A 72,089-nucleotide genomic window follows, 5' to 3' on the forward strand; every position below is an offset into this window, starting at 1 on the left:
AGCGGAATTGTAAAACATTAATTAATGAGTCATGTAGTATTTAGAAATTATATTTGTCAAGTATTTAGGCTGCCTTGTGTTGCTGAAAATCTTTTAAACTAGCTAATTTTTTGTGAGAGAAATGATGGAATGATCAACATTTATCCGCTAAATCTTACGTTGGCTATTATGTATTTTTGTAAGTATTCACCAAAGTGGGTGATTCATAAGTGTATTTTTGTAAGTATTCACCGAAGTGTGTGATTTGTAAATGAATTTTGTATGAATTGATGTTATGTTCATAGACGTCAACATTCAATACTCTTTCTAAGAGAGTAATATTGTTCATTTTTTTGATTGAAGGGCCAACCCGTCCCAACCCGTGGCCCACTTAGAGCTGGATTGGACTGCTATTTTATTGGCCCTTTAATTTAAAGGGTCAGCCCGTCCCAACCCATTTAACTCTCTAGCCCGTTAGGGTTGGATTGGGTTAGATTAGGCCAGCCCATTTTGACACCTCTATCTATTATTCATGTTTTATTGTGCATATATGTTCGAAACAATTACCTCAAAACAAAATATTAGGACAAATAAATATAAAATTTGTTTATCGTTACACAATATTATATGTGTTCCAAACAGTTACCTCAAAACAAAATTTTAGGACAAATAAGATAAAATTTATTTATCTTTACACAATATTATTGTGTTCCAACAGTTACGTCTAACACAATTCATGTTTATTTTTTCATTATTGAGAAAAAAATGCAATATCATCCCTCCTTTTTTTTAAAAAAAAATGATTTCTGTCAATTTAATAGTTCAAAAAATGTTAAATAGAAACGATTTGGAATTGAAAAAATAGAAGTTTGGACTTCATATGAAATTTTACAAAGTGAACCATTATTTACTTAAATTCAGCGTTAGCTTTCACCAATTAAGTTTGACAATATTTTTAAGAGATTTAACAATCTAGAAAGAGGGCCTTATGTATATGTAATGTAACTATATTATATAAATAGTGTATATAGTGTATATATGATATATAATTATGTATCAAAGATGTATATTCATATATGTTGCATGCTAGTTTTGTTTTTTCAATTTCCATCTACTCAAGTTTCTTCTAAATAGTCTCAAATTTTAGACATAGCTCCTATTGGCGTTTTGAGTCTTTTGATATATCATTCACTCGAAATAATTCATTTTAGCGACATATTGAATTGTAAAATCGAGCTTTTGAAGAAGCTTTAATGGCTAGGGGAGTCTTTCAATCCCGACCAACTCAAAATTATTTCTAAACAATTTTAAATTTTAGTTATAAGCTTCTCTCGATGTTTCGAGCTTTTGATATATTATTATTATTAAGTGTGAAATTAGGTCTTAGGCATAACTCACACCCCAAAAGCTAGCTCAAAGGGAGGAGGATTGCCGATGTGGGACTTTTGTCATTCTTTAACACCTCACCTCACGCATGGGCAAGGGTGAGACAGTCCCTGCTCTGATACCATGTGAAATTAGGTCTTAGGCATAACTCACACCCCAAAAAGCTACCTCAAAGGGAGGAGGATTGTCCAAGCCTTATAAAGAGTCCACCCATCTCATTAATCACCGATGTGGGACTTTTGTCATTCTTTAACATTAAGTCAAAACATTTTAGTTTGCGACATGTCAAATTTTAAAATCGAACTTTGAAGAAACTTAAATGACTAAACATGAAGTCGTTCAATCTTTGATCAACCAAAATCTTCTCTAAACAGTCTAAAATTTTAGAAACGAGCTCCTCTCCATATTTCGAGTCTTTAATATATTTGTTCATCATGAGCGACAAATTTATACTTCCATTGCTAATCGATCATTATATCAGATATTAATTATATTTTATTTTGGTGACAAAATTATAATTAATTAGCAACGGAAAATCATTTATAGCTAAATTAATTGTTAAACCTCATTTTTTGTAGTGGCAAAACAATATGTTTATAATAGATCGAAATTTAAATTTGAGCTTTGAAGATATTTTGATGGATGATTATGTGATTAATTATTGACAAAGATATTCCTAATTATCAATTTTAACTCCATAAATCGTTCTTAAGATTTTTTATTGTTAAAAATTTGAACTTCATGAATAGTTTGAAAGAAATTAACTAAACGAAATGTATGGAGATCTTAGAGTTTAGCCCATCCTTTATATTACTAACTATATTTTTTTAGATCATGCACAAGTATTTCCTAGACTATAATCGAAATTCTAGAAACACACATTAACTAAACTAAAATCATATTCAAATGTTATATTCATTAAAACAATATAATACAATATAAAAAATGTAATACATTATGAAATAATACGTAACAACCATCTAAACAGAGTGTTAGTGCCGATGGTAATAAAAAATGTGTAGCACATTTAATCTTTTAAAATGTATTGAATCAACTAGTATATAGTATATTATATCTTTTATAAGGTGAATGTGTAGGTAGAAATTATAGGCAGCCAAACTATCCACAAGAAATTAGGCATGCAGCTGCCCCTATAGTCCTCTACTTCACTAATTGAGACTTAAAACTTTTTTTCATCATGTCATATTATATAAAGCCAACATAAGAGCTTGTTTGAAGACCTCTCTCTTTCACTTCCAAACCCAAAAAAAAAAACAAAAAACAAATATGTTTGTTTCTTTCATCAAAAATAGCTTCAAATTAGCCCATAAATATCCTATTTCATGTCATCAACTTCAACATTCCAAAATGATGTATTCACAAATTAGTAAGACAAGTAGAGAGAAAATGTCAAAGTGTAGGCATTTCTCATCATCTGTTGGAGCTTCTTGTGGCAACAAAGTTGGATTCATTGGCTGGTATTTACAAATGCTCGACTCTCGTCCCATCCTCACCAAGACAATCACTTGTACTCTTATTGTCACTGCTGCTGATCTGACAGCACAGGTACATTGTGAATGCTGATCAAGTTAGAATGTCACAAATTAAATATAATCCACAAACATGGATGGATATTAATACGCAAACATAAAAGGGAAACTTTCACATATAATTACTTAAAAATAGCCTAATTACTCTCCAGCTACAGTCATATTATATGGAGGAGAGAGGCGAGCAAGAGAGGGCAGAAAGTGGGAGAGAGATAAATTGTATATGTATATAGGTTAACTAATTATATATTATACAATAGATATTTGTATATCTTGGCGAACTTTACGTAAATAAACGTGACTAATTATTCAAACTTGAAGTCAGCCCACGTAATTAATGTATTATGTTAGTCGCAAATGGTAATTATATCAAACTGTAGCTATGATGAGTAATTAAATAGTATAAGTTTGCTTAGCCGCGTAGTTTTCCCAAAATATAAAATAAATCATTCTTTTGCCCCAAAACATTCTTCTCAACTCTATCAATATTATCTTATACTATACGTTTGTTTGTTTTTTTCACACTCCACAGACAATTGTAGCTGGTTCATTTTCAGGGCAATATGATCTAATACGAACAATGAGAGTAGCTGGTTTTGCAATGGTAATTTTAGGGCCTTCACTTCATGTCTGGTACAACTCACTCTCACTATTCCTTCCAGAGCGCGACGTTGTTTCAACGTTGAAAAAGATAGCATTAGGCCAGATACTATATGGACCTACCATGAATGCTATCTTCTTTTCCATCAACGCCGCAGCACAAGGTATAGTGCGTATTACACTACACCAAAAATTGATACGTAATAATTGATTAAAGACAATAGCTTAATTGCAGTTTAATGATTTTGGTACATGATTTACTATAGGTGAAAGTAGTTCAGAAATTGTGGCAAGATTGAAACGTGATTTGGTTCCTACTGCTGTTAATGGTCTAATGTACTGGCCTATATGTGATTTTATCACATTCAAATTTGTACCTGTTCATTTACAGGTTCGTGCGCGTATGTATATAATTTAAACTCTATATGACTTTCTGAGAATATAACTATATATCGTTCTTGTTGTTGTTTTGACAGCCACTTGTGGTCAACACATTTTCTTATGTGTGGAATATCTACCTGACGTACATTGCAAGTCAACAAAAAGTAGCAGCTTCAGCATAATTTTAATTTGCATTAGCTTTTTTCGGAATAAATATATCCTAAACTATCGTAAATACACGCAGATATTCTCCGTCATATTCTTGGGACATTGGTGCTCCGCGTTTATAAAGTAGAGCATATATACTCTCTATATTAACGGTGTTACAAATGTCATAATCTTAGTCATCGATCTGACATCAGATTGATGGATAAGATTGTGTCACCTGTCCCTATATAGTCTTCTGTTAGAGTGAAGGGCATATATGCTTTAGTTTTTGGACGGCAAAGGCATCAACGTCCAAAAAGTATGACGGAGAGTATATATCTACATACTATTTACGATAGTTCGAGGGTATATTTATCCTTTTTCTCTTTTTTTTTTTAATTTCCTAATAATAATAATTTTGCATTACATGTGGTAGGTTCTTAATTTCTTGTAAACCAGTGCGTTGTTATTATATCAATTACAAATTCTATAGTCAGTTTGTATCGAAAATGCACATGCAAGTATAAGCGGTCATACAAGTTATATAGGATGTAAATGCAGATATTATACCCACAAAGACTTGTGAGATTGATAGTTTAATTTGAATTATTTTGGGAATTATGTCTAACTACACTGAGTTTAAACTAAGAATAACAAGTGTAGCAAGACGAAGGCTCGTTTTTATTATTATGTAATATAATTCAAATTGAGGCAATCATTAAACCTTGTCTATTGGAAGAAATAAGCATTAAAGGAAGCCATAAGATGACTTGTGGCATTTTAATGACAAGATACGACAGTTATCGGATGGTTTGGTAGAGTGTATTAATATAACTGTTGAGTTAAAGTGTATAGATTAAAAGTTGGTTACTAGTTAGTTAAAAATCAGTTACAAAAGTTTGTTATGATTAATTGTAGTTAGGTATCTTAACTAGTCTAGTTAGTTAGTTGATTAACATCTATATATAGTGATGTATAGGTATCAATGTAAATACACAACATTCATAAAATTCAAAGAGAAGTTTCTTCTTCTTCTTCTTCTTGGCCTGCTGTTCTATCAGCTTATGCACCATTAGTGGTGCTTTCATGGTATCAGAGCTTAGGTGTTGCTCATGCGATTGTTTAGCTTTCAGTGCAGTAGAAGAATTGAAATACTGTATCGTCCTAGAAGCTATTGAAGATCGCAATTACAACAACAATTGATCATGCCGACTGAATCTTCAACCAGTGGTGCAGTTCAAGGAGGAACTACAATGGTGGATTCTCATCATCCACTTTTCTTACAGTCACGTGATACTCCAGGTAGTTCTCTAGTTTCTATTCAACTTACTGGATCAGAAAACTACTCATTATGGAGTAGATCTATGAAAATAGGTCTTCTAGGTAAAGGGAAAATAGGATTTATTGATGGAAAATGCAGTAAGGATAAATTCAATTCTTCTCTACATGATCTATGGGAAAAATGCAATGCTATAGTGCTATCATGGATAATGATCTCTGTAAGTAGGGAATTACTGAGTGGAATAGTCTATGCAAGTAGTGCTCAACAAGTGTGGACTGATCTAAGAGAGAGATTTGACAAAGTGGATGGATCTAGAATTTTTTATCTGCATAAGGAGATTGCTACACTACAACAGGGGCTTGTGTCTGTTTCTAGCTATTTTTCTAGGCTTAAGGAATTGTGGATGGAGTATGATTCATTGATGCCTTGTCCTGGCTGTGCCTGTGAGAGTTCTAAGGCCTATGTAGAGCATTTTGAGTATCAACGACAGATGCAATTTCTCTTAGGACTAAATGAATCTTATAATCAATCTAAAAGTCAGATTATGATGCTTGATCCAGCACCAGGTGTAAACAAAGCTTATTCTCTTATAATGGCTGAAGAAAGTCAGAGAATCCTTGGTAAATCGAGCACAACAGGGAGTGATAACTCTGTTTCAGCTAATGTTGGTGGAATAAATGAGACTATGACATTTTTTAGCAATGGTAAAGGACACATGCTAAGATCAGGATCTACTTCACAGTCAGTGTCTAATCCTCCTATGGGAGCTAGTTTTAGATCTAATCAGAAACAATTTAACGGTAATAACTCTCTTTACTGTGATTATTGTAACTGGAAGGGTCATGTGCGAGCTAATTGTTACAAATTACATGGATATCCTGCTGATTGGAAGGGTAAAAGGAGAAACAATACTGCTTTTGTTTCAGCTAATCATGTAGGATTCGACAATACTCCTGGTTTGCCTATGCATAATCAAAATACAACTAATGAGCCTTGTTCCTCTAAGGTTCAACCTACTGTATCTTCTGGTGTTTTATCCCAACAACAGTAATTTCATCCTCATTTCTCTCCACACCAGTATATGCAGCTTTTGAAACAGATTAAGCCAGAGAATGTCAAGAATAATTGTGATAATGCTACTGCACATGCTTCAGGTATAGGCACTTCTCCTATTCCTGATGCTGACAAATGGATCATTGATACAGGTGCATCCAAACATATGGTACACAATTTAAATATGTTAACACAGTGCAGTTTTGTAGATAAGAATGTGTGTAACAAGGTACATCTACCTACTGGTCGTCTTGCACATGTTAGTCACATAGGGTCTTCTCAAGTGTTAGGAGGAGCTAAGATCTCAAATGTGCTACATATTCCTGAATTTCACTATAATCTTTTGTCTGTATCCATGCTTACAAGGGAATTGAATTGCTGTGCTATGTTTTATCCTGATCATTGTGTTTTCCAGGACCTCTCAAATGGGAATGTGAGGGGAACTGGCACACTGGAGAATGATCTATATGTGATTCATGTTGATACTCAGTTGAAGACTCAGGGAACTCAAATAAAGTCTCAACAAACTCAAGCTACAACTGCTAATGTGGTTTCTTCTCACAAACCTTCAAATTTGACTCTGTGGCATCAAAGATTGGGTCACTTACCTGTTAGTGTACTAAGAACACTTAGTTGTTGCAAGCATATGTCTTCTTCCTGTATTGATTTATGCACTGTTTGTCCTCTTGCTAAGCAAGTCAGATTACCTTTTCCTTTAAGTACCACTACTACACCAGCTTGTTTTCATACATTACATGTTGATGTATGGGGTCCCTATCGAGTTCCTACTCATGACAATAAGAGATATTTCTTACTTTGGTAGATGATTACTCTAGATATACTTGGGTGTTTCTGTTGAACTCTAAGTCAGAGGTTATTGTAGCCTTACATAACTTCTTTCAAATGCTTGGCAATGTTTTTTCTAGCACTATCAAAGTGTTGAGATCTGATAATGGTTGTGAGTTTTTCAATTCTCAAGTTTCTGCTTTACTTACAACTTTGGGTATATTGCATCAGAGTTCTTGTACTTATACTCCACAGCAAAATGGGATTGTAGAGAGAAAACATAGACATATTCTTGAGATGGCCAGGTCTTTGAGATTTCAATCTTATCTTCCTCTCAAATTTTGGGGAGAGTGTGTTCTTACAAGTGTGTACCTAATCAATAGGATACCCTCTAAAATTCTTAAGGGTAAAACTCTTCATGAATTGCTGTATAACACTCTTCCTTCTCTTGATCATATCAGAGTATTTGGCTGTCTTGCATTTGCTTCTGAGGTAAAAAAGTTAGACAAATTTGCTTCTAGAGCTGTTCCAGCTATATTTCTTGGTTATTCTAGTCTTCAAAAGGGCTACAAACTTTATGGTTTATATACAAAAACTTTCTTTGTTAGTAGAGATGTTGTGTTTCAAGAATACATTTTTCCTTTTCAACATATGAATTCTTCTAGTTCTTCACTTTTTCCTGTGTTCCAATTCACAGATGATACTTGTACTTCTACACATCTGCCTTGTGATCAGTCTCTCACTATGCCTGTTGATTCCTCTATAGATCCTAACTCTAGTTCATCTGAATCAATATCTTCACTCCCCATTCCTCCACCAGAATCTGTTAGTCTCAGAAAATCTTCTAGACTAACTAAACCTCCTATATGGATGACTGATTTTATTACTCCTATGTCTGAGACTGCTTGCTTATATCCTGTCTCCAATCATGTGTCATATAATCTTCTTTCTACTTCCTATGATGCTGCACTTAGTGCTTATTCTTCTTTCTCTGAGCCTAAATCATTTACTGAGGCTTCTTCTAATCCTCAATGGGTTGATGCCATGAAGGCTGAAATCAGTGCTTTGGAGGCTAATCACACATGGAGCATTGTTGATCTTCCTCCTGGCAAGCATCCTATTGGTTGTAAATGGGTGTTTAAAGTAAAATGTTTGGCCTCAGGAGCTGTTGAGAGGTACAAGGCTTGACTAGTTGCCAAGGGGTTTAGTCAGAAGGAGGGTGTTGATTATACTGAAACTTTTTCTCCTGTTGCAAAGATGGTTACAGTTCGATCAGTTTTGGCTGTTGCTGCTGCTAAAAATTGGCCTATATTTCAGATGGATGTTCATAATGCTTTCTTACAGGGTGATCTTCTTGAGGATGTATACATGGTGATTCCTCCTAGTTTTAGTAAGTCTGAGACAACTACTAAAGTGTGTAAGCTTCACAAATCACTGTATGGCCTCAAGCAGGCTCCTAGACAATGGAATCTGAAGTTAACTAAGGCATTACTTCAACTTGGTTTTGTTCAGAGTCACTATGACTACTCTATGTTTACTAAGCAGACTGGTTCTTCTTTGATTATAGTACTTGTGTATGTGGATGATCTTCTTGTTACTGGGAGTTGTGAGTCTTTGATTGTACAAACAAGGAATGACCTTCAGCTCAAGTTCAATATGAAGGATCTGGGAGAGTTAACTTTCTTTCTTGGCATTGAATTTGCTAGGTCCAAGGAGGGGTATGTTATGAACCAACGCAAATATGCTTTGGAACTTATTTCAGAGATGGGATTAAGTGGTGCAAAACCAGTCTATACTCCAATAGATCCTAATGTAAGGTTGACTTCTATTGAATATGATTTACATGTACAAGGTGATTCAGGAGTTATACAAGAAGATAAACCTTTGAAGGATATTGGAAGATATCAAAGGCTGGTAGGTAGATTACTATATCTCACCATGACCAGAATAGACATACCATTTGTTGTCCAAGTTCTGAGTCAGTATATGCATGCTCCAAAAGAATCTCACATGGAAGCAGCTCTCCGGGTAGTCAGATATATTAAAACAGATCCAAGATTAGGTTTGTTTATGCCTTCACAAAGCTCAGAATTACTTACAACCTACTGTGACTCAGATTGGGGTACTTTTATGCAAACAAGGAAATCTGTCACAGGTTATCTTGTAAAATTTGGTGATGCTGTCATTTCTTGGAAGTCGAAGAAACAAGAAACTGTTGGTAGAAGTTCTGCAGAAGCTGAGTTTAGGCATATGGCATCAGCAGTGGCTGAAATTACATGGCTTATTGGATTATACAAGGAGTTAGGAGTCAATATTAAACAACCAGTCAATCTATTTTGTGATAGCAAAGCAACAATTCAAATTGCATCTAATCCTATCTTTCATGAACGAACTAAGCATTTTGATATAAATTGCTATTTTATTAGAGAAAAGATATTACAGCATATCATCAAGACACAACATGTATCAACAAAAGATCAACTAGCAGATTTGCTTACTAAAGGACTTTGGAAAGCTTCACATCTACATTTAATGGCCAAGCTGGGAGTGAAAGATATCTTTCAGCCATCATCTTGAGGAGGGGTGTTGAGTCAAAGTGTATAGATTAAAAGTTGGTTACTAGTTAGTTAAAAATCAGTTACAAAAGTTTGTTATGATTAATTGTAGTTAGGTATCTTAACTAGTCTAGTTAGTTAGTTGATTAACATCTATATATAGTGATGTATAGGTATCAATGTAAATACACATCATTCATAAAATTCAAAGAGAAGTTTCTTCTTCTTCTTCTTCTTGGCCTGCTGTTCTATCAGCTTATGCACCATTAGTGGTGCTTTCAATAACGTAAAATTGTGCTTGCATTAGCAATGTATATCTTAATTATAGATAGATTATTTTTATGCATTGTTTGATTTGATGCATTAAAAATAGAATGTATTACATTAACAAAAAATATTTACAAAGATGTCCTTCACTATTATGGCGAAAAAGATATAAAAAAGGTATTGAGGGTCAATTGGGTCTTTAATTGAGTTAACACATGTATTAACAATATAATTATGTTAGTTTGTTAGTTATGTTAGTTAGATGTCACATCAAGTTAGTTAGAGTTTGAAAGTTAGTTAGTCACACATTTTACATTTTACATCTTTGTATTTGTTAAACACAAAACTCCAATTCTCTTGTATATATATTGAGGGAATCAATACAGAAAAGGAAGCTTTTCCATTTTCTCCAAATCAGTATTTCTAATGTCTTCTTCTTCTTCTTAATCAACTGCCATGGCTTCATCTTGTTTTGGTGTAGATCACCATTGTTGAGCAACTTAACATGGTATCAGAGCAAGGCTATTCTTGATGTTTCTGATCTGAATCTTTTGTTGATTCTTCTTTGTTTAGCTGATTTTCTTGTGTCCAGCCGATTCTTCATCATGACAGGTTTTGAAAGTGTTCCTTCAACACAAGGAACTTCTGTTAATAGTGATGCACACAACACTCTCTACATACATCCTTCGGATAGCCCTGGTATAGTATTGGGTCTAGTTCAATTTGATGGAACAGGATTTAGATCATGGAGAAGGGGAGTTATGCGAGCTTTATCAGTGAAGAACAAGCTTGGATTCATTGATGGTAGCTGTGTTAAACCAGTTGCAAGTTCAAACCAGTTGCATCAATGGCAGAGATGTGATGATATGGTAACTTCCTGGATCCTAAACTCTCTCACTAAGGAAATTGCAGATAGTGTAGAGTATTTTAGTGATTCAGTGGAACTTTGGAAGGAACTTGAAGATAGATATGATCAAACGAATGGAGCAAAGTTATATCAAATTCAAAAGGAGATTAATGATCTCACACAGGGAAGTTTGGACACCACAGTCTATTACACTAGAATGAAAAAGCTTTGGGAAGAATTGAGTACTTTAAATGTAAAGAATCAGTGTTCTTGTGCTTGTAATTGTGGAGCCAAGGATGGATTGTACAAAGCAGAACAAGATAGACGTTTGATACAATTCTTAATGGGAATGAATGAAGTGTATACTGTGATAAGAGGTAACATTCTTATGATGAATCCTCTTCCAACAATGGCACAGGCTTTCTCCTTGTTGATTCAAGAGGAGAAGCAAAGAGAGTTCAAACCTGCTAATCAAATTCCTATGGAATCAATTTCCTTGAATGTGAACTCATCTAATAATAATGGAAATGGATCAACAGGAAGGAACTACAAAGCATCATTCTCTAATGATATCTACTCTGGAAATACTTCAGGTAACAACAATTATGGAGGGTCCAACTATTTTCCAGCTAACAATAGCAATAGAAGTGCTATGGTTTGTAGTTACTGCAAAAAGACAGGACATATCAAGGAGAAATGTTATAAGTTGATTGGATATCCTAATCAGACTAACAGGAACAATGGATCTCATGCAAGGCAGAACAATAATCATGAATATAGAGGAAGGAGAGTTGTAGCTAATGTTCATGGACCTTCTGATGATATGATATCTGCACAAGGAGAAGATTGTATGCAGGGTAATCAGAATCAAAAGGTCACAGTTACTAAAGATCAATATGATAACATGATGAAACTTTTGCAGAATTTTCGAGTTGAAGGAGCTGATTTAAACAATTCAAACATGGAAGCTGGTTCTGTGAATTTTGCAGGTACTATAGTATGTTCTTCATCTATTGATTTTGGCAATCTTCATGTGAATATTTCAAATCAAGTGCTAACTTATGGATCATTGATTCGGGAGCATCAAACCATATAACCTTTAACAAATCCTCACTAACCAATATTCAAACCATGTCTTATCCTATGCTTGTTTCTTTACCCAATGGATACAAAGTTAAGGTGATAGAATTTGGAAATGTAGTGATCACATCTGAAAGTGTTCTACACAATGTGCTATATGTACCTTCTTTTAAATACAATCTAGTGTCAGTTCACTCATTAACTCTTTCAATGAGAAGTGTAGTTCTATTCACTAGTGTTTCTTGTTTACTGCAGGCCCCTTCAGTGAAGAGGCCTCAGGTGCTTGGTAGTAGCAGAGAAGGACTTTATTTTATTTGTTCAAGATGTCTGAAGAATCCTGCTAAGTTCACCACATGCTGCTGCATATCTCAAAACAATCATAACTATTCTTTGTCTAGTAATAGTAGTCAGGTTACAAATAAAACCTTACATGATAATAACAAATGTACTGATCATACTGTTTGTTCTTCTACTTCTGATGCTATATCTACTGAACATGGTGTAGACCTATTGTGGCATAATAGACTTGGCCATGTGACTTTTGTGAAAATGAGGAAAATACCTACCATTCCAGCCAGTTTCTCAAACAAACAACCTTTTATGTGTATAATCTGTTCTATGTCAAGACAAGAAAGATTGCCTTTTAGTCAAAATGTCACACACTCTAATTCCATTTTTGAACTTCTTCATGTTGATATATGGGGTCCTTATCATACACCTACCCATGACAATTACAAATATTTCATCACTATAGTAGATGATTTTAGTAGATCAACTTGGACTCATTTGTTGAGTACAAAGAGTAATGCCTTACAAGTTCTCAAAAACTTTGTGAATATGACAGAAAACCAATTTCAAACCACAATCAAAATTGTTAGATCAGATAATGGACTAGAGTTTAATAACAATGAAACCAAGTTCTTCTTTCAATCCAAAGGTATAATCCATCAAAAGAGTTGTCCATATACACCCCAACAAAACAGCATAGTGGAAAGAAAGCATAAGTACTTGTTAAAGACAGCAAGAGCTCTTCTATTCCAATCAAAGCTTCCCATAAAATACTGGGGGGAATGTATATTTACAGCAACACACCTTATAAACAGACTTCCTTCGGTCTACCTGAAGAATAAATGTCCTTATGAAGTTTTATATAAGAGAAAACCAAATTATAGTCAACTTAGATCTTTTGGTTGCTTTTGCTATCCAACATTACCCAAAGTTCAGAGGGATAAACTACAACCTAGAACCACTCCTCATGTGTTTGTAGGTTACCCTTTTGGAACAAAAGGATACAAAGTGATGAGTCTTGCCACAAAAAAGATACATGTGTCTAGGGATGTAGTATTTCATGAAAATCTGTTTCCTTTCACATTAACTTCAGACAAATATGTTTTTCCTTCTATTCCTGGTACAGTTTCTCTAAATGACAAAACTGTTTCTTCAAATGATTTTAATTGATTGTATTGATTTAATATTTGATAGCACTTTGGTAAATCAAAATACAGATTGCATCCTACTTCTTCAACTTTATCACCTAATCTTCCATCTCATAATATACATCACTCACATAATACTTCATCACCTTCTCCTCCTACAATACTGCACAGAAGATCACAAAGGGAAAACAAGATCCCTTCACATTTGAAAGATTACATTTGTTCAATCCCTATCCTAAAAACTCCTATTCCTACCACACAGTCTATTCCCATTCACAAAAATTTCTATTTGAATGCCATGTTCACCAAACATCATCACATTACTCCCAATGACATTGCATCTATTAGTCAAGCAATGGTTGAAAACATTTGCCATGATAGTGAGCCTTTATCTTATGAGGAGGCAGTCTTAAGTCCTGCATGGCAAAATGCCATGATCCAAGAGTTTGATGCACTTTATGCAAATAATACTTGGGATCTTGTGAGATTACCTGCAGGAAAACAAGCAATTGGATGTAAATGGGTGTATAAAGTGAAGCATAAATCTGATGGTAGCATTGAAAGGTTTAAAGCCAGACTAGTAGTTAAAGGCTACACTCAACAAGCTGGTGTAGATTATACAAAGACCTATTCTCCAGTGGTGTAAATGACCACTGTGAGGACCTTGATTGCATGTGCTGTTAAAAAGGGTTGGGAGATGTTTCAGCTTGATGTGAACAATGCCTTTCTTCATGGTGATCTTCATGAGGAAGTATACATGAAACTACCACAAGGGCTTGCTGTGGATGATTTAAGCTTAGTGTGAAGTCTCTTTATGGTCTAAAACAGGCTAGTCGACAATGGTATGCCAAGTTGACTGAAGCTTTATCACTCAGAGGATATGTACATTTACATCACGATTACTCACTTTTCTACAGAAAGGTTGGTGCCTTAGTTGTTTTTGTTACAGTCTATGTTGATGATGTTATTCTCACAGGTACAGACACTACTGAGATTACACAATTAAAGGCTTACTTGGATGGTACTTTTAAGATTAAGGATCTTGGTCGATTGCATTATTTCTGGGATTAGAGATACTTGACATACCAGGAGGGGTACTTGTCTCCTAGAGGAAGTTTGTATTAGATTTGCTAAAAGAATATGACTGTTATAGTCATAGTTCACTTACATCTCCTCTTGATCCAAATATCAAACTAAGAGCCAAAGAAGGAACTCCACTACCTGATCCCACATACTACAGAAAATTAGTGGGAAAATTGAATTTTCTTACCAACACTAGACTGGACATAGCATTCAGTGTTCAACATTTGAGTCAATTCATGCAAGATCCCAGAACTCCACATCTGCAGGCAGCATTTCATCTTCTTAGGTACTTGAAACAAGATCCAACTCTGGGCCTTCATTTATCCAAAGATCCTGATTGCTCAATCAAAGCATATTGTGATTCAGACTAGGCATCTTGTCCAGACTCAAGAAGATCAGTCAGTGGTTATTTGGTTTTACTTGGAAACAGTCCAATCAGTTGGAAATCAAAGAAGCAGGAAACCATCTCACTATCTTCTGTAGAAGCAGAATATAGATCCATCAGGAAGGTTGTAGGTGAATTGGTTTGGCTTCACAGGTTGACAAATGAGCTAACTATATCTGATTCTTCACCAATCCCTGTCTTTTGGGATAGTCAGTCTGCTATACACATAGCTCACAATCCTGTTTTCCACGAGAGAACCAAATATTTTGAAGTCGATTGTCACTTTGTACGCAATAAACTTCAGGAGGGGCTCATTTCATTACATCATATTTCCACTACTGAACAGCTAGCAGACATACTCACAAAGGCCCTTACTGGAGTTAAACATTCAGCATTACTCAACAAGTTGGCTGTAAGATCATCACTGCCAACTTGAGGAGGGATATTAACAATATAATTATGTTAGTTTGTTAGTTATGTTAGTTAGAATGTTAGTTAGATGTCACATCAAGTTAGTTAGAGTTTGAAAGTTAGTTAGTCACACATTTTACATTTTACATCTTTGTATTTGTTAAACACAAAACTCCAATTCTCTTGTATATATATTGAGGGAATCAATACAGAAAAGGAAGCTTTTCCATTTTCTCCAAATCAGTATTTCTAATGTCTTCTTCTTCTTCCTAATCAACTGCCATGGCTTCATCTTGTTTTGGTGTTGATCACCATTGTTGAGCAACTTAACAACATGCATTGAAAACATTGCATTGCTAACACCTAGAAATCTATGGTATTTAGCAATATACATCTTAATGCACAATAGAGTATTATACATAGGTTGAAAAACAGTACCAAACAAGGTATCAGTAATACACAAGGCTAATGTATGCATTATTTTTTTTAAATACACTCTACCAAATGACTCCTTAATGCATTAACAATGCATCGCAATCATCGCAATATTAGGTAAAGAGAAAAGTGTGATGACCTGACATATCATCGTGCCACTTAGGCACCAGGTGACACATATAAAGTTGTCGATCTATGTGAAAGACTTGCATTAAAAGGATATTATGAAGATATATGAAAAATTCCTTGAATGACTTTAAAATTCTATGAATTTACATGAAAGTTATTTGGAATACGTTCTAGTTATATAGAGAATTCTAGAAAATGACTTATTTATAAGTATGTCGAAAACTTATTGTGTAACAATTATTATTTACATATTAACCCTTAAGTAAATATTATAAATAAAAGACATTCATTTGTAAAATCATCGAGCAAATATTCCAAGTATTAAGGAATATAAAACTTTCTTAAGCAATTCTCTTTCTTTAAATTCGGTATTCTCTTATCGCAAAATCGCGAAAGAATCGTGAGCAACAGTATTAGCAAAGGCGCGTGAGCAACTTTCCCGTCCATGTAACCTTCTGTGTCGTAAAAGATGCATTCCTATTGGACAATAGTTGAAGAAATTGCGTGGCGCCAATCTAGTCTCTCACTCCCACGCGCTTTATTCACACTCGCCATTATTCAAGCAGTGCGTGCTATGCACGTTCATTCAACGAATAGAATCTGAAAAACTACCCCCAAAACTCACATTAACATTTCAAAAAGTCTTCTCTTCTCCTCTGAAACTTCAAATCTGAAGTCTCAACTCCGATTCCGTCAGTAGAATCAAAGTATGGAGCTCTGTAAACTTGTGCTGCTTTTGTTGACGGTGATAACGGTGGCGGAAGCGATATGGATGGAGTTACCGACTTCGGGAACCAAGTGTTTGTCGGAGGATATCCACTCGAACGTCGTCGTTTTGGCTGATTACAGTGTAATCGGTGATGAAGAACACGCTCAAGCTAATGTTGTCCCCACCATCTCTGTCAAGGTAAGGCACCGCCATAGCCTATATTATCTGTGCTCTAATTTTAGCTAACAAAAAAATTGATATTGCGAGATGTATAGTAGCTGAAGGATGCATAGATCCAATTGATCAATTTTGTGTACGCTTTGACTCTGCGATTGCATTTAAAATTGTCTTAATTTTAAGTTCCTGCAATAATTGATGCTTATTTATTGCAAAACACTAAGCACATTATGAATATCTTGATTGTTAAATCTTCCTAGTTTTGATCCTCGAAGTCAATTCAATACAGTTAATTTCGAGACAATAGAAAAAAAATAAAAGGCTATTAAATTGTACACTGGGAGCAATTTCTGTGTTAAATGTATAGAATCGATGAGGTTTTCATTTATAAAATAATCTCTATTATACATCTTATTGGACTCAGTTTGTTCGATTGCTTTCCTTTTTTCAGGTGAATTATTTTCAAATTTTGAATTGAATTGTTTCAAGCCAGAGAATGTAACTTGACTTATTGAAACAAATGTTATGAATTACTCCCTGCATCCCTTTCTATAAATACTTGTCATTTTATAAATTTTTTGCATAAATGACCATATTTTGCCTATTATACCATCGATAGAATAGTTAATTAATCTTGAAAATGTATTCATCATTTATTATAAAGTTGACTTAAGAAAACATTAAATAAGGGTAGAAGAGTAAAGTTATATCATTTCTTAATGCAAGTGCAAAGTAAAAAGGTGACATATAAAATGGGACGGAGGGAGTGTCTAAGAGAATAATTATTTTTTCAAAATTTATGTTACTACGTGATACATATGAGATTTCTTTCTCAAGATTACGAGTTTGATTGCAAAATAGTTTGTGTCACGTAAATAGAGATAGACGAATAGACATTAATTCATATTAACAAAGTAACAAGATTAGATAGGTCTCAACTACAGAGATAGGCACTGACATAGTAAGTATATTCTTCAACGCTCTAATACTTATTCTTACTCTTTGTCATGTCAAGAGTGTGTTGCATTGTTAAACTATAGTGTCGTTTGTTGTCGCTTTAGTCAAATAAGATTTTCTTATGGTGGAAGGCACTTGGTTCTCTCATGGATGCGGTGAAATCAAAAACATAGCTGACCTATTTCTTTAACTAGGTACTATAGTAAAGATGGTATCAGCTTCGTTAAAAAAAATTATCTGTTTTTTGCACTTACTCCAATTTGCTTGTAAAGACAAGGTTCCTAGTTGTTTTTTTTGAGGAAGATCATGCTTGTATATGTTGAAATTGTGAAAAAATTATGCTACCTTGCGTTCTAAGTCAACTCATTATAGCTCTAGTTTTAGCAGCCTCACCTTTCCAACTCCTTAAATCACTTTGTCCTGTGTACCTGGTGTCTCTTTGAACCATAGATGCCTCTCGTCATTCTGAAATCGAATTCTTCGAGACATTTCATGGATTCAACTATAGAGATAAAGAAAGACACACCTTGAAAAAAAAAGATGTTAAGAAGCTGAGATACTAGTCAGAAAGAGTGGATAGATTGCCTTGTGATTAACGCTAGAGATCTATTATGAAATGACAAATCACAGATTTTGTTTCTTGGAGAGCTACCTATAAGTTTGGAATAAAAATACAGAATAAATATGTAAAGTGCTTCAGTGCCGTAATTGGTATGCTTTTGGTGAACTTCATGGGGTCAGATTCTCAGTTAATGATGTACTGGTCAATACTGTGACAACACACATTCATATGGTGATGGGCAACAACCCATGGTGAAAGATGGTAAGATGCATTTAGTAGTGTTGAATGATGTTTGTATAATTACCTTATAAAAAAGGAAATGATGCCTGTATAATTTATATTCTTGTATCATAAAATGATCATGCATTGAAATTGTCTTTTATTTATCTTTTTCTCATCCTTCCCAATTTACGAATAATGTTGGCCTGAGATGAATTTAAGTGGAGAAACATGCACTGTGAGGATTCATATAGCCCCGACTTGTTTGAGAGTGAGACGTAGTTATTTTGTTAGGGTCTTAGATGAATTTTAGGTGTTAATTGTTATAACACTTGAGTGTGTTTTCCTGTAAAAGTGCTCTATATTGCTTGAATTATCATCTCGGGTCAGATAAGCACAGTAGCATAACTTCTTCAAATGGTTAATTAACCTTTGAGAAAAGTAATTTACTTTTGCACTTTTTTCCACTAAATGGTTCAGTTTTAATGAGCTAGGTCATTGCAACATACTTTTTAGGTCACATCACCTTTTGGAAACAATCTTCACCATAAAGAGAATGTAACACATGGTCAATTTGCTTTCACAACCACTGAGGCTGGTAACTACTTGGCATGCTTTTGGATGGACAACCATGCACCTGGGGCTAAAGCTGTTACTATCGGCATTGACTGGAAGACTGGAATCAGTGCAAAGGATTGGGAATCAGTTGCAAGGAAGGAAAAGATAGAAGTAAGTTCACAAGTATATATTTTCCATCTGCCCCATTTCCTCCGAGGCCAGATTAGCTGGGGATTAGTTATAGTGTATGCTCCTCTTTTTTAATTCCGCATGTTGTATTCTTTCATCATATATGTATCCTTGTAGGGTGTCGAACTTGAGTTGGTGAAACTTGAAGGGATAGTGCAAGCCATTCATGAGAATTTAGAGTACCTGAAGGATAGGTAAGTACATGCTAACCTTTTCAAATGTGCTCCACATCCCGGATAATATGTGCTTGCTGTTTGTTTTCATTTCTATTACAAATACTTTGACTGTTTGGTATTATTATACATTTCCCTCTTGTTTTATGGTGTCTTCTTTCATTTTTACAAATTTTTGAGTAATATTTCCCTCTTGGAGTCTGCGTCTTCATATTTATAGTGATAAGACGTAGATTTTTTCATGCATACAACAGAGGAAACTTATCGTGGAGAAAGGAATGTAGAATAGTGGATAAGTCAAATTTGTAATTCTCTGATACTGTCCTTAAGTAGAAAGAGCTGCAAATAGTTTTAAAAATGTGAAGGGTAATAAACATTGGTTTATGTAGTGAACCTAGTTTCACGAGTATTGCACTGTAAATAACCAGTTTCACGAAGAAATTATGAAAACGTTCTTACAGAACCTTGGTGTAACCGATGCTTTTATCCTTCTTTTGTCTCCTACCTCACAATTAACATGTTATATATTCTTGTATCTTGTTTGCAGGGAAGCAGTAATGAGGGAAGAAAACGAGAAAACCAATGCTAGAGTGGCATGGTTAAGTATAATGTCTCTTGGTATATGCATAGCAGCTGCAGTTCTTCAAGTATTCTATCTGAAGAACTTCTTTCGCAAGAAAAAACTCATTTAGATTTGACAGATTTTGCGCGTTCTTGAATCACACATTCTACAGTAGCTTACAGAACAGATCAATTTACAACATTTTGTTTTCCACTTGTATTCATATTTTTGTTTCTGCAATTCACTGTTGTGATCTACAGGGAACGAAAAGTCCAGATACCATATCTTCTGTAATAGAGAAACTAGTAGTTCCTTATGTTCAGGGGACAAGTGCAATCCAAATGTAACATCGTTCTTCTACTTTTGGTTGAGAAGATCTATGTCTAATCTCATTACAGTTTTATAACTTGTCTTTGCGATTCACAGTTTGAATTGAACTGCGAATCGAAAAATCGCAATACAAGCTTCGATAGGCAATTGACTCGAGAAAAAAAACTTTATACAATCAGATACACATTTCATACTAATTTTATACAGTTTTCATACACGAAAATTGTGAGTGAAATTCTAAGCTTTGTGAGAGAGATCTACATATTCCATACAAATTTTATACAATTTTTTCATATACGTTATGAGTAGAGCTGTCATATGGGTTAGGCCTGTTGGGCTGACCTGATCTAACTCGAGATTTAATAGGGTTGGGCTACGATTTTTGGAGTCCATTTGAGAAAATGACTTTTTAGCCCGGCCTGAATAAACCTGCTGATTTGTAGGGCTTGAGAAATATTGGTAGGGCCGGCTTGTGGGTCAATAAAAATTAATTAAAAATGCAAGGAAAATTTTTCAAAATGTCAATGTTTTAACATTTAAGAGGGATCATTAGCAACATTTTCAATATTTAGTTAAAATGTCAAAATTTTAGTTTGTTATGTATCTTATTTATGTTTTTATTATTTATTTTTATTTAAAGAATACAATCATTTAATAACAGAAGGGAGAAAATCAATGGAAAGAATATTTCAAAAAAAAGGTAAGGATCACTTAATTTTCATTTACATTCAAAGAGAACTTAAACTTTGTTCTTTTTTTTGTGTACTTTATTTATATACATTATAGTTTTATGTTGTATTTGTATAATGAAACATGCAATTTTTTTATTAGTTTGTATTCATTTCAATAGGTATGCCAAATGAATCTATAGTTATTTAAGAAACATATTTGTATTCATATATTTTTTCCTTGTCTATTTATTTTTTTTTCTTCAAAAATTTTGTATTTCATATTCATTTCAATATGTATTTTATTTGTATTTCTATTTGTTCTAGTTTTTATTTAGAATTTTATATAGGAATATATAAAATACAAAAAAAATAGTATCATGAAAAAGTGAGAATGAAATATAGAATTGAAAAGGAATAAATGAATATTAGTTGTAATCGTTCTTAAATAAAATATATAACTAGTTGACATACCTTTAAAATGAATACAATTTTTGGAACAAATACCAAATTTATAAACTACGCAACATGATTTTTGAATGAATACAAATATTAATTGTGTATATACGATTTTAAATATAAATTGAGAAAGGATACAAAATTCTGAAATATTTTTTATAAAAAAAAAAAAAGAAACTAATAGGAAATTGTTTTTCATATAAATAAAATACATATGTAATTTGTATACATTTGGGATAGATTCAATAATGAACAAATACAAGATTCATAAACTACACGACATGAGATTTTAAATAAATACAAATATTAATAGCATACATAGTAATTTGAATATTAGTTGAGAAACGATACAAAATTCTAAGAAAAATTTATAAATGCAAAACAAACTAATACGAAATTGTTCTTAGTCTTCAATATACGAAATTGTTCTTGGTCTTCAACAAGTTTTTTGAAATCTTCGGGCACCCAAAAAAATTTCTTTATATTTCATTGATAGTGTCTTTACATAATAGAGAGAAATCTCAAAAGGTACAATATATGTACCTTTATCATTGGGTGAACAATATTTTTAAAGAATTGAGAGGTTTCTTGAATATATTGAAAGAAAATAAAACAACTGATTTTCACAACGAAAGAAGAGAACAATGGTGAAAAACTCAAGAGAGAGAAGGGAGAAATTGAGAGTTAGTTACTAGAAAGAGGGGAAAGTGAGTAATGAGAGATAAAAGTGGAATGTGGGACCTGATTTGAGAAATAAAAGGAAAGGAAATTAATTATATTAGATACATTTTATTTGGTAAAATATTGACATATTGATAATTTCACTAATTATTTTAAAGTATAGATATTTTTAATAATTATGTTAGGGAGTTTGACTAATTTGCTATTTTTTTCTAAAATATATTATAATATTAAAATTTAAAATTAAAAAGAGTCCAAACTCAAAACAATTAGTTTATATTTCTATTTAAATATTTATACTTTTGTTTGAAAAAAAAACTTAATAAATATTGTAAAGACAATTTTATTTGTGGATTTGATTAAAAAATAGTAACATTAACATCATATAATATTATTTTGTCGATATTTATGATAATATTTTTAAATTGTAATTTATAATTTAATCTAATAATTCTAAAAATAATATAATTTTTTGAAAAATAGGTTGGTCCGGCAAAACCTATAGCCCACGTACTTATGGGTTGGGCCGGTTGTTTTCTAGCCCACACTAAAAATGGACTAGCCTGGCCTGACCCGTAAAATGATAAAGCCTATATTGATTAGCACGGATGGAGATGGACTAGACCATATTGACAGCTCTAGTTATTATGAGCAAAATTCTAAGCCCCGAGTGAAATATACCTATAGAATATACAGATTTTATAGAGCTTTGGAGTACAATTGGGCCTGTTCGTCAGAATTGAGAATTGGGCCTGAAGTTCAGCTGCGAAGGAACCCAAGTTCAAGGCAGACTAGTCGTTTGGTTTATTTTGTGGAGAAAAATTCGTAAATAACACTATTTGTGTTCAATTTCAAAAAAAATAAAATAAAAAATTGTGAGATTTTGCTAGTTACAAAATTTACCATCATTTTCATTTCGTATTCATGCACATAATATTAGTGTAATATACCGTATTAGCATGCATAAGAAATTGTAGTGGAATATATCTTGTATTTGCATCTATAATAATAGTGAAATACATATAACTACATAAGTATATTTGTGCATAATGCATATACAATCTCTCTACATACAATATACGCTATCGTCTCACATCATTTTAAAATTTTTATTAGTGAGTTTAGAAACAAATATTTATAATTTATTTTAGATAGTAAAATTTCAAATATCTTTAATTCATTTAAAACTTCTTAGTAAGTCAAACACTTTCATATCAATTAACCGAGTTAGTAATTATGAATCAAATATACAGATTGTAATCAAATATCTTACCTTATTTAGTCCATTTTTTCATAATTAAAAATAGAAAAAACTTTTGAAATAGCAAACTTAATAGGCATAAGGCTTGATAGTTACAAGCGAATATCAAGAATTGGGGAAACTGTAGCCGTAAAATATATATTTTTTAAATTATAGATATAATACCTAATATATGCTAAATATTCGTTATTTTGCATAATTCTCTTTAAAATATGTTGAGGAAAAATGATTATTTTTCAATTTGTGACTGATTTTTTTAAAAAATATTTTGAAGCTTAAAAACTGATTGAAAGTGATATTCATGTTTTTCGTCAAAGATGTATGTATACATTATTGGGTGGATTAATGTAAAAAATAACAACTTCATTCTTGGAGTTTCTATAAAAGCTTGAAAACTCGCAAATAGATTTTGTGATTTGTTTAAATTTTCCACAAATTGGTGATTGAGATTAATTTGTGTTAAATTTTAAAGTTATTCTATGAAGATTTGAGCTATTTGGTAATATTTTTTTTCAGGGAAAATTGTGCATTATAGCAAATTATTAATTCAAAATAAATAAAATAGATACTGCTTCATTTAATTTAAATTCGCAATAAACTTCATGTCAATCGCTTCTCACTGGAATCTCGCTCGCCACTCGGCTCTTTTTGTCATCTCTTCTTTGTCTTTCTTAATTTATACAAACAGAAATGTATAATTTGTGTTCTGTTTGTATAAAGCGAGGGAGACTATATACAAATACAAAATACATATCTCTCTATCATATACATTGACAATTATACAAATACAATTTTTTTATCTGTCTATTTCTCTTTTGCTTTTCTCTCTCTCGCTTTATACAAACAGAAATTATGCAAACTACAATGCGTAGCTTGTATTTGTATAAAGCAAGAAAGAAATATGACATACAAATACAAATGTTGTAACTCGATTCAATTGTATACGAATTCAAAGTTTAAGTAGATATACAAAAACTGTCATTGCTACATATACGTAATAGTTATATATATGCAATTATCTAACCGATGTACATATAAAATTTATTTCTCTCCACACTCCGCCCTCTCTTACTTGCCTCTCTCCTCTCTCTTCCCGTCTCGCTCCCGCTCTAGCTTAATACAAAGAACATATACAAATCTCACGTTTTTACAATCAAATGCTCCATAACAAACATAATTTGTCTAAATAGTGCACATAGCCAAATTATAGCTATGGAGCGCTTATTTGATTTTTTATCTTTGTTATTCCTAAAATTTACTCTTTTATTTATCCATTTGAGATGGAAGTTTCGCAGAAGAGTGTATATAAATACCTCTTATACACTACTATACGCTTATATGTCACGCATTGTTTATAGTTCATGTATAATATTATTGTATAACATGGTATACCAAGATCAGAAACACTGTTTGCATTTTATTTTTTTTTGGATATGTGCGTGAAAAATAAAAATATGACTTTAAATAATTGCAATGAGTTATTTTGGAAAAAAATGTTTTAAAAAAAAGAAGAAAAATTACATAAGCATACAATTTAAGATATCATAATCTCTAAAATTTTCTGCCATTTAAAAGATTATAAAATTTTTCTTTCGGATACATCCCTCTCACGTCTCAGATACAACCGTCTCGTTTAGTAATGTATCATTTGCAGTATATCGAACAATCAAGAAATGTATCCGAGAGCAATAAAAAATTTGAATTTTATAATTGGGGAAACTTTATGGATATGATTTAATTAGTCCCCAAATATATGGGATACACAACTTAAAGATATCATTATCGGTAAATTTCCTACAATTTAAAAAATTACAAAATTCCTCTTTCGGATACATCTCTTATTTGTCGAATACATTTCTATCCCCTCTCAAATACATCCATATCTCTTCTCGGCTACATTCCTATCTCCTTCCGATACATTCCTATCCCTTCTCACGTACATCCTATCCCCTTTAGATACATCCATCTCATTAAGTAATGTATCATTTGCAATGTATTGGATAACCAAAAAATGTATCCGAACAATAAAAAATATGAGATTTTTGTAATTAGGAAAACTTTCAGGCTAGGATGTAATTAGCCTAGGATTTCTAATCCTTCATTAACTAAAGTGAAAACTTTTAGTAATACATTTATATGTGTAACACAGTCATGAAATAAAGATAGAACTATGATTAATAATTTGAAGCTTTTAAGGAATTTGGGACACTTTAAACGAGTTCGGAGCCTAAAGGGTACAAAATATTAACAAAAATTTCAAAATGGTATATAAAATTTTATACAAACCAAAACGGTAAAATCGCTGCACCAACAGCGACTTACCCCACCTAAAAATGCAAAATCGCTGCCTCTGCAACGATTTTGCAAAATCTTAGGCAGCGATTTCATAAAAAAGTTTTTTATCTAAAAAAAATTAAGGAAATCGCTGTCCCTGCAGCGATTTCTTTCTTTATTTTTTTTAAAAAAATCGCTGCCCCAGCAGCAATTTAATATTTTTTTAATTTTTTTTTGGGAAATCGCTGCCCTTAATTTTTTTTTAAAAAAACATTTTTTTTATGAAATCGCTGCTCCCAGTAGCGATTTCTTTATTTCTTTTCTATAAATCGCTGCTTAGGCAGCGATTCATTTTTTTAAAAAAAAAAATCAGATTTTGCAAATTTTTCCGGTGGGGTAAGTCGCTGTTGATGCAGCGATTTTACCGTTTTGATTAATATAAAATTTTATATACTGTTTTAAAATTTTTGTTAATTTTTTGTACCCTTTAAACTCCGTACTCCACTTTAAACCTTTGATAAATTTTAACAATGATTATTTTCCATTTTGAAACCCTAGATATGAATAGTGAGGTTATTAGTTCCACATTTCAAAGATAAAGGGGGTGTAATTAATATTCAAACTCAAAAAGTTAATTTAGAGGATTAAGTAGAATTTAATCAATTTATATTTTATTTGATACACATAGCCATCATTGTGGACAGTACAAGAAGAGTCATCGATACATACAAAGTTACAAATCGCACTCACGGAAATCTCAAAGTGTATCATTTTTATTTTTACTTTTTATATTTGTAAGTAATCAAACAAAAAATATTATTTCAAACACATTTTAAAGAATCGAGATAAACACTATAGATATATCCTATAGGGATAAAGGATGAGAGCTATCGAGGTGGGACTAGAGGTGAGGTGAGTCAGAGGGCGAGAAAAAAACAATTAATATGGAATTTCACTATTATAATTTTTTTTTTTACGTTTCGTTATGAAAGTCATTTTCCTTTATTATTTAATAAATTTATACTGATTGAAAAATGTTTTCTCTCCCTTGTGGCAAGTTTTCATTTATCAATCTTTAGTTCATGTAAAAGCTTCAAATTGTATAAACAATATAATTAAAGACCTTTGGACTTTTTTTTGGGTCATTTTAAAATGACAAGACAAATTAGATATATCTTTTATATACCAAAGTTAATTAAAGAAACAGGCACATTGATATGCTTGTCTTAAATCATTTTCAATTTAGGAACGACTTTGGGTTTAGTATGTTTTATTTTTATGATGAAGTAGGTACAAGGTTGTCTCTCGTATGGACCATTACGTTTGACAATCAGTAATCAAAACCAATTAAGGTCAAATTGGGTTATTCACTTGTAGGTACTATCGGAGGCGGAGTCAAGATTAAGAGTTTGAGGTTCAAAATCAATTTGTCTGGAGGTTCACAAGTTAATATAAAAATTTTAATTTTTTAATATAAATATAGAGTCTACGAAAAAACTAGTGAGTTCGTCTGAACCCATGAACCCCTATTTAGCTCCGTCTCTGTGTACCACATTAAAAGAGTTTGGTACGTACAAGTGAATGTCGCAATGAAATATTCAAACGTTTCAAACTACTCCCAATTCAATGATGATGTATGTCTCTTTCTGTTATAAAAATAATATTTTTCAAAAAATTGTTTTTGAAAAAATAAATAAATTTATGTTTGACTAATTCATTTGAAAGTATTTTTATGTTCTGCAGAATTAAATTTTGAAAAGGGGCAAGTATCAATTACTTTTAATATTAAGATTGTTTTATATAGAGAAAAATCATTTAGATATCTAATACAGAAATTTAAATTTAAAATTTTATTTTAATTAAATTAACATGTACATATTAAAAATTATAATCAATATTGTACCTAAATAAACAAATAAAATAGTAATATGATGATTTAAATATAATTAAAATATCAAGAAAAATTAATTTAAAAATCATTCTGCAAATTAAAATAAATTACTTTTTCGCTTTATCTTGTTCTTGCTTTATAGTACTCCGCATTTCATTTATTTTTCGTTGGGGTGAGGTCAGCTTGTCTTGGTGGGAATAGACAAGTGTCATCACGTCCATTTTTTGGTCATGACACTTTTAGCTTCTTCCCAACAATAGAAAGTTTGTTTTCGTTTCCATTTTAAAAATAGTTTTAAGGATTTGTCAAACACTTGATTTTTCAAAAAAAAAAACAATTTTTGCCTTCTAACAATAGTGTCGAACAAGCTTTAAGGATATTTTGATACAATATACATATCTTTAAACAAGCTCTAAGGATATTTTAATACAATATATATATCTTTAATTTAATACCATAGAATCAAAAGTATTTCTAAGTATCTTAAATTTTGAATCAAATGTTGTTCAAACAAATAAATTGCAACGGATGAAATAGTATTACTCCATCTGTCCAATAATAGTTGTCCACTTTTGACTTGACATACACCTTAAGAAACAATCAATAATAGTAGTGTTATTATATTACCCTTTGAATATATTAAATTTAATGTTTTGAAAAATGTATCAGATACCCCATATGTTCCTTTTTATATATCACGTTTTTATATTGTACTTGCATTAAAAAATTAAGTAATTTTATCCTTCTACCATTATTTAATGTTTTCTTAAGTCAAACTTTTCTATAAATGATAAATATGCTAGATTTGAAAAACTAAAATGCATTTGGATGACTTATTTAAATTTTTGAGTGTATTTTCAAAATCAAATTTTATAGAATAGTGAATGGAGATAGTCATTACTCAATATATGAAGTGCTCCAATGAATATTAATTTCTTATACTTTTCCTAGGTTGGTCAAATTATATATTTTTCAAAACTAATTAAATACTCTATTAAGGGTATAGTTGAAAGAATATGGTAATTTATGCATTGGTTTTATGAAATGACAAGTATTATAGTTCAACTATTTATTGAAAGGGATGACATACAAAAATGAAGGGATGAAGTATTGAATAGTATTTTAATAGCAAAAGTAAAATAGAAATAAAAAGTAAATTATTTCTTGAGTTTTCAAATTTGACAAGTATTATTGGACAATTACTGTTAGTATTGTAGACAAGTAAAAAAGAACGGCGGGTGTACTCCCTCTCCTTACTAAGAATACATGTTCTTCATAATCGTTGTGTTTCTATTTATATGTCATTCTCATGAATACATGTTCTGAAATAGTATATGTCATTTCACAAAATTAATATATAAATAATATTATTGTTTATGTTTACTTTTGAGCATTATTAACCTTGAAAATATGAATTTGATCAACATAGAAAAGTTAAATGATTAATTCATGTTCGTTAGTCAATTTACTTATTCAAAATAAATTATTTATGCGTATTTATTAAAAATTTGACTTCAAGATAATACTAAATAAGCGTATGATAAAAAATTTACCTAATTTCTTCAAGGATCGTAAAGTATAAAATCTAAAATCGTTTTGGCCAGAAAATTTGACCAGAATATTATTTTATGTTTTTGAATATTTTTGCCCTTTTAACTTTAATATCTTTAATTAAAAAAATAAAAAGAAAGTCAATTTATTTTAAAATAATTAAATATATATTTTTTAAATTTCTAATTAAATTTTATAATCATCTAGCATTACTCTAAAATAAAAAATGAGAGAGTATTAGATAAAACAATTTACTAGTTCAAATGAAATAGGATAAACCCCGCTCTTAGGCTTTGAATTTTACATTTAAATGTATCGCAACTTTTTAGGCAGATGTTTTCGATGTCACTCTTTTACCCCTTTTAGTGTTTGATTCTACTTTTATTTATCTTCATCAATTTTACCTGTATTAATTATTTTCGATTAATATAGATATCGAGTAGTTTTATTATTTGATACTAATATTTTGTGTCTAAAATTTTGTAATCATGTTTTAATTTAGATATATATTTTAATTATTATATTGAAATCATGACAAGCTTAAAACATATTTAAATTAACTTAAAAGTTGATCACACTTTTTAACTTCTTAAAGCGTTTAATAAAGTTAAAAACAACTCAAAAAATAAATTCATTTTTAGTTTAGAAAAATGTTAAGCCGCTGATATATTCATTTTTAGTTTAGTCAACTGGCAGGTGAAAGGTAGGTAGCATCCAATTTACAAAATATAATAAGATTCATCGTTTTGAATCATTTGATTTATTTTAATTTGATATAGAGTTTAAGTAATATTAAATTATAGATATTTTAGATGTATTAAATTTATTTATAATTTTATTATTATAGATATATGTGTCACATGAAAAATTAGAATTTAAAAATTACTAAAAAGGAAGAGATATATTTTTTTGAAACAGATTATTCTTTCATTTCTTTTTAATTGTGACAGTTTTCTCTTTGAGAGTTAAAATGATTTGAACTTTGACTATTTATTAGTATTTTTTCTTTGTATATAATATTTTTTGTATAGTTATTGAATATCTTAATATCATTTAATTTAAATTTAAAAATTAATTAAATTAAAATTTTCTCTCGAAACGAGTAATATGACAACTAAAAGAAAACGAAAAAACCAAAAGAATAAGTATGGAATAAATAAATAAAAGAAAAGGAGAAATTATCTTTATCAAGTCCAGAGGAAAAAATGTAAAACATATGATGAATTATTCAAAATAAGTATTAAAATTACTTAAATAGATAAAATAATATTCTTCTTTTTGGTGATTGTTTCAAAATAAGGAAAATAGAACAATTTGAAATGATTTGTTTTTTTTTTTTTAGATATTATTAGTTGAAGAAGTCATTTTAATATTTTTGAAAATTAGAAAAGAATGGTACAAAATTGGAGACCATATCAAACATATCCCACTATGATTCTATCGAATTAATTATGGTTCGTTATCCAATATTTTGTGATCACAATCAAATAAAAAAATATGGTACAATTTTTCAACTCAGATTCTTGAACATGAGAGATTTTATTTATAAAAAACAGTTTATAAATTATTATTCTTTTTCGGAAGAAATAAAAGTAAAATAACGACAAGATAAATAAAAGGGAAACTTATAAATATACTAAAATAAAAAAAATATTTCTCATTTATAGCAATAATATATTTTTTTCACTTGATTACTTTTAATTCATTTACAATACAAGTTTAATACATATTGCAAAAAATAATTTATTATAAGTTTTAATGATAAATAATACATTTATCACACATTTTAATATACTTATAATATAATGTGTCAAATTTTTATCAAACAAACATAATATATTTTCAAAAAACAATTATAATTCATATATATTGCATACATTATTCACTTTTAATTCATATTGCAGATTTAATATAGTATTTTCATAAATGGTAATAAATAAAATATATTGCTAAAATCAGTAATTATTTATTAAAATGTACTAATTTATGTAATTTTTCCTAGTATTGATTCATTTTTTTTATCATGCATTTTCTTTAGTATATTGTCAAGTTGTTTCTTCACTTTTAATTTTTTTCTTCGATTTGCTTTGATTTATTTTTTCTTGATTTAAGGGTCTATTAAAAATAACTTTTCTATTTCAGAAAATTAGGATAACATCGTTGTACACTTTATTCTTTTCAAACTCCTCTTATAAAATTACACTAAACATGTTATTGTAATTAATATAATACATGACAAGTGTTGAAAGAACTCAGAATATATGTCTATTGTTTCATTCAAATTCCATTTTAAAATCATCTATATACACGCTTATACATAATTATATATGTCTATTGTTTCATTCAAATTATAACTAAAGGTAGCAGAAAGGAAAATAAAAGAGGAGATTATAAAATGAGAAAATCCTCGCTAATATCCCCTCAAATATCAATATATTCATACTTGCACTAGTAAATTCACATTTATCAAATACAAAATTCTTCAAATGTCAAGAAAAAAAAATCGAAATGAGTTAATTTACATTGACCGTTGAAAAGAAAATGTTAACTTGTATAAAAATAATACCATAAAAATGTCACGATCCAAATCGAGCCGCGACTGGCACACACACTTACCCTCCTATGTGAGCGAACCAACCAATCTAAACCTTAACGTTTCAATATAATATCAACAGAAAGTAATGCGGAAGACTTAAACTCATTAATAAAAACCAATTCAATAACTTTTAAAAACTCAACAACTATTATTATCCCCAAAATCTGGAAGTCATCATCACAAGAACATCTACTTCAAATTACTAAATCTAAGAGTATCTAAGAAGCTAAAATACATAAACAGCTAGTCCATGCCGGAACTTCAAGGCATCAAGACATGAAGAGGAAGATCCAGTCCAAGCTAGAAGCATTAGCTCACCCTGAAATCCGGAGTAATGAAGACTGGCTAGAGTTGCGGTTGAGTTGAAGATGACGGTACGTTTGCTGCACTCCACAATGAACAGAAGAAAACATATACAAGTAGGGGTCAGTACAAACACAAGTACTGAGTAGGTATCATCGGCCAACTCAAAATAGAAAACAGTATATATCAAATAACATCATAAAATCAACTAATATTCTTAGCATGCAGCATTTACAATTATCATAACCCTTGGTTACAACACCAAGCACATCAATGAGGACTCACGCCTCCTCATCATACTCATTTGGGAATTAGGTTCATTAGATTGAATATATTAACATCTTTCAAGATTCATTATCTTTATTCCTCTCGTGTCGGTACGTGACACTCCGCTCCTCATGTACTATCCTGGTGTCGGAACGTGATACTCCGATCCTCATTCTATCCTGGTACCGGAACGTGGTTACCGATCCATATACTATCCTGGTGTCGGAACGTGACACTCCGATCCTCATATACTATCCTGGTACCGGAACGTGGCACCCGATCCATATACTATCCTGGTGTCGGAACGTGATACTCCGATCCTCATATACTATCCTGGTACCGAAACGTGGCACCCGATCCATATACTATCCTGGTGTCGGAACGTGACACTCCGATCCTCATATACTATCCTGGTACCGGAACGTGGCACCCGATCCCCTAATCTCACTACTTTCGTTCATCAAGCCTTCTTTTATACCAAGGCATCATCATTAACAAAGTAGATTAGGGTTTCTTTTTCAAGATTCAGGATTCAATAGCTTCATCATGCTTATTTTATCACAATTATATAATCACATTCATGCAAGCATACAATTAAGCATATAGAAGGGTTTACAACACTACCCAATACATATCATTCGCTATTAAGAGTTTACTACGAGTAGCATAAAAACCATAACCTACCTCCTCCGAAGATTAGTGATCAAGCAAGCAAATTTCCCAAAGCTTTGTGTTTTCCTCTTCTCGTTCGATCCCCTCTCTCTCTTTGTTCTTTCTATTTTCTTTATTCAAATCCTCTTTCTTTTACCCTAATTAGCATATAATTAAAAATAAAAGATGGCAATAATAACCCACTAATTTACTCAAGGTTACCTCTTTTAATCCCCAAGTAATTAGACTTATTAACATTAACCCACTAACTTTATAATTAAAGCAGGAATAGTAAAAAATGTCCCTTAAAACATTTAAAGAAATCCGACCCCGCCTGGGATTACGCAGCCTGTGACGGGCCGTCGTGCCTGCGACGGTCCATCCTGCCATTCCGTTACGAAGTTCAGAGAGTCGATTTCAGTACCCATTTTTTAGAAATTCTAAGTGTTTTGAAATGAGACACCCTCGACGGTCCGTCGTGCCCATGACGGTCCGTCGTGGGTTCCGTCGTCCCAGCCAGTTTTTCCAGAAATAAAATCTGCTGCTCAAAACGACTAACAGGTCGTTACAAAAAAATCATATTATACATCATTTTTATATTAACCTGACATAATAGGTTAGTATAATTCCATTAAACTAACAATAATATAATTATACTTCAGGATATCTGATAATATAAAAACTAATCCATATTAGTATTAGGGAGCAAAATGTCAAACTCTAATAGAAAACAAAAAGAAGGGAAAAGGTAAATATACCACCATTACGGGTTCATTCAAATTCTTTTGATGAAAAATTATATTTTTATCTGATTAAAATAATTTTTTAGATATAAATAGTAAATATCAAACTCTCTTCCTTTACCTCGTGTGTCTATTTCTTTAAATTTTAAATTTTCTTATTAAAAATTTTGACTTCGTCATTACCACCTAGTAAAAGAAAATGACATAGGGTTGCTTGTCTTAATTAGTCTGAATTTATAGAAATTTTGGTCAAAATTATGCAATCAGTATTGGCCATTTGGACTAGTGTGACAATCACATAAAGCAAAGGTCAAAATGTACAACGCCATTAAATTGAGTGGTTTTGGTTTATTTCGTATGTGGTGATGCATGCAAAAGCAATTGAACAATCAAACTTATGCAATAAATAAAGTTGAAAATTAATTATTGAGAGTCAAACAATATAATTAATATGGGTGGCAAAGGGAGTCAGTAGGAGCTAGAGACGTTGTCAAGCCCCTTTGGCTTAGAGTACTAATAAATTAAGCAAGTGACACAACAAATTAAAATTTATATTTATCCAAAATACTGGTGTTTTTTTTTTTAAAAAAAAAAACTATATAATATAATGATAATATGAGGTTTTATAGTTGATATATACATAAATACACTCCGTGCGATATTGTTAGATAGAGATATTTGTGTATATATGGATACATTCAGTGGCGGAGCCATCATATCTTTAAGGGATTCATTCGAATCTCTTTCAGTGAAAAATTATATTATTTTTATGTGGTTAGAATATTTTTTTAGATATTTATAGTAGATGTAGAACTTTCTTCGGAAATTTCGTTTGTCTATTTCTTTGGATTTTGAACACTCTTATCGAAAATTTTAACTCTTGTCATACACTTATTATGTCTGTGAATACAAATGTATTTTAACTATTGTTATACATGCAAATAAAATGTATTTCTCTATAGAGATATTGTATAAATACAAATGTATATATTTACCATGCATGTTGATACAACGTGTTTCACTATTATTATGCACCCAAATACAGTATATTTCGCTATATTTTGAGATAAAATAATGTTTTTACATTTTGCAATTAGCAAAAGTTTGCAATTCTTTATATAACTGAACACAATTTATGATTACGAAATTTTTCAAAAATCAATATTACTGGTCTCTATAAAGTAGAGTAAATCTAAGATTTGAAGATAAGGGGCGCCAAGAGTAAGACTAATAAAGTCATTTATTTATGTTCATTTTATTTTTAAGTGTAATTTATTTTAGTTTTTGATATACATCAACAATTTTAAGAAGTTTCAATTTGAAAAAGTACATATATTAAATAGGAGATCTCAACATCATCTCGCTTAACATTGTTAAATTTCTTCGAGAGACGAAAGAGAAATCATGGATGGATAGAGTATTTTTTTCTACTTAATCAATTCAAGTGGAAAAATGTTATAAAAATTTAAACTAACATTGTTCGTAATAAAGTGATACTACTTTTCATGAAGAAAAGGTGATATTTAAATTTTGAAATAGTAAAAATTCATGAAATGAGAAAAAATTCATCATGAAAAATGTAATATTTGCATTTTTGAGAAATGCTAAAAAGATAGAAGGATTGCAAATGTGTGTGTATGTATGTATATATTTGCATAATGTGTGTGTATGCATATATAAATTTGCATATATATAAAGAGAGAAATCAATCACATGTTATTATTTGTATATGATTTGATTATTGGCTTTAATATGAGTGTTATAAAAGAAAATATAAAAAACATATTGAATACTCATTTTGTTATGAAATATTTGGGTGAGATAAATTTCATTTCTGCAATGGAAAATATTATATAAAACGTATATTGAAAAAATATGAAATATAATTGTGTTGATTGTATGAGCCTTGCGATTCCTTTTTCAATTTTGTAAACATGGTGTGACAAATACAAATACAAATAAAAATTGTTCCTAATTAAAAAATAAGAGGTATGTAACTAACTGCAATTGACTGAATATTGCATTTATTTTTTATAATAGAAATACTTAGTAGATACAAGCAAATCAAATATATTTACCAAATGACAAAGGATGACTTTGTTTTATAATACCGATAAGGGTTTGAAAAATATCTCATGATAAAATTTATTGTTATGAAACTAAATTTTTACGAGGACACCTATTACCTTCATAGACTATTTAATATCGTATTTTAAACATATATATTTGCTCACGTGGACATAAAAAATAATGCATAATTATAAATAGTAATATGTTCACGTGGACACGTATATACCTTTAAAATACACTATTAAATAGTTCAGGAATAAAAAATACACTATCAAATAGTTCAGGAGGGTAATAGGTTCTCATGAAAGTATAGTATCGCAACAAATTCGATCAAAGTTGAGATATTTTTCAAATCATTATCCCTTTATAAAACAAAATCTGATATATTTAGATATTTTATTGATGTAGGAGAAAATTTAAAGTGGCTTATTGTGAAATGCATTATTAATTATTTATTCTTTTTCCATGATTTGAATATATTTATTCGATAATAATTTGTGAAGATTGAGTATTTGATTCTTAATAAAAATTTGTATTTTATATGAGCGAAGTTTAAACTATATGTGTACACTTAACAAAATTTGTCAATGTAAATGTAAAAGTAACTAATTTTCTATGAGAATGAGATTATTTTAAAGAAATACTCATGAAAATCGAAATTGTACAAGATCATAATGTGTTTACTAAAAATGCTTATACTAAAAACTTAATTAACAGTCTCATATAACTTACAATATAATATGTTAAAACAAAATGTCATATAATATAATTAATAATAAAATAATAATTATAAAAAAGAAATCGAGATAAAGATAATGAATAATAGGGGTGGTAGAAAAAAACAAATATCTTGAAGTTGTTCATTTCTAGTTTTCTACTTTCAGATATAGCAAATAGAGATAAATATATGCGGATTTAAAAAAAAAGGGAAATTAAATAAATATATTATAATAAAAAAATGTTTATCATTTATAGTAATAATATTTTTTTTATTATCTGATCATTTTTAATTCATTTATAAAACAAGTTTAATTCATATTATAAAGAATTTTTTTTATTCACATATAATATAAATTTTAATTATAAATAATTTATTTATCACACATTTTAATACACGTAGACTTATACACGAAATTCAAAGCCTGAACTTAAATTAATTATATTATTACAATTTAATTTAATTATGTTTCATAGCCAAACATGTTTTCAGTCGCCTCTCTCTATTAAACTCTTGCTCGCGTCACTCTCCCTCTCTCGTTCGCCACTCTCCTCCTCACATCTCTCGCTTTGTACAAACAAAAATGTATAAATTGCGTTTTGTATAAAGCGAGAGAAAAATCGTATATGCACATGCAAATAAAAATATATTCGTCCTATACACTTATAATTATACGATACAAAATATTTCTGCCCCAATTTTCTTTTGCCTTTCTTTCTCGCTTTATACAAACACAAATTATACAAAATACAATGTATAATTTATGTTTGTATAAAGTGAGAGAGAGAACAATATTTGATATACAAACGTTTTATTTCGATTCAGCTGTATACAAATTCAAATTCTATACAGATATACAAACACATAAAATTGAATTGAGAAGATGCCAATGATCTATACAAACGAGAGGCAAGTAACAATTTATAAAAATGGTCTGCCAGTGAAATTATGCAAATCTGAAGAGAAACCAACAAATTTTACAATTATTTTTTATATATATATGTATAACGAAATAATCACTGCCTTTTACATATACATCAAAATAGCATTGTAAAATTTGTTATAGAGTACAAATATGTAAAATTATAACTATAGCATAAAAATTTAATTTTTATATTTGTTATATGACCAAAATAATATATAGTAATTAACTATTTTCTTGAATCTGTCCTCATTGAAGACCAATCTTCGAACCCAAGACTCTTGTCCAAATTTTGGTTTTAAAACAAACAAAAAAAAATAACAGAAAAAAGTAGACATGACCAATTAATAAGTTTATACAATAAAGTTGTCTTAGCGTTACACAGATCAGAATGATACTGACAATTAAAAAAAAAATTAAGTACTCGATAAAATTATTAAATTATTATATTTATTTTAAATTTTAAATTAATCGAATCAATAATTTAAATTCAAAAATTGTACAGTGGGGCACGTGCCGAGGCTGCAACAGTGAATAAAGCGAAAAAAGAGTGGAATCTAGATCCCACGACCAAACCTTCCCCGTCGAAACCGGGTGCTTAATCTAACGGCTAATAATACTCATGTAAATCTAACCGTTGATTATTGAAATCAACGGTTCATATTAAATCTAAGTGCCTCCATAATCTCAAATAAAACCCGGTCCTTTCTATATCTTTTTTCTGTTCATCTCTCTCACACGATTCCCAAGAAAAAACCTGGTTTAACCTGCGCACTGGTTCTACTTCTTATCCTACGCCACTCCGGTCGTCGCCTGAGAAATGAAGCCGGCGTTGGAGTTGAAGATATCTAGGTATCGAAAATTAGAGTGAAGTTTGAGTAAAAAAAAAATTTAAAGATTTTAGGTGAGTTGAAAAATGGACGGTCAGAAAAGCCAGGCGAAGTTAACGAGGACACAGTCTTCACTTCTCCGGTCTTCTCCAACTATCCGGTCGTCAATTCATAGCTTTTCGTCGATTAACGAATTTGGTATTGACCATGAACCGGATATTGAAGAGCAAAAGCCGCATAAACCCGGTTCGACTCCGGTTCGTCGTGGTTCGTTTTTCTCGCCGTTCCGATCTGGTCCGGCGAGGTTTGTTCCGGTTCTGGTAGTTTCTGTTGTTTTAATGTACACCCTTTTCGTTTTCTTTAGCAGGGATAATATACCCATGTCAGAGAGTGTTCTGTTAGCTCTAATTTTCGTAGCGGTTTTGTTGTTCTTCGTTGGGAAGAACAGGGAGTTCATTCACCAAAGGTATACTGTGTTTAGGAACTTGTTTGATGAGTATGGGAAACGGTTTGGGTTTCAGAGAACCCATTCAAAGCCTGTTCAATGGTTCATTGGGGAAACAAAATTGGGGGATAAAGAGGGAAAATGTGAAAATGAGAAGCAGGTTGTGAGGGAAGGAGTTGAGTTTTACAGTAATGGTGATATGTATGAAGGTGAGTATCATAAAGGGAGGTGTAATGGTAGTGGAGTTTACAACTATTTTGTTAAAGGAAGATATGAAGGTGATTGGGTTGATGGTAAGTATGATGGCTATGGGATAGAGAATTGGGCTAGAGGTAGCAAATATAGAGGACAATATAGGCAAGGACTGAGACATGGCTATGGTGTTTACAAGTTCTATACAGGAGATACTTATGCTGGTCAATGGTGTAATGGACAAAGCCATGGTGTTGGATCACAATCTTGCTCTGATGGTAGCTGTTACATTGGTGAATTCAAATGCGCAGTCAAACATGGCCTCGGATGTTACCATTTCAGGTATAAAACGAAAGACTCGTGATCGATATAGCTGGTGCTAGCTGTAATTCTTGGATTCTATTATTATTTTGTTCTTTTTTGGACTGTTAAACTGTTGTTTGTTAGTGGATAGATCAAGAACATAATTTTGTTTGTTAGCTACGGATCAGATCATGCTTTCCTAAAATGCAATGATGATTTTTGTCTCGTTTGATGAAAGGTTATGTAAACGGAGATCGTTGAATGTATGTTATGTTATGCAGAAACGGGGATCGTTATGCAGGTGAATATTTCGGAGACAAGATTCATGGTTTTGGTGTGTATCATTTCGCAAACGGGCATTGCTATGAAGGGTCATGGCATGAAGGTCGAAAGCAAGGTTTCGGAATGTATACATTTAGAAATGGTGATACTAGATGTGGGGAATGGGACTCTGGCAATTTGAAAACTCCATCTCCCCCACTGACTGATGCTGTCCTTCGAGCTGTTCAGGTAATTTTCGCTGACATTTAAAACACTCAGTGTTGATGCATACGCGCATACTGATCCGTCGATGTTTGATATGTACAGGCTGCTAGGAAAGCAGCAGAAAACGCAATTAAACTACGGAGAGTAGATGAACAAGTGAAAAATGCAGTCACCGCTGCGAACAGAGCTGCCACTGCTGCTAGAGTTGCTGCTATCAAAGCAGTACAAAACCAAATGAATGAAAATTTTTGTGACACTACTAGCTAACAATTCAAATCCCATTTTAAAATTCTATAGTTTGGTAAATGTAAATTTACTATGGTTTTAGGCCACCCCGGTAAGCAAAATGTAGCCGGTGGTTGAGTGTAATTTTGCTTTCAAAGTGTTTTTTTTTACTTAAAACCACAATTGTAACTTGTATATAATCAATGTCCTTCACCATATGTATATCATTAATATGAGAATGAAAACCTTTTTCATATATACTTCTTATCGTTATACGTATAATTCAGGTATAAGAAAAATATGCAATATGACTATATTATAGGTGTTCTTTAGTGGGTGCAAGTAAAAGCATTATTGTGCTTGGACTAAAGTGTAGTCTTACTTCTTACGACATCATCATTCATATATATCACTCACTAGTTCAATAGTGGGTCAAAGCTAAACTAAATTTTTGATTTTTCGATCTATGTTTGATATCTACATTGAAATTTGATTAGTTTAAATTCATATTTAGAAGTCCACATCGGGTTTTCGATCCCATGTTGGGGGTACAATAAAAAGTTCACCTAGTTAAAGATGAAAGAGTACTTACTACTCTACCACATTCAGGGGCGAAGTTTCGACGAAAAATTATATTATTAATACGTAATTACTATAATTTTACATGTATATCGAACTCTCTTCGACTACTTCTTGTGTTTATTTATTGGTAAACTAAACCTAAATTAATAAATGGGATTTAGAAAATAAGTGCAAGTCATAATTTTAACCCCTTTTCTTAATACGGACACAAAGCTAAACTGAGAAATTTAATTTGAAAATGGAGTAACTTTTTTTTTTTTTAGATCAGATCTAATTATTGTTCATGTGAAAGCAGCTAAAAGATGGAATAACCTTTTGACAAATATATTATTATTATTATAAATGGTATAATTCAGTAATTACTTTGATATATAAATGCATTATGTGTAGGGAAAAAAAAAAATTCAATTTAACTCATGGTTTTGGTGGAAAACTAAAAATGTAAAGTGAATATTTAATGAGGACCACAATATCCTTTTGCTAGAAGTAGACATCATTTTGTTGGAATAACTATTAACCATTCAGCTGGCAGGTAACGTGTTCAACTTATAAATTGCAACGATTATTTAGTAGTATAGTAAGAGTGTGTTTGGCATATATAATGTGCTATCTACGTGATATTTAATAACTTTTGTTAATATGAAGCGTAATTTTGATCAAATTATTTGACGGGAAGAGTAGTTTTGAGTCGAAATATAGTTCACTACAACAAAAACAAACTTTTAATGGCAATAAATATACACATTAATAAAGAGTGATAAAGTGTTTATCGGTATTAGGTAACTGTCATTAGATTCGAGTCGCTAAAGTCTATAGTGACACATACAAAGAGTGCTAATTGCCGCTAAAAATACATATTTAGCGGCAATTTGCTAATTATTTGTCGATAAAGCTCATTTTTGACGTAGTGTCTAAGGGTAAACGTGAGCTATTTCGAATAGTTTAAAGGTATTTTTGACAATTTCCGTTTAGTATATGTGCTAGTGAAACCTTATTGACGTGCAATGTGACATCATTTTGACATTTAAAAAACTTTCGTTAACAAGGACACTTTTGACCTAATAATTTAATGAAAAAAAGATTTTGAGCCGAAATATTATTTAAGAATAAATATAATCTATTTTAAATTATTTAATAATATTTTTGACCTTTTTTCAATTATTTAACACTCCCCTCGATACCAAAAACACCACAAAATTATAATAGAGACAAACACTATGGGGTTTTGGTGGTAGTAGAGTGAAAATTCTTGTCCAAAAAACTCCACATTAGGCTGATGTGTGAAGTACATGTACTTAGAAATTTTAAGATATCTATTTCAATATATTTATTAATTATACACCAAGACACAATAATAAGAGACACACATTCAACATATATAATAAGATAAGATATATATCTTCAATAATATTTTATTTTTTCTATATAAATAAATTATGTGCTCTGACCGTTAGTAGATCAAAGGGTTTATTGGTGATCAAATCCCCATGACCATGTCACACATATGTTGAACATAGCAACGTGACAAGACATGAAGTATCTTTACACCATGAAATTTTGCTTGCTTCTTTATACAAAAACATTTCACATTTTTCAAAAAAAGAAGATTCCAATGTGTATTAAACTCAACACTTATCGTTCGTTGGCAATTATGATTTTTAATTTTAAGTGTGTATAAGTAGACATTTAAACTTAAATAAAATTGAATAAATAAACACATTCATCCTACATGACACCCTACAGGGTAACTTTGTGTCCTAAGTGGCGTCCTACGTGTATTATGTCATGTAAGATACGTGTTTCTACTTGTTTAAATTTATATAAATTTAAGTGTTTATTTGTGCAAACTCAAAGTTAAAAGAAACAGTTATTCGTTAAAACTAAATTAAGTGTCATATTTATGTGTTATGCCTTTTCTTTTGCCTATCTACCTTTGTTCATTTAATTTGAGTATTTTTCACAATAAGATGAAGGGGGCATAATGTTTGTTTTGTCAAAGATATTACAACACACATATTTGTTTAGGCAATTTTTTTTTTCTTTTGGTAAACTTGATTAGCCAAAAATTTGCTTATTAGGTCAACCAATTAAATTAGTTTGAATTATGTTACAAAGTAGCGTATATTATTCAAATATGTTAAATTTTTAATGATGTGAATAAAATGAGAGTAAAATTAAAAAATAAGTAGGTGTTTGAAGAAGTGTAACCAATTTGAATCAAAGTAAATTTTATTTGGTTTGATTATCTTTTTTTGATTTATTTTTTTATATTCGATTATTCTGCTATGTCAATAATCAGAAATATAATTAAATTTGTATTTGCAATTTTAATATAAATACATATGCATATTTATTTTAGTTTTTCTAAATTTCAATGCAACAAAAATTCAAACAAAGTAAATTACTAATTCAAAACCTAATTAAAAAAAATCAATCCAAATTAGAATTCTGTTTGATTTGGTTTGATTTAATCCAATTTGTGCACACATCAAATTTAGACATATAATTTCATCTCGTACATTAAAATCATGACATAAAATTTCAAATACTCCAAAAAGCTTAATTATAAAATTTTATATCATGTACACAATCAAATCAGTCTATAGGTGAAGTTTTTTTTCTTTAATTCGACCAGATCATATTTTTTTTCTTGTTTGATCTAGTTGTAATTGAATAAATTAAAGAGCTACATTTAGGAGTAATAAAATCAATCTAGCCCGTCCAACCGCCTAATCAATTTAAGTAAGAGTGGCTTATTAATACACTCATTTATTAGCTTAATTCAATTTATTTTAACCCATTAAAAATTAAATTGATGTGCAATTCAAATTGGAGTCCGGAGCCTAAAGGTATAAAATATTAACAAAAATTTTAAAATGGTATATAAAATTTTATATTAACAAAAACGGTAAAATCGCTGGAACAACAGCGATTTCCTCAACTGGAAAAAGCAAAATCACTGCAGTAGCAGCGATTTTGCAAAATGTGATTTTCTTTTAAATCGCTACCTAAGCAGCGATTTTCAATTTTTTTTTAAAAAAAACTTTTTTCTTTAGAAAACCGCTGCCTAGGCAGCGATTTTCATTTTTTAAAATTTTTTTTTATACCCTTTAGACTCCGGACTCATCCAAATTGGCTCATGAAAAATCTTTTCAAAGTATTTTATTTTATTTTCACTTTGATATGTTATATAGTCATGATACAAAATTTTATTTATTAGATAGTAAAATATTTTAAAAGACCAAGTAAAACAATTAATCTCAGTAAAAATGAAGTTGATCTTGACCTGCTATATGATCCATTACCTAATCCATTTTAAACCAAACAAATTTGAATTGAATTGATCTAGACTTAATTGTTATCTTAACCCATTATGCTCCGCTCAAATTTAATCTAATCCAATTGTCACTAGCTGCATTCTAGAAGACATAGTACAACATATATTGTTGACAATACCATTTTCTTCATATGTGAAAAATGTTATAAAAATAGGGAAAAGAACACTTCCTCAATCTACCTTCTAAAAAGAATTCCAATGATGGATAATGTTAACAATTTTAGAGCAGCACAATGAAATTCGAAATTCAAACAACCACTCCAATAGTTATAATACCATATATCAAGTGGACGATTTAAATCCTTCACCTCATTCCTATTACTCCAACATGCACAAGGATTAGGAATCTATTTGCCTTAAATCAATCAACAATCACTTCAATAGTTGAGTCTTCTTCTTTCAAATCACTTTTGAAGACACACAATCTATAAATAAACAGGTATTTAAAATTACTTTTCGGAAACAACAACACCCACAACATTTCCCTTGAATGATGGATCAATCTAACACAAAAAAACTCAGTTCTAAAATTACAATTTGAATCCGGAAAAACAATACTTGAAAATATTATTCAAGGCTCTAGGAATTCATTAGGAAAAAATCATTTCGAAAATAGATTTGAAAATCAGTTCATAACTCATTTTTACTTTAAAACTCAAGTTCAAACCCAAAATCTCGTTTTAAACTCATAAATTCAATAATAATATTGGGTATTCGAAGATTTAGAATTATGAAATGTTACCCGATCATTTTATCTTGAAAAGCCTGACTGAAATCGCCTCTACCGAATTCTCGAAGATCCAAAAATAAAAATGAAGAAACCCTCAAATTTGGGTTTAACACTGCAAGGGTTACTTCGCGAACGCGGAGATCAAACACCTTGACCTCCTTCGAACGTGAGGAGACTCCACAAATGCGGGATTCTCACCACTTACCCTCCGCGAACACGCAGAATTGCACCAGAACGCAGAAAAATAAGCTAACTCAAAATCACATATGAAAATTGATTATACTCGACATTCAAGAATTAATGGAACTGTCAAAACATGAATCTGAGGCTTCCTTGACCGGATATATGTGAAAATCACAAGAAATCAACTCAGTTCTAAAAAGGCTAAAATAAACTCGAAAACTCTCAAAAATCAATCAAGATCTCACCTAGGCCTAAAATTATCCTCCGAATCCAACTAAACTCTTGGAATCCCCATCCGAGCATCCGAACTTTACATTCCTCAATTTAACAACTTAGGACCTCAAATCCTCAAAAAATCTCAAAAACGGAACCGACAACTCTCACAAATTAGATTTCATATTTTGGGGCTGATGAAATCGACAGATTCCAATTTCGACACTCGAAACTCCAAAAGATACCATAAACCACTTTCTTAACAACTTAGCCTTTCAAACTCAAAACTTATCAAAAGTTTAAACTTTCAATTCAAAGGTAAAAACCAACTTTTCAAATAAAGATTTGGTTTGCTTTTAATTGGCGATAAAAAAAAATTGTTTGTTGATAATAGAATTTTTTGTCAATTTGCATGAATTTTGCTTTACACCTTTGTTCCTCAAAATTAGTGTACGTCTTTTATTTGGTTAAAAAAAAAAATCTCGAGTAAATATTATTAAGTTTGTTTTATTAGGGTAAATGAGAGAATATTTTACTCTATGACAAGACATCATTTGGTAAAGAAAATATATAACGAGTAAATATCCTTCATTTGATTTGAGGTTTATATCTAAAAGTAATTGGTTCATTGTTCAAGATTTGAAATAGTTTACTAATAATTTATAAATTAAGAATAAAATTTGAAAACTTTATGGATTAAATTAGAAAAGAAATTGAATTATTAAAGATTCCATAGTACTTCTTCTGTATATATTAATTTCAAAACCATGATATTTCCTTTTTTTTTCATTTTCCACAATTTAGTAAAGGGAAATTATGCTAATACCAATTGCTGTTTCACGTCTTACTCACTTCTAGAATTTTTATTCTATTTTAATATTGGAATAACCATTAATTATTACAATAAGATCATTAGTTCTTGTGATTTTTGTCAATTGACATAATTAATTGATTTTTAAGACATGTGCAACACCTTAAAATTACTTATTTTGAATCACAGAGAGTATTAAATTGAGATTAAAATAATTAAGCTTAATATGATAAAATTACCTTTTTAGTTAAATATATTTTTTTTAAAAACCTTTTTTTATGACCATTTTATCCAGATTAACTTTTTACATTTTAATTAATTTTACGAAATATCATTCACCTTCCACCAGCAATTGATAGTATGTAACTTTAAAAAGTCAATGAAAGAGCAATATAACAGATATATAGATTAAATAGAGTAGATGTTATTTATTGAACTAAAAATGGAAAAAATTTACTCGCAACGGGTGTTTACACTAAGTCAATGTAATCTCCATGATTATGTGATTTAATGAAATAAAATGAACAACAAATTTAAACACATAGCATGTATATATTGACTTAAACAATAAATTTAAACACACAACATACGTATATTGATTTGACATAAATGCTCATACCCGTAAATTTTACCTATTAAAATAGATAGATCAAAATGAGTTAGATGTTATCTATTGAAATAAAGAAGTAGAGATATAGCAAACACAAACACCTATGAAAAGATATTTTCATTAAAATAGATGTTATTATCTATTTTAAATTAGAAAAGTAGCTAGAGATATGGTATCTAGAATTCTAGTGAAACAAAAAAGTGTATATGTGGGGTTTTAATTATTTTCATGCATGCAAGCACATGCTAAGGTAATGGAAGGTGGGTTTCTTTAATGAAACTACCATATAATAAAATATATATTTGTTACATCTATTGTCCTAATATTATAAAAACAAAAAGGATGAACTTTATTTTCATGTCTTACTCCATTAAGGGTAGATTCTTTTTCTTTTTTTCAAATTTCACAAATAACCAAATTTTCTTCCCTCATCTTTTCTAGATTTAACACTTTTACCCCACATGCATCTCATCAACACAACTTTTACAAATTTTGGGAACTTGTCAACTTTTATGAGTTGGCAAGATATGTTGCAAAAATAACCATTGACACAAAAGATTTGGTAAATTTGTTTATTATTTTATTTGTCTCAATTTATAGTATTTGATTCGATATAAGAAAAAAAAACTTTTAAAATTTGTAATTTTAAGTAGGTTATGAGATTCTTGTTGTTATAAAAGCATGTTATTAAAACTAAATTAATATATTCAAATATAAATTTACTTTACTTTTTTTTTTAAGGAATTAATAAGGAAACATTACTGCATAGAGTGATGCAAACTTTATCCAGACTTTATGGAGGTAGGTTATTTTTTGAAGGATATTATTCGGTTTAATGGCAATAAATTGAAGTAATTATGCGAAGGAAAAATAATAGTGAAAAAATATAGAATTAATAAGAAAAGTAGTGTAGTACATTTAGAAAAGGAACAACAGCGAATAAGTGAGCTAATCAAAACACAATAAAAAAAAAGATATATATGATACAAAGATCGTGGTCTTATTTATTTCCATTAAAATTAAGACATATAAATTTAAATACACATATAAATATTAATACATGCAAAAAAATCTAGATATGTAAATCTAAATAAATATTTGAATATTAAAACATTGTTCTGAATCTGAACATTGAATTATTGAGACTTTGTTTTCAATATCTGAATGCACATATGAAATCTAACGCTATATCAATAAAATATTATAAAAACCTCATTTTAGTAAAATATTTTTTTATAGAAAATAATATTTTAAATATTCTTTCATAACAAGATAATATAATTTATCTATTAAAAATTTAATATTAAGTTACATAATTAATATGACTATTCTTTGTACTCAAAAACTTTGAGAATCTAATATAATGCAATGTAAAATAGTTTATATAGAGTAGTAATATAATTTATGAAAATATTTTATTTTATAATGGACATTTGTTATTGTTATCGATGAAATTATAATACTTTCTTATTTTCTGGAACCATACTAAATATTTTATCATGAAGTGTTTATCAATTCCAATATACTGGTTAATTTATGAAAGTAAAAGATTTATATTCCGTAAGAATATAAGAAATTACAACGGTAAGCATGTAATTAACATTAATTAAATAAGAAAAACCTTTCATGAGTTGTTGTGATGTAGTTGAATTAAGATTAAGAGTCTTATTTTTGAGTCTGAATGGTGTTAAGAGTGTGTTACAAATCTGATTCATTCACATGTAGTCAGACCCATTAAGAAGCTTATAAGAAAATAAAACAAACAAAACTAAATAATTAAGATTTAGTCATAAAAAATAAACATGCTAAATGAGGCGAATCTAATTGATTAAGATTCAGACCCTCATAAGTGCAAATAAATGATGCCTAAGTTTAATACTACAACAAATACTACCAAACCTAAATCTCCAGAAAAGCAAGACGACGCTTCACTATCTACTAACATTCTCCTAATACGCGACAACCACATTCTCTTATTTAAGATCATATTTTCGATAAACTGCTATTATGTCATGTCTTATGTAATTATGTCCACGTATTCAACAAATATATTATGAAGATGATGATATGATCATGCATTTACTCTCACTTCCTGTCCGATCCAATCTCATACCAGTTACATTGCACAAATAGAATAACAATTTTCATGATACATCATCATAATCTGACTCTAAATCCATTAAAAAGAGTAAAAATGTCAGTCATCAATAAGCTTTGTATTCAATATATACATTTGTAATAATATCAACAGTTCAAAATCATAAATAACAACGAATAGATTTGTGCTTTTATTCAAAAGCCACTAAGTTATCCTCATTTAGAAACTTGTTAATTTCTTTATACAATTAAAATTTTATTATGTCAGTAGAATTTTGGAAAAATTAGATCTACAATCAATAATGTTACTTCAAAATTTACTTGTGTGTTTCCTCCAAAACTTTGATATTACCACGATAATTATCATTTACTGAAAATTTAAACAAATTTACACATAGGAATCACAGCAAAATCAAAACAGAAGTCTTCATTGTAGCAGCAAAATTTCTAATCATCAATAAACTCATTTTCTTGAGCTAACACAAGATAGAAAAGGACCCGTTTTGCTATGGTTGTAAATGTTATTTCGTTTAGTCGATAAAATTAAAATATACAAGATTGACATAAGTGTTAATTCCATGGGACATCTAACCTCATGAAATATTACTTCTTGCAAAAAGTAAATAAAACAGGGAATAACATAATAACTTTAATTTCATTAATGAGATAGATAAAGGAGCAAACGTAAGATAGATTAGGATTAAACCATAAGATAGAGAAAAAGGATCAAAACATAAACGAAGGAACTTAATTAAAAATGTGCTCGTTGCTCTTTTGATTCACTAATGTGTCCTTTGATGCAGAGGCAACAGCTTCAATATCACTACTTAAAACAACAATAGAATTTCCCCTTTCGTTTGTTTCAGACGCGGCACTGACCAACTCCTCAAGAATGTCAAAGAGAGCCGCCAACGGATAAAGTATCCATTAACATTTGTTTCACACGACGACTCCTATCTACTTTATCATACTCATCATTAGCAACTCGACCTTCGATGGGAGATCCTTAAGCTTATTACGAGATTCTTTGTATAAAATATTATGATTGACCGGAGACCCATGTCACGGCTCACAAGTAATTGTTTTTGAAGGGATTCAGCATCCCACCTCAAGCAGCTCAAGCAAAAGTGAAAGAAAAACATGGATAGAACCCCTTTAAAAAAGATTACTAGTGAGTCGTTACATGAGTCTCCGATCAATCATAATATTTTGTACAAGAGAACTTGTAATAAGCTTAAGGATCTGAAATCGGAGGTCGAGTTGCTAATGTTGAGTATGATTAAGCAAATAGAAATCGATTGAGTGAAGCGAATGTTAATGGATACTAATCCGCTGACAACTCTTTACGACATTCTTGAGGAGTTGGTCAGTGTCGTGTCGTGTCTGAAACAAATGAAAAATGAAATTATGTTATTGATTTAAGCAGTGATACTGAGGCTGCTGCCTCTGCATCAAGGGATCCATCAGTGAATCAAAAGAACATTAGCACCTTTTTAATTAAGTTTGTCGTTTATGTTTTGGTCATTTTTCCATCTTATAATTGGGTCCTAGTCTATCTCATCCACTGTCATGATTCATGTTGTACCGCGTTTGGAGGCTTGGAAATTCAGAAGATCAAGCTAGTTATAGGAACACAAATGGATATACATACTCGTGACACTATGTAAGGTGTTGGAGAGCAAATGGAGCGGGAAAGGGCTGAAGGAGGACAAAAAGAGGCTAAGGCACTTTCTAGGGAGACCAAAATTGGTTAGCAGTACTATACCCTGAGAACAACTGCTACTACAATTTTTGGCCTAAAATTTAAAAAAGTTTTAGTGCCTTTTTACACATACATAGCTTTCCCAAGAAAATGGTGCTTTGGAGCTGAAGGACTTGCATATGGCTCACCCTCATTAAAGGAAGAAACATTGCCGTAATATTTGGCAATTGTGTTCGGATATGAGGAAAAAGAAGATAAGGAAGGCCTTATACAATTTCAACTGGAATATCTAATAAACATACCAAGTCAAATAAGGTTTGGAATATGGATCAATTCTATCCACAATCAAATTCTCCATCATCCTGAAGAACTAATTCCATGTGAAGGAGATGGGGGTTTAAGACAAGGAGATTACCTCCCCTTCTAGTTATAGAAGGTCTTGGTATGATACTTAAAGCTGCATTCAGAAGGAATGGACTCGGTGGTTCTATGTGGGTGGGTGGATGGGAAGGGGATGGTTTTTGCATATAAAAATAAATTAATAGCCAATGTATATATCAATGAAGGTTCTATTTACAGTACGTCAAAAAACCAATGACCAGCACTTCATGCATGCCTTTTTAACTACTGTAGTTCTTCACAAGATCAGAAGAAGCTTTACATACTGATAGGGAAAAGCAAGCAAAGCCTTCTACCTTTACACAAGGAAATCCATCTTTTTTGAGAAATGGTTAGTGTATTATTAATGTAGCGCCAAGAAGGTGCTGTTAAAAATACTTAAAAAGTGCCAGAAGAATATCCTTTCTATCATAACGGGATTCTATGAGATCTATCACTGCTTCAGCATAAGACAAACCTACACTACACATAGTCAGAACAAGGATTACAGAAGTACCAAGGCGTACATAGTGAAATGACTTCATAAGTAACAAAATAAAATGTAAGCTTTGGCAAGGGACGAATGGGAAGCAGGTGCAGCAAATGCAGCTTAAGTATTGCCAGTACCAATATCTTTAATTCATGCATATTTACAGCAAGAACAGGCTAAAAATGTCCTTGTAAAAGCTAGAAGTGATAAGTCCAGTGCAAAGCAAGACTGCTGACCTTCAACTTGGTAATTGATCAGACATCCTCACTAACTGCTCTCAGGTTGTTTTGGAGAGCCTTCAAAGGCTTTTGCCGCTTCAATAGTTGCGTCTCTTCTATTAATGACTTCCCAAAGCTCCTCAACCTTATCTTTCAACATGCCAACATTAGAATTGGTCGAGTGAACCAACTTGTTTGCAGTCTCCAGTGCAGTGCATAGCTAGAATGCAATAAAAAACAAGAACGTATTAAGTGAAAACATACACAGACACACTGCATATGGTGAAATGTATGAAAGAGAGAAATAGCAGAAGCTTTGTGGATAGGTCTATTCTATTCATAAAGTTAAATGGAATTGTATAGTATCTTTTTATTATTGATGTAAAAAGATAGAAATAGATAAATTAGTAGATTTGTTAGGATCCTGTAAGTAACTTCTGCCTATTCTCTTTTGCTTCTTTTGAAGGTCTCCAGTATATCCATATCCTTAATGCTGAGGAATACAGTGTTATCAACTTTTTTTTAAAAAAAACATTCTGAGTTATAGGTTTAGAGTCCCTCTCTCTCTTAATTGTTTTTAAATTTTTGGATAAGAACAGATTTAGTCTTTTTTGTTTTGTTTTTCATTAAGTAAAACAGATTTAGTGTCTTTTTAGAGGTATTTTAAAATGGGGCTGATCCAATGTGTCAGATATAAAAAGGGAATTGTGTGACCAACAACTCCATCTGCTCGCCACCCATTTACCTATTTTGGCAATTACAGATGCATAGAGTATAAACAATACAATCATTACTCCATGTCAAGGATGTGAATGCTGCAAATCACAATGCCACTGGATTCAATTTGGTACATATAACTACCAGCGCTAGATAAGGTTGAATAGAAATATTTAAGATCCCAAAGACCAAGATGAAAAATTCATTCTGTCTCATGCCCTATTGAGGTATCCCGTACCCTCTATAACTTCTCATATGAAATCAACTTCTATTACGGGTATTACCTCCAGTGTGAGATGCGTCCATGAATGATCTGTGCCAGCAAGTGCCTTGTTCAGCTGCTCATACTTTTCCTAAGCAATAAGCAAAATATTAACTTGCTACGTGACTTAACATCCAAAGGAAGAATATTACCAGTGCATTCAGAAAGAAAAATGAACGCCCAAACATTACACAATAGCCGACTTGTGCTACTAACAGAGGTCATTTAAAAGCAGACAGTTCCGTTCCAAAAGAATAAAATGTCAAGGTGTATGGTGGATGAATTAAACTTCCCCAATTAAGGAGCAAACTATCCTAAGCCTGGCTGATGTAGGGAAAAAAACGTGAATAAAACATACTTCACTGTTTCACCATATTCTATTAAGACTTCACAATTGCTAACAATACTCAGACTGTAGGTTTAGGCGAGCTACTACGGGAGTTTTGATGTGTCAAAAAACTCCCCTTGCAGTAATTTTATGTTTATCCTCCTGTCATAGCCTAATTTTCATCATCAAGAACCAAATGCTTGTAGGACAAATCGTAGCCCTTACTCACCATAGGAAAACAAAATTGCCAAAACCTAGTTGCAGCAGAATGAAAGCAAATGATTTTGAACACATAAGTTTCACATACATCAGAATTTGAACCCTGAATAGAGTGGAAAATGCAAACACACAAACTGTAATTTCATATGATCTATGAAGTTTTTTCCGAGAATGTGTTATGGTGCATGAAGTTAACTACCTCTTTATATCACCCAAAGTATAGTATCGCGGTTTTTGTCATAGCAATTCATATTAGCTACTGCAAACTTTAGACTAACTTCATAACAGTTCCAAAGCATTAGTGTCTCCAAAATTTATGGCAGTACCAACAAATTTGACTAAAATTTCTGCTCACACATTCTGAACACGAATTGACTTCTCATCACTATAGGAGGCACAAGTAAAACCTTACTTTATTATATCTCCAACATTCACAAGAGCGCACTATATCTCTAACATCACTCAGAATAAATGCAAAAATAACTATGAATAAAACAAAATAGAGAAGACAATCAATATATGCAATACCAACAAGACGATAATTGGTTTGAGATCTGAATCTAAATCATTTCATCATAAAAGATAGCAAAAATTTAGTATAGTGATAAAAAGAATGAATAAAGATAGAGAGTGTGCGTTGTGTGGAAGAGAACCTGAAAGAGCTTGTTTAGATCGGAGGGTTGGAGGCTGGAGTTGAAATCCGGTGGAGGTGTATTGATTGGGTGCGACGGAAGTTGATCACCGCCGGCATCGCTTTCTCCAACGTCACTCAGCAGATCGCCGATGCATAACAACGGCCCTCCCACTCCTCTCATCTCTCTCGTTGGTTAAGCGTTGTACAAAATCAACTCGAAAATTGGACTAAACCATAAATTGAGTTAAATTGGAAAAATATTATTGACTGATGATTTAGTTCGATTAAATTTGATATTAGAAAAAATCTGATTATATGTTAGTTGGTTTGATTTTACTTTTAAAAAAAATTAAATCAGTCCAAAGATTTTAATTTCAATTTTATATTTGGCATATTTAAAGCCATAAGATGGACAATTTTGTATTCTATTAATTTAGCATCACAAAATTCAAAAAAAAAAAAATCATACTTTTAAACGCTGTACAGAGTATATAATTTTTAAAATTTTATTTTATATTTACTTTTACATAATTTCAACATCTTTACAAGTGGAAGGAGAGCTAAACAACATTGGTTGAAGGACGGTGTTGAAAATTTCATAATATTTAGAAGGCGAACGAACACGTTTTCATTTCAAAGTATTTGGCAGATGATGCATATATGTGTATGTATATATATTCATAGTTATAGGTTAATATTATTAATAATGTTTACTGCTCTATAAAGATGCATCTAGACAAGTTAATTTTCATAAATCTGAAATATATTTCATTAGATATATACCACAGAAGAAATGAAGGATGTTGTTGCATCCATTCTACACATAAAATACACTAATGATATACCCAACATACTAGTACTATGAAATCCTTAACAAGAGTAGAAATATGCACATCAAGTCACATGACATATTCAGAGTCGAAGGAAAGTATGCAAACACATAAACATCAATATATCCCAAGTCAAATAATATTGCAATCGAAGAATGAAAAATCAAAAACAATACATGTAATAAAGTAGCAATGCTGCCTCTAGCGGTCTAGCATACCCGAAAACCATAACACTAGGCACGATCGCCCTTAGACTATGAACCTTCACAACTTCCACCTCGTCAGGAATAGAAACCACTTCTAAGGGTCAGTATTCGTGTGGCCTTAGAACCAAAGCCTGAGAACCGTGATGCAAACCACCCCACCTGAGCTTGAATTTTTGTCACAATGTCTTGTGTCACCACACTCAAAACAATCCCTTCTGGGCATTGACACGAGCAACTTGAATGACCGAAAATATTGACATATTACCTACGCAGGAATCTTTCAAGATATATAAGAAGAGAAAGTATAGTATAATTGTGTAGCCACGAATTACAGCCCAAAATATGACCAGACAAAAAAGTATAACTGTCAAGGACTCCCAATTTCAAAAACCATGGGTCCTAGTCCAGCAGAAACTTAGGAGAAAAACATTAAACCGAAATTCGTCTCGGAAATTGGGCATCAGAGCATTAGAATGTCAATGCAACAGAGTCGCCTTAACTTATATAGGAAGGAGACGGCCAACAAAAATAAGGACCATATCCTAAAGGTAGCTTTGGTAAAAACAGCCACTATATAGAAGACCCCATTTATCTACGCATCCTATTAGATGTCAGTCCAGCATTGAGCCCTTGCTATATACGCATCGGGCAATCTAATCTGAAGATCTGAATTCTACTTAACCTATAAACTACCTTGGTATCTACACACCAGAGTTGCACTTACTTCCAAGATATCACACTTCCAACTTCAATTTAACCAGATTAATACACACAAAGGCTCGTTTATTTGAAATATGAACTAATAAACAGCCTTGCCCCAATATCAAGGGGTCCATACCCTCCTCCAATAGCGTGAAGAGCAACAGTGATTGTTGAAAGAAGTCGCAGAGTCACAGGGAAAACAGCAGGTTCAATCTTTGGTATACCAGGAAGACAAGATTTTGAAGCATTTCCGATTTGTAACACACCGCTCCCTTCCTGATCATTTGGTCCACACAAATCCAGTTCTTGGTTCAGTTCACATGGGCTAAGAATGAGTGCTACTTCTTCAAGAGATCTGCACTTCCCTGGACTACCCCTCCTGTTAAAGCGCTTATTTGTAGACGGACTAAGTACCAATGTTGAAGTAGCCTCAAGCCACTCCACAGTCAGTCCCTCAACTTCATCATAATATATTCGCTGTTCAGTCTGAAAGTGTACAAAACCATATAAACAAGACATTCAGAGAATAACGCATGATATACATACCAAGTATAAACAAGACAGAGACGGAAGGAATGAACAACTTGCTGGGATCCAACAGAGAAAACTGGTCCTCAAGGGAACTTCTGGATTGTAAATAATAAATGGATCAATCAATCAGGGTAACAAACTTACAGCAAGCTTGTGGATGTATATTGACATGAATCGTGGTCCCAAACCCATAACTCTTGCTTCTGAGAACAGTATCTGCATGGAGGATAACACACTAATTCAAAGGACTATTATTGTCCTTGAAAAAATCAAAGGACCATTCGTGTCCTTGAAAAATTGATAATGTACAAGGATGAAGTCAAGATAAGTGGTCAAAGTTGAAAGGACTATGCATTTTGAAAATTCCAATAAAGAGCACGGGAAAAAGTTATATAAATAATCAGGTTCTGTAATCCTCTCATCTTTCCTATGTGGAGTTATTGCGCCTTTTTATAGATACCTTGCAACTTCTGTTGATTAGGTCCTTCGAAATCCATGCCACACCCAACATAGCTTGCAGCACGACTAACAGTACAAAACCTTTTTCCTTTTTTTTTGTTAGAGAGTACAAATGCTGTTATTATCCTGTCATTCTCATTTTTGAAACTTGATTGACATAAGTTATCAGAGGACTACTTTTGATCCTAAAAAAATTTACACAGTACAAGCAAGATCCCCACATCTTTCCCATGTAAAGCTATTGGAACTTTCAAGACAAAAAGACTAGCAGCACAGAATGAAGTACAAGGATCTCCAAAAAGACTAGCAGCACAGAATGAAGTACAAGGATCTCCAACAGTACCTTCCTCTTTGGGCTGTAAATTCAACCCCCAAACTGTCTTTCTTACAACCTACTACGCTGAACTTCTAGATTTCTTCATGTTCTCCACTCAAAGTATAAGTAGCCAAATATCATTAGTTGTTTAATTAGTCAGTTAGAGCTAACTTCGCTTGTAACTGTTCAATTCTCCAGCTATCTTGATGCTGGCTTCATATATAAAACCACCTTACTTATCAAAAGATATGACAAGCCTTGTGTGTTTGCTAAATTCTCAAAATACTACCAAGTTTAAGTCATTTTTCAATGGCTGAAATCAGCTTCAAGATCAGAGATGTTACAGTCAAACAACATGCTAATGAATTTAGTAGCTTCAATGACATGACAAATTTTTAAGTTCCTATAGAGTTCTGTTGCTTTCAGGATGTAAATTCAGCCCCCTAAACTGTCTTTCTTTTTCTTTTTTCTTTTTTTTTTGATAAAGTTGAAGCCCCCCTAGACTGTCTTTCTTACACACTAGTTGCTGTCATTCCAAAGAATTTCATGTTCTTCACTCAAAAAAATAACAAGCCTTATGTGTTTGCTAGATTAAAAAAAATAAAAAATTACCAAGTTCACGCCATTACCCACTCTTTTGCCAATGGCTGAAGCTCAGCTTCAAGATCTTTGACTTACAAACATTCAGCTAAGCCCTGATAGTATTTCAGGTATCAAATAAAGCAATTTGGGTGAAAAAACTCAGGTTCACTGATAGCTTATTATCATCAAGAAACGCAGATGGTCAAGCATGAAACACAAGGCAGAAGCTCTTAACTTTTTTTCACCCCACCCACCCACCCCAAAAGAAAGAAGCTCAAAAGATTTGATATTAGTGCAAGATATCCATTTATCTTGTCAAGACTAAACCAGCATTTATCTTTAACAGGCACACTAATTAGAGGTCATCCCACAACACCAATTGCCACCTCCAACCCTCATTTATTGTAGAAGAGTAGAATGTTTTAGACATACTTAACGTACCTCCTTTCTTTTTAGAAGTACCCACATGTAGAGTTTCTCCATAGCATCTTTCACGTGCCTGCAAGCCAACTTTCTTTCATTGCAATGGGAAGCAATATAAGCAAGAGTTTCTGCAGAGGGAGCCTTATGTTTTGATGCTGCTGCAGATAATGCTTCTTGAGCTTCAGGTGATTCAATTGCATCTTTATTGAAGTATACATCGGTCAAACATCTTTGGCGTCTCATTTCTCCACGATCTGGATTTTGCAACAACTTGAGCTTCAGATACACCTCTTCAGCTTCTACAGCTGCAGCAAGCATCCGATGCACCAGAATATCCGGATAGCGCCGGAGCGGAGAAGTAAAGTGTGTGTATAAAGGAACAGCAAGGGCATAATGACCCCTATCATTTTCATCTTCTACATCGCCACTGCAGAAGTAAGTTGCCAATTGCATGGGTCTTGCAGCGTAACACATAAGAATATCTGTTAACACAGAATCATCTGCAAGCTCTCGTCTAATGCACTCCAACGAATTATGAATCTGGCCAGACGAAGTGGTATCCAATCTCAGACCATGTTTAGAGCAGAATGACTCAAACTCTCTGAGCTTACGCGGGTTGGGTTCAGGATGCCTTCGCAATAGTGCACTGGAAGGATAAGCTCTAGTTATAACTTCAGCAGCTGTCCTGTTGGCCAAAAGCATAAACTCCTCAACAAGCATGTTTGACTCCTTCCTTCCACTGAGCACACTATCATAAGGTATCCCATCTTCATCAAATAAGAAAACAATTTTGGGACTTTCGAGTGACAGAGCCCCATCTTCAAACCTCTTTTTCTTCAAGATTATAGAGATTTCATAAAGGTTCTTGACAGATGTAACAATATCAGACCATTTAAAAAGGCCGTGTAACACTGGCCAAGAATGTTCTCCTTTATAAGAACTTGGATCATCAAGCAACCCATCAATAATATCCTGAGCATGATCATACGAGAGCTTGCAACAAGATTGAATTACAGTGCGGCCAATCCAGCGCTGAATAAATTCCCCAGACTGATTGATGTCCCAAAAAATAGAAAAAGCAAGTCTGTCCACACCAGGATTAAGTGAACCCAGATTCTCAGAGAGCAATGGGGGTAACATTGGCAATTTACTTTGCAACAAATACACACTTGTTGACCTCGCTTGAGCATTTTCATCTAAAGCTGAGTCTGGTTGAACAAAGTATGACACGTCAGCTATATGGACCCCAACTCTAGAAGTACCGTCAGGCAACCTTTCAACAGACAGTGCATCATCAAGATCGGTGGCAGTAGCAGGGTCAATTGTAAAAACACACAACTTTCTGATGTCTCTTCTACTCTTAAGCTCCTCTTTTGGTATTTCCCATGGGATACTTGGAAGACATGATAGGGTCTGTTGACAGAATTCTGAAGAATCAATTGCATTTTCGTATAAGGTTGCAGCAAGCTGTGGCTCCAATTCTCCACCTCGTCCAAATATGTCAGTGACATGAGCTTCTGGGATATAGTTCTCTTCTGCCCAGTCTGCAATCCGTGCGGCTACTAGGTCCATCTCCACTGCCACATCACCAGCTTCCAATCTTTCCAAAATGATGTCTGGCAGGCTCTTAAACGGCACCATCATTTTCGGAAACCGAGGATCATTTGGTGTTAACAAGAGATATTGACAGTTCAAGGCAGTCGATAAATATTTATTCTTCTTCAAGTCCTTTTTGTTAGCTTCTCTACTCCACATCCACTTCTTGACATTGAGAAAACCGACAATAGTGTCCCGACGAGGTGACCCCTCAAGGATAGCCACAACCCTGCCTGTTGGTCGTTTAGATGGGAATGAATCCACAGCAGCTGACAATCTCTCTGTTGCATGCATAGCATCATTAATTTCACTATAGCACCCAACCATAGAAGGTTTCAGAGCAGTCATATTATGTCTATTGACATAATCATTCTCCGCAGGTACCTTTTCTTCAGGATGTGAAATGTCTCCAAAGGACTGCCCGCTTCTATAACCTAACACATTTTTCAAGGGGCTAGAACAATTTCCAGAACTACTGAACTCATAATCTGTGTCTACCTTGTTCTTCCCTTTGCAACTCTCTCTGACGAAGTCTGAATTGACGGACTCCAACATACCATCATCTACCAAAGCCGAACTCTCAACACTAACTGTATATCCTTTCATTCTAGTCCAAAGAGAAGGAGGATCAACTTCAACAGCAACAGTGTCTCCTTCAACCTGCAAGAAATTGTAGAAAAGAAAATGTAATCCTGCAGATGGCACATTCAGCAACCAAAAAATAAACTGACACATATAATGACTAATCAAGGACAAAAGATACACCACACTTACGGCTCTGTTTTGAGCTGCAGCTCCACTAATAAGAACATCTGTTCGCACACCATCAACTTTACAATAGGCCTGAGAAGCAGGGGTTATATAAATATGCTTCTCATGAAAGCATCAGAAGAATTACCAAATCACGCATAACTAGAAATGGAGCAGCAAAGAGATAACTGAATCTGTTACTATGGATTACCTCAAGTCTATTGTGGGCATTGACACGAAATAATGCTTTAAAGACACGACCCCTCTGCATGACAACAAAAGCATATCATCAAACTTCCACTCAACAACCACACATTCGTTTAATTAACATATCTTTCAATATACAACTTTTCAGGCACGTTATGAGGCTGACCTCCAATGCTTTGTGAACGGCTTCTGCTGGCCAATGTGAAGAAAAATATTTCCTCTGTGGGTAAGAAGTAATTGACTGGTCACCATAAGCAATATAGTCTGGGCATGAACCGGAATATACTTGTCCACCAACACCCGGTGAAAATGTTAGCTGCACAGGGAGACTTCCTGTCTCTGCTGACTGTTCATTTAAACGCAACGTGGGCAAGGAAGTAAAGGCAATGTTTGATGCTCTAGGCAATGAAAACTCTTTAGATCCGTCGTGATCCAAGATGGGAACACCTCCCTTAAAATTTGATTCCCCAAGACAGCCAGTCAGCGAACTACTTGCTGTTGCAAGTACAAGCTCAAATAAGTGAGAGGAAACGTACAAACGACAGACTATATCAAACCACGATCCAAACAGTCATGCAATAAAAGCTCAACTGTTTTCCCCACTCAAGAACAAGACATACACAACACTAAAGACCTCATTATAAATTATATATTGGTTTAATTAGTCAAATCCATTAGAAAAGAAATCAAAGAGGAAGTACAATAACTTGCAAGAAACATAAAGTGGAAAAACAATTAGCATAAAAGAACACAAAAGAAGACAAATGCATTTCAACTTTAGCATCAAACTCTAGTTTCCACCAAATTAATGTGGTCCGAGGAGAGTAGCCAGTCTAATCACAGACCTCCCTCCAGTTTTGCCTTGATTCGACCTCCCTTGTGATTTAAGCAATTACACTCACCTCCCTTATTTTGGTATTTTTTGTAACTAAACATATTGATATGGTAAATTTTCTATGCCTTCCAAATCTACCTTTCTATGACATTGAATCCTATCAAAGACAACTCTTCTTGTCTCCTCTCTCAAAACCTATTCATGACGCCATTAATTCCTCCTCTAAGTTTGTAATACATTTTTCCCATCGATTATTTGCTCCTATAGTTAATAGTGAGTATCATCTTCCTGATTTACAATGCTTTGATAGATTCGGTGCCTTGTCATGAACTGGACATTTTAGGATCAACTTGATATGAACTTCAAAAAAAAATGATTTTTTTATCTTTGGTTTCTCGTTTGATATTTCATGTGATCCTAACGCTTTAGATTGGCATGTCTTTCAATAAAAGATCAAAAGCTTTTGTGGAAATAACTAGACAAAATTAATGGAAGAGACAATCCAGAATTGCAAAAAAAGAGTCCCAAAGCGTGACAGTGTTCTAAAAGTTGTTCTTTTCGGGTTCAAGAAGACCTTGAACTCCACAATTATGCAGCAGTGTACTTTTACTAAATATATCAATTGATATCCTTTTTCCATATCAGAATTCAGCATTCTTCAACCTAATAACTAATATACCTTTTGTTCATCCAAAGAGTGTGATTGTGGAATATAACAAAGAAATTATCATTTAAAAATGTTTTGTTACAAGAGAATGAAAATAAATGAGATGGGTGTAATATCTCAAATTCAAGGGGAGATTAGTGTTACAGTGCCAACCCTTCGCTGTAGTCTCTGAAATTATCCGTAATTCTTTTAATTTTTATAAATAGGAGTGAAGCTCGGTTATTTTCTAAACACATCTACAAGCAAGCACACATTAATGGCTCTACACATTACCTTCTCTTTGGGGCGGATCTATAACAAAGGATAGGGTATTTATTAAGAAAATACTGTACTTAAAGTATATTTAGCTGGGAACCAAAGCTCTAAAATACTAAAACAGTCTATTGGTTTCCGTGGTAAGCGAGGAACCAACTACAGCTTTGCTCTTGCAAACGGCGAGGGATGGATCCCCGTTATGCATATTTTAACTTACATTCATTGCACTTTAGCTTCCATACAATGCATTTTTTTAACATTTACTACAGTTACTATTTAAAAAACATCATGCAGACGAGGCGATGAATACTAATTCTTCTGCTTCTCTTTTTTTTTTGTTTTAACTGAACACAACAAATGAAAAATCAAACTGAAGAAGAACTAGTTAAATTATCCCCCGGTTCCCTTTCAAGTGATTTTTAACCTCTCCAATACATTCCAAAATACGTAAAAGAAAAATTCAATATTACCCTTGTTTATTTAGTGTTGAACTAATTCCGAAGAAGTTTCTAAAATTTCTTCACATTTTTTCACGTATATATTATAGGGTCTTTTAGAATAATTCACTTAACTAATATTCTTAACTGATATTTTTAATGGGTGAAACCCCTAAAAATCACTTAAATATGAATTGGGAGGAGTAAAAACCTTGCTAAAAGTATCACCTGTGCCCAAATTCTGGTTTTTAAAATCAACTCTCAGACAAAGTAAGAAGGGCTTAAGGATCTAAAATTGTCGTGTAATTGCATCCATTGAAATAGCTATTTCTGTGATAATCATATTACAAACGAGTTGCAAAATAGTTGTAATGATGAATTTCTGAATGATTGTTTAGTAATTTAATAATGAAATATTTAGAAGTTCACTTTAAAATGCAATCACTGATCATTTTCAAAACATGTCATGTCGTTGAGTATAAGTGCAATGAAATGGTTACATATTCATATATTTTGTTTAAATATATACTTAGAATACCATTACTCCGTTTCTTAGTCAGGTTATTATTATACATATAGTAACTTGACGTCAATATAAGTATAGGAATAGTGATGGAACCGGAATTTTCACTAAAGAGAAAATGAAGAAGATTTAACATATATAATGTATATACACAATCTTCTTGTTTTACCAAGTAAAAGGTTCACTGATAATAAAAGGCCAACTTGGCCATTTACAAGTGGTGCACCAAAAAGAGGAGAAACCCATATTAACGATATCCTCCAAAAGACGCCCAATCCTATCCATATACCACCAGGAACTACATGGGTTCACCTATATACACAATCTCCAAACAACACCCAATCCTATCTATATACCACCAGGTACTACATGGGTGCAACTACATACACAATCTTTCTACAGAAGAGGTTAACACCCCTTTGAACAAGGTGGCTCCGCTACTGTATAGGAACCCATAAACTTCAACTCCTAAATACGTCTCAGCTGATTTGATTTGGTTACAACCACATAAATAGAAGACTAGCATGATTAATTCATGTAGAATCGCTTGGCAAGAATTCAAATAACAACATACAATTTGCCTTCAACATTTTTTACATATAACATTTAATTTCCAACGGCGAAATCTGCAAATACCAATACAATCAGATACTAAAAACATACCTGTTGGAGGAGAATTTTGCTTAGATCGTCTAGATCGACGGTTTTTCTTCTTATCAACAACTACACCAGTCTGATTCTGATTTTCCACAGACTCCGCAACCAGTACACCCATTCCCTGAAATTTTAAACCTAAAACTCAAAAAAGAAAAAATTAAACTAAAAACGATCGGCGGCGAAGTAGAAATCAAACACGAAGCATCTTCCGATGTATAAAAAAAATCAAAACGGAAGAAGAAAGAAAGCAGAGAGAATTAGTAATGCGTTATTTTTTTATGTATATATATATATATGATATGAGGTTTGTGATGATTGGTCGGCGTAGACAAGGGCGCCGACTATTGATTCCTTTGTCTTCTCTTCTTCTCCTTTCTATTTCTTTAATTTAATACTACTCCCTCCGTCCCTGGCATACCTATTAAAAAATAATTAATAACGTAATAAATTTATTATTTTATTTTTATTTATTCTAAAATAGATGAAAAGTTTTAGTATATTTTCTTAAAGTAATTAGTCATTTAGTTGAGGATATAATATGTAACAAGAATTATTTTTTATTTATCAAATTGAACAAGTAATTAGAGATAATTATAAAATAAAAAATGAATAAGTAATTAAGGAAGAAAGGAGTATTTATTTACTTTATCTTTTTCATTTCTATTAATTTTTTTCTAATCTTTTTTTGTTTTTCTTTTTTAGGTAGATAAATATGTTTTCTTTTTTTATTTTATATGTTACTCATCCATTTGTTTTGGAATTTTAATCAAAATGAGCTATTTTTAAAATTAATTTATCAAAATAATATGATTTTATTTTTTTTATAAAATTAGTATAAACATACTTTATGATAACGTTTTAGGATATTTTTATTTTAAAAATTCAATGGACAATGGATTGGCGACGTTAAATGCATAAACGTAACTATGAGTAGCGTTTTAGGTGTAAAACGTTACTCAAGAGTACATTTTTGGAGAATCTAATCACGGGACACTGACTACAATCCTGCAAAGGCGGAATCAAATCATTCAACTGTAAAACGTTATGTTACTTTGAGTCCCGTTTCTTAAGAATCCAATCACGAGCCTCCGACTTCTGCAAATTTAGAATGTATTTAGTTATAAAATGTTACTCATAGTGACGTTTTACCTTTAAAACGTTACTGTCAATTACAACACTCTGTTAAAGTCATATTCCTCCATTTTTCAAACTGATCAAAGTGACTAAATAAATGTTGTTGTAATATTTTGCATATTCCAATATAATTCACCAAAATTTTTACTTGTGTGGCCCATTGTTAAAATAATATTCACAAAACTTCATCAGGTATGAATTAAATAAGTGAAGTTTATCTTTGTTATGTTCTTATTATAGCTTAAAATTATTTTTCTAATTTAATAATATTGTTTTAAAAAATATTTTATCTTTATGTGTAGGATTAAGATGACGAACTTTAAACATAATGTGATGGTTGCTTGTATTGGGGTAGAGAAATAATTACGGATATGAACGAATTTAGGTATATTGAATGTGCTAGAACGATTATTAGCATGTCGACGTCAACTACCTATGTTGAATTGGTTGGATTGTTGCATGAGAAAATGGGAACAAATAGTGAAAATATTCATATGGATATTTCTGGAAAATATCCATGTTCAATTCAAGGTAACAATATAGGGTTCATTGAGTTTAAAATTGAGAATGCCCAATCTTTGTTACAATTTCTTTTCATACCTCAAAAATTTGCGGCTAAGATTGATATAAATATTTTGGAGATGTATGTAAAGACCGTATCAACAGATCAAAATGTTACATTTCAAGTTAGTGGTCATCATGGTTATCACGTGAATTTGTTGGCTCAAACTTATGGCTTTACCACGATCAATCAACCTCATTTTGTAGAACCGATTGTTCAACCACCATTTCAACAATTGCTGATGCATGGTCATCGATCATTTGGTGAAGGCTCAAGTAGTCAAATGCATATTGATAATAGTCACATGAAACATGAGGTCAGGTAAACAACAAATCTTTATTTTACTAAATTTTAGTCTAACAATTTAATAAGATAATTTTTATTTTCAATATACACAAAATATCTCTTATAACTAGAAGAAACAATTTTTTAGTATATAAATTATCGCTTTTAAAACAAGCTTTTATATTTATAATTTTTCTAGAATTTGACTAATATTTTTTTACAGAGATATTGATATCAACGTTGATCTATATAATGATGTAAATGTTGAAATTAGTGATGAAAGTTCGGAGGAAGATGAACCTCCGAAAGATGGTGATGAAAGTGAACCTAATGAAGATATCAATGATATTAGAGATTTTTCTCAAAATAGTATAAATCTTCATAATCATGATCAGGGTGTGTCTCATGATATACCCTATTTCAGGACATTAGAGAATGAGGAAGACATTTTCATGTCTACATGTGAATCTAAGATGGAATATTGTTCATTTTGGTCTAAGGAAGCAAAAAAAGATTTAAAAAAACGTATGTTTTTTAGTAGTAAAGTAAAATTGAAAAGCGTTGTAACGATTTGGAGTTTGCACAAAATTAAGGAGTTCAAGGTGGTAACATCAACCAAAAGTCTATGGGTTGTGAGATGTAAAGTTTTATAATTTATTGGGTTGCATGTGGTTTCTTCGAGGACGACAAGTTGGAGATAAATTTTGGAAGATAGGAAAATATGTTGAAAATCATAGATGTGAGACTGAGGGGCTTTCTAGCGGCCACGCCAACCTAAATACCAATTTGATTGCATCATTACTTCTAAATCAAATTAGAAAAAATCGTAAGTTCTTGGTGGTAGATGTCATTTCAAAGGTTCATGGAAAATTTGATCATCAAGTGACATATAGAAAAGCATGGTTTGGACATCAACGCGCATTTGAATTGGTGTATGGTGACTTTGAGAAATCATTTAGTGACTTACCTAAATTTTTTTGCAGCTTTTCAACACTTTAACCATGGAAAAATTGTGGAATGGAAACACGAAGAGTCTATGAATTCATCGGAGGTAAAAACTTTTAAATTTGTATTTTGGGCTTTCAAGCCATGCATTGATGGATTTCAAATATGTCGCCCAGTTATTTAAGTAGATGGAACTCATATTTATGGAAAATATGAGATCAAATTATAAATTGTTGTTGAAATTGATGAAAATGATAACATTCTCTCTTTAGCGTTTGCTATTGTAGACTGAAAATGGTTCTTTAGAAATTTGAGTGCAAATGTGATAAAAAGTAGACAAGATGTATGTGTTATATCTGATAGGGCAAAAAGAATCTTGACTAGTTTGCAGGAGTTGCGGCGATTTCAAGAGCCTCGAGTCTTCCATCGATTTTGCATAAGACATCTGAAGAGCAACTTGCAATCTAAATTTTCAAACAAAAACCTCAGCAGATTGATGTGGAAGACTGCTTCAGCCCATCAAGTAAGGAAGTTTGAGCCCTTGATGTGGCAATTAAAGAAGAAAATATCGAAGCGCATGAATACCTCATGAAAATTCCCTTGGATAAATGAACTGTTAGCCATGATGATGGAAAAAGATGGGGAGTGTTGACAATAAATCTTTCAGAGTCGTTCAATGGAGTGTTAAAAAAATACGAGGTTTGCCTGTCACTGTTATGATTAGACTTTTCATTGGAGCAAACTATTGAACGGTATACCCGTAGGTCTCAAATAGAGCACCAACTTGCAAAGAATAATGAATAATTGACCAGGAAGTTCAAAAATAAAGTGAGAAAAGAATTATGAAAGTTCAAAAAGGCATTTTGTTTTTTATTGGAATATACCCACATGGGTATACGAGGTTAGATCTATAAAAGTTGATGGTACTAGTGGTAATCATCATTGTGTTTCACTGAATGAAAGAATGTAATTGTAGAAAATGAGTTAATCTGCACTTCTTGTGTTCACATGTCATGAAGGTAACTTGTCACGACCCAAACCGGGTTGCGACTGGCACCCACACTTATCCTCCTATGTGAGCGAACCAACCAATCTAACCTTAACATTTCAATGTAACAACAACAAAAGTAATGCGGAAGACTTAAACTCATTAATAAAATCAATAATCAACTTCTATAACTCAAAAACTTATCATTATCCCCAGAATCTGGAAGTCATCACCACAAGAACATCTACAACCAAATGACTAAACTAAGAGTATTCTAAAAGCTAAAAATACATAAGAGGCTAGTCCATGCCGGAAGTTCGAGGCATCAAGACTTGAAGAAGGAGATCCAGTCCAAGCTAGAAGCATTAGCTCACCCTGAATTTTCGATGTAGTAAGACTGGCTTGAATTACTGTTGAGTTGAAGACGATGGCACGTTTGCTGCACTCCACAAATAAACAAGAAGAAAACATAAAAGTAGGGGTTAGTACAAAACACGGGTACTGAGTAGATATCATCGGCCAACTCAAAATAGGGAACAGTATGTATCAAGTATTATCATAAATCAACTATAAAACTCAACATGTAACAACAACAAGTACTATAATCATCAATAAGTACCATCAAATTCACACATGAGGACTCAAGCCCCAATACCATACTCATTTGGGAATCATGTTCATTAGATTGAGTATATTAACATCTTTTAAGATTCATTATCTTTATTTCTCTTGTGTCGGTACGTGACACTCCGCTCCCTCATATTCATTATTCCTCTTGTGTCGGTACGTGACACTCCGATCCCCTAAATCTACGTGTCGGTTTGTGACACTCGATCCCCTAATTCTACGTGTCGGTTCGTGACACCCGATCCCCTAATTCTACGTGTCGGTTCGTGACACCCGATCCCCTAATTCTACGTGTCGGTTCGTGACACCCGATCCCCTAATTCTACGTGTCGGTTCGTGACACCCGATCCCCTAATTCTACGTGTCGGTTCGTGACACTTGATCCCCTAAATGTGTCGGCACGTGACACTCCGATCCACTAATATCATTCTGTAAATCATCAAGCCTTCTCCATACCAAGGCATCATCAATCCCATAACTTTAATTCATCAAGCCTTCTTCATACCAAGGCATCATCAATCCCATAACTTTAATTCATCAAGCCTTCTTCTATACCAAGGCATCATCATTAATAATGTATATTAAAGTTTCTTTTCAAGATTTGGGATTCAATATTTTCATCATGCTTAACTTATCACAATCACATAATCATATTCATGCAAACATACAATTAAGCATATAGTAGGGTTTACAATACTACCAATACATATCATTCTCTATTAAGAGTTTGCTATGAAAGCATGAAAACCATAACCTACCTCCACCGAAGAATTGAAATCAAGCAAGTTAATCCTCAAAGCTTGGTGTTTTTCCTCTTCTTCTCGATCGTTTCTCTCTCTCTTTTTCTGTCCCTCTTTGTTCTTTCTATTTTTCTTATTCAACCCTTTCTTTTACCCTAATTAGTATATAATTAAGAATAAAAGGTGGCAATAATACCCCACTAATTAACTTAGGGTTACCTCCTTTAACCCTCAAGAATTTGAGTTATTAATATAAACCCACGAAGTCTATAATTAAGGAAAGAATAGTCCAAAAACGTCCCTTAAAACTCCACCAGAAATTCGACTCTGCCTGGGATTTGCGCAACCTGTGACGGGCCGTCGTGCCTGCGACGGTCCGTCCTGCAGGTCGTCGCAGAGTTTAGAGACCCAAATTTCCACCAAGGGTCTGTGACGGTCCGTCACACCTGTGACGGTCCGTCCTGCCATTCCGTCACAAAGTTTAGAGAGTTGATTTTCAGTACCCAATTTCAGATTTTCTAAGTATTTTGGGACGAGACCCCCTCGACGGTCCGTCGTGCCCATGACGTTCCGTCGTGGGGTCCGTCGCTTCTGCCAGTTTTTCCAGAATTGAAGTCTGTTGCTCAAAACGACTAAACGGGTCGTTACATAACTGATAAAATGAGAGGATTATCTAGAAATGTTGTTAGCGAGCATTTCACAATAGAGAATTATGTTGCAACATATTTTGGGTCATTCTCACAAATTGGTCATAAGGCATATTGGACATCTCCAAATTTTACAATGAGAAGTAATGAATTCTATCGTCGTCCTGATCAGTCAAGGACAACTAGAATACCTAATGAAATGAATCGTAGTTCTACGGTGTATGAGTGAACTTGTGTATTATGCAGGCAGATGAAACATGATAGGCATCGATGTCCCGATCGTAATTAAATTTAAGTGAATAATTGTGGATCGATTCCTAATTGTGTTAATTTTCTTTATGTTATCTATTGTAATGTGAATTTTTCTAGATTGCTAAAAGAGGAAAACTTATTAATGTTAAATTTCATATTTCCATCTGTGTTAATTTCCTTTCAATTATTAGTGCATAAAGTTATCTACTACATAAACTTAGAATCTTAGAGGAAAAAACAAACTTAACTTAGAAATTCTCAGATTACTAATACTTCAAACAATTCGAAATATTTGATATTACATAATAAGTTATACTATAATACCACTGTCACAAACTTAAAAAATATCAGTTTAACTTCACAATTCAAATTTAGATACCATTACTAAAAGAGTATTAAATATCACTTTTCACCAACTTGAAGTTACATTAAGGAATACTTGAAAAAGACAAACTAAGTAGAAAATAATTGAAACACCCATGTATTCATGGAACATGTTGCTTTACAAAATAATGACCCATGGAGCCGTGTTCACAACTATTGATTCCACAAGACAGACATTTCCAGCTGAACACGACACAATAATTCCTATTGCATCATCATCAACATCCCTCCCTGCGCACAAACAACACAATTATTAGTGTTAATTTTCAAATTTTCAAACTGTCAAATTTCTAGATTTCCAGATTGCCAGATTTTCAGATTGCCAAATTTCCAGATTGCCAGGTTTCTAGTAATCCAAATTTCCAATAATCATTTTCTAATTCTGTTTCAGATTGCAAAATTCAGACCTGATCTTTTAATGCACATAAATGTCTCATGTTTACAGTGACCCCATATATTTATATGTCCCAAATGCTTCAGATCATACGAACATATTCGATGCAAAGCACATTCCTAGTTTTCTAGACTCCAAATATTCTTCTAATTTTCTTACAACAAGCTGCACAACGAAAAGCACATTTCTATTCAAAGAAAAAATGAAAATCTATTAGGCCTTCCCAAATACCAGTCATACATTCAAAAAATAATAAAGATCATCAAACGTTAGTGTAATTCCAACATATTCCTGACCACTTCCAGAAGCAAAAAGAAGAACATGAGGTTTGACAAGGTTCATATTTTTCTCATGGTTAAGAGGTTATAATATGGAACACCTAATTTTAATCAGCAAACGCTAGTTAATTAATAAGATTCAATTGCCCGCTCAAACATTCTCAAATTACATGAAGCAACTAAAAGGAACTAATAAGCAAGGCCACCATCGTAAATTAGCTATTGTAAAATTGAATTGGCTACTCAAACATTGGCAAATGAGACAATCTGAAATAAACGAAAGGAACTAATAGTGTTTTCTCGAAATAATTCAAATCCCTCTTTAGTCCAAGCAATTTCCTTATACTCCAAAACATGGAAGAAACAACAATTTAACAAGGAATACCAAATTTGGATACATGAAACCTCTTAATTATAGTTCTTTGTTTCTATTTGCTTGTTTTTTTGGGCCATGCCGGTAAATATAGTGACTTCCTGACAAGCAAGAGTAATTTTCAGTTGTTCGACTAAACAGAGGAGCATTTATGTCAAAAAGATAAAATAAAGATGTTAATAGTACAAGTCCCACAATGCTTAGAAAAAATCGTAAGTTTCTCCTTCACAGATGGTTCACCACATTCGTTTGCATTCTCCACTTCATCGTTGGAGTCCTCTAAGTGATTAACAACACCAGGGGTCTCAATAGACATTGGCAGCCCAGGTGATGAATTAAAGTTGGGGGCATTCTCAAAATGTTAAGGCCGAGAACCACCAAATACATTCTCAAGTGATGAAAGATTAGAATTCCTTAATATTTGTGATGTCGTGTATGGAACAATATCAATATTTGTTGGTCGAGATGTCATACCTGATGCCCCGGGAGTGAACTTTTGAGTTTGGCCCTTGAAATGGAACCAATATCACAAGTTGTGTGATCATCTTCGGAGACTGATTCGTCCATTTCAATAGTCACTCGTCCTTTCTCAATAGCACGAGCCCTCCTACCAGCAACACCACCTTTTCCTCGCCTACGAACCGGAGGATATAAATGATCATCATGTACCTCATCTCTTCTATAATCGGCTTGTACATTAATCCTAGCAGCCTCGTGCACATATGTCAAACACTTTTCTCCTTCATTTCAGACCATTGCACGAAATATGTATAAATCCTCCATTGATGGCTGATCACCAAGGGCTTTTGCTCTATCAACCATGGAATGAATATGATGCACCTACACAAAAATCAATTTTTTTCTTACTAACATTTTTCATTATTTTTTTCTAACAGATGCTCAAACAAAAATCAATTTTGAAGCACTTATTTTATATTTTTTAAGAAAAAACATAGGTAACAATTTTCCAAGTCACAATTTTTTAGAAGAAGTAATATTATCCTCAAAAGATAAATCACAAACACACCAAATCTAATACATACCATTATTTTATATGCCGTTGAATTTGGCACATAACTTTCTTGTTATTGAGGACACTGAGTAAGATTATCAATAACAAGATGAGAAATGCGTCTAAACCAAATAAGGTAAGGGTCATCATATCAAAGTGGTTCACAATTGACCGGAGCATCACAAACATATTGGTTCCAAAGAGGCAACTATTGTGC

At 32.2% G+C, this 72,089-nt stretch overlaps 6 protein-coding genes across 6 annotated transcripts; 4 read left to right on the forward strand and 2 right to left on the reverse strand.

The window, feature by feature from the left end:
* The first annotated feature begins 1,310 nt into the window (after positions 1-1,310).
* Positions 1,311-4,581, forward strand: LOC101248537 (protein SYM1-like). The gene is made up of 4 exons (XM_069291364.1): positions 1,311-2,931; positions 3,448-3,679; positions 3,782-3,906; positions 3,992-4,581. The coding sequence occupies exons 1-4, from the start codon at positions 2,653-2,655 to the stop codon at positions 4,076-4,078; spliced, it is 723 nt and encodes a 240-aa protein (XP_069147465.1). The 5' UTR covers positions 1,311-2,652; the 3' UTR covers positions 4,079-4,581.
* Positions 4,582-5,248: 667 nt separating this feature from the next.
* Positions 5,249-6,376, forward strand: LOC138339679 (uncharacterized). The gene has a single exon (XM_069291556.1). The coding sequence runs from the start codon at positions 5,249-5,251 to the stop codon at positions 6,374-6,376; it is 1,128 nt and encodes a 375-aa protein (XP_069147657.1).
* Positions 6,377-16,368: 9,992 nt separating this feature from the next.
* Positions 16,369-20,304, forward strand: LOC101248833 (transmembrane emp24 domain-containing protein p24delta3). Its single transcript, XM_004250278.5, has 4 exons — positions 16,369-16,699; positions 18,933-19,145; positions 19,281-19,357; positions 19,884-20,304. The coding sequence occupies exons 1-4, from the start codon at positions 16,502-16,504 to the stop codon at positions 20,026-20,028; spliced, it is 633 nt and encodes a 210-aa protein (XP_004250326.1). The 5' UTR covers positions 16,369-16,501; the 3' UTR covers positions 20,029-20,304.
* A 17,325-nt stretch (positions 20,305-37,629) lies between these two features.
* Positions 37,630-40,020, forward strand: LOC101249136 (uncharacterized). The gene is made up of 3 exons (XM_004250279.5): positions 37,630-39,092; positions 39,335-39,563; positions 39,642-40,020. The coding sequence occupies exons 1-3, from the start codon at positions 38,200-38,202 to the stop codon at positions 39,804-39,806; spliced, it is 1,287 nt and encodes a 428-aa protein (XP_004250327.1). The 5' UTR covers positions 37,630-38,199; the 3' UTR covers positions 39,807-40,020.
* A 10,543-nt stretch (positions 40,021-50,563) lies between these two features.
* LOC101249421 (uncharacterized) lies at positions 50,564-53,732 on the reverse strand. Its single transcript, XM_004250280.5, has 3 exons — positions 53,295-53,732; positions 52,117-52,185; positions 50,564-51,335 (listed from the first exon to the last, which is right to left on the reverse strand). The coding sequence occupies exons 1-3, from the start codon at positions 53,454-53,456 to the stop codon at positions 51,165-51,167; spliced, it is 402 nt and encodes a 133-aa protein (XP_004250328.1). The 5' UTR covers positions 53,457-53,732; the 3' UTR covers positions 50,564-51,164.
* A 472-nt stretch (positions 53,733-54,204) lies between these two features.
* On the reverse strand, positions 54,205-63,662 carry LOC101253650 (DIS3-like exonuclease 2). Its single transcript, XM_004250516.5, has 7 exons — positions 63,258-63,662; positions 60,044-60,372; positions 59,882-59,935; positions 59,695-59,763; positions 57,343-59,580; positions 55,689-55,760; positions 54,205-55,499 (listed from the first exon to the last, which is right to left on the reverse strand). The coding sequence occupies exons 1-7, from the start codon at positions 63,367-63,369 to the stop codon at positions 55,095-55,097; spliced, it is 3,279 nt and encodes a 1,092-aa protein (XP_004250564.1). The 5' UTR covers positions 63,370-63,662; the 3' UTR covers positions 54,205-55,094.
* Between the last annotated feature and the right edge of the window lie 8,427 nt (positions 63,663-72,089).

The sequence above is a fragment of the Solanum lycopersicum genome, chromosome 11 (genome assembly GCF_036512215.1).
Source record: "Solanum lycopersicum chromosome 11, SLM_r2.1".
Classification (NCBI taxonomy): Eukaryota; Viridiplantae; Streptophyta; class Magnoliopsida; order Solanales; family Solanaceae; genus Solanum; species Solanum lycopersicum.

Bases quoted from the DNA above. Each gene is read 5' to 3' on its own strand.
- LOC101248537 (XM_069291364.1), top strand. From the start codon at position 2,653: ATGTTTGTTTCTTTCATCAAAAATAGCTTCAAATTAGCCCATAAATAT. The intron at 3,680-3,781 runs GTATAGTGCGTA...GATTTACTATAG, and splicing joins CATCAACGCCGCAGCACAAG to GTGAAAGTAGTTCAGAAATT. The intron at 3,907-3,991 runs GTTCGTGCGCGT...TTGTTTTGACAG, and splicing joins TTGTACCTGTTCATTTACAG to CCACTTGTGGTCAACACATT.
- LOC138339679 (XM_069291556.1), top strand. From the start codon at position 5,249: ATGCCGACTGAATCTTCAACCAGTGGTGCAGTTCAAGGAGGAACTACA.
- LOC101248833 (XM_004250278.5), top strand. From the start codon at position 16,502: ATGGAGCTCTGTAAACTTGTGCTGCTTTTGTTGACGGTGATAACGGTG. The intron at 19,146-19,280 runs GTAAGTTCACAA...GTATCCTTGTAG, and splicing joins CAAGGAAGGAAAAGATAGAA to GGTGTCGAACTTGAGTTGGT. The intron at 19,358-19,883 runs GTAAGTACATGC...TCTTGTTTGCAG, and splicing joins TTAGAGTACCTGAAGGATAG to GGAAGCAGTAATGAGGGAAG.
- LOC101249136 (XM_004250279.5), top strand. From the start codon at position 38,200: ATGGACGGTCAGAAAAGCCAGGCGAAGTTAACGAGGACACAGTCTTCA. The intron at 39,093-39,334 runs GTATAAAACGAA...TATGTTATGCAG, and splicing joins CTCGGATGTTACCATTTCAG to AAACGGGGATCGTTATGCAG. The intron at 39,564-39,641 runs GTAATTTTCGCT...TGATATGTACAG, and splicing joins CTGTCCTTCGAGCTGTTCAG to GCTGCTAGGAAAGCAGCAGA.
- LOC101249421 (XM_004250280.5), bottom strand. From the start codon at position 53,456: ATGAGAGGAGTGGGAGGGCCGTTGTTATGCATCGGCGATCTGCTGAGT. The intron at 52,186-53,294 runs GTTCTCTTCCAC...CTTATTGCTTAG, and splicing joins ATCTAAACAAGCTCTTTCAG to GAAAAGTATGAGCAGCTGAA. The intron at 51,336-52,116 runs GTAATACCCGTA...ATTGCATTCTAG, and splicing joins GGACGCATCTCACACTGGAG to CTATGCACTGCACTGGAGAC.
- LOC101253650 (XM_004250516.5), bottom strand. From the start codon at position 63,369: ATGGGTGTACTGGTTGCGGAGTCTGTGGAAAATCAGAATCAGACTGGT. The intron at 59,581-59,694 runs GTAAGTGTGGTG...AATTTCTTGCAG, and splicing joins CTGCAGCTCAAAACAGAGCC to GTTGAAGGAGACACTGTTGC. The intron at 55,761-57,342 runs GTACGTTAAGTA...TCCTCCATGCAG, and splicing joins TACTTCTAAAAAGAAAGGAG to ATACTGTTCTCAGAAGCAAG.